The sequence below is a fragment of the Camelina sativa genome, chromosome 17, assembly GCF_030686135.1.
Source record: "Camelina sativa cultivar CO46 ecotype springtype chromosome 17, ASM3068613v1".
Lineage (NCBI taxonomy): Eukaryota > Viridiplantae > Streptophyta > Magnoliopsida > Brassicales > Brassicaceae > Camelina > Camelina sativa.
In genome coordinates this window covers 22868862-22938709 of record NC_141896.1, presented here as the reverse complement: position 1 = coordinate 22938709, position 69848 = coordinate 22868862, and the positions used below count along the sequence as shown (strand labels likewise).

Below are 69848 nucleotides of genomic sequence, written 5' to 3'. Positions count from 1 at the left end.
CCGGGCGCAAAGAGTATGCCATCTTACGTAATTGAGCTTGAATTTTTTGGGTTTGATCCAATTGACAAGCAATACAAAGTGCTGATCATGAACCTACCATATCGTCCAACGGTTCATCGTATTCTGACATTAGGAACTGGTAAAATGAGGTGGAGGAGGATCCAGTGTCCCTTAATCCATATTGCTATTTTTGAAGGGATAATGGAGTTTTGTATTACTTAGCTTGCACAGTTGATAAAACCTCTAATGATAATACTTATTTGCTAGTTTGCTTTGATGTTAGGTTAGAAAATTTTAAGTTTGTTGATGCAGAATGCTTTTGTAAATGCCCTATTAGATTGGTAAATTAGCTGTTGTTCTAGAGGATATGGATAAACATGGATGGTTAAAATATGTCTACACTTTACCCGTGAGTAAAGACCTTTTTATTGTTCTTGCTGGGGTGACTGCTGTAGGTGAAATTGTATTGTCAAGCTGGAAATTTACATGTGAACCCTTTTCTGTTTTCTACAATCCCGAATATGAATAACGCCTACAAAAAAATGGCTCAAACTCACAAGCTTGCAATAACGCCTACAAATGAAGATAGACATACAATATAAGACCATGGGCAACACCGTCGATTCGGTCCGTCCCTGGTTTTTTTATGGATTTAATTTAATTCTAAAAGGCCCATTATTGAAAAATCGGTTCTTATTATAGGACGTTTTTCGTCCGTCTTCTTCGCCACATAGTCTATTATGATTGGCTGTTGAATTCTCTAGGGTTAAACCAAAAAAATTTGTCGAGACAAATTTTGTTCAACTTCTTTCTTCTCTCGACGGCGAGGACAAAGGCGATACACATCATCGACAATATCACGAAGCTGATTGTCTTCTCACCGGAATTTCTTTACAAAATACCGAAGCCGATCTTCTGTTTTTCCCAAAGCCGGTCCGAACATCTGTCTCGAAGCTTGTTCGGCGATTCGATCTTCTCTCCCGAAGCTTGTCCGGCGATCCGATCTTCTCTGTCTCCCGATGCTTGTCCGGCGGTTCAATCGTGGTAATTGAGGTATGTCTTCTTCCCCCAATATGAGATTTCTCTCATTATTGCTGATTATCGAATTAGGGTTAAAGATTTGGGATTATCGAATTAGGGTTAGAGATTTGGGATTATCGAATTAAGGTTTATGAATTAGGGTTATTGTATTAGGGTTATTGAATTAGGGTTATTGAATTAGGGTTATTGAATTAGGGTTATTGAATTAGGGTTATTTGTTGCTTTGGCTTCGTGATTGTTGTGTCGTTTGTTGATTGTTAAGTATTCGGTGATTGTGGATTGTTAAGTATTGTTGTGATTGTTGTGTCGTTTGTTGATTGTTAAGTATTCGGTGATTGTGGATTGTTAAGTATTGTTGTGATTGTTGTGTCGTATTAGGGTTATCGAATTAAGTATTAGGGTTATTGTTAAGTATTGTTGTGATTGTTGTGTCGTATTAGGTTTATGATAAGTACTCGTATGGTTGCTAACTCTTGTTTTTAACATTGATTTTGTTAGAACTTTGGTTTTTTTGTCTTAATTGTTAAAGGATCCTTGGTATATAGTAACTATATTATAGGATCATTTGGTGATTGTTGTGTCGTTTGCTTTTGTCTTAATTGGTAAAGGATTTTAGGTTTCTCATTTGGTAGTTGTAATGTGTACTTCTAATAAATTGTGATTGTTGTGTAGTTTATTGTATTTAATTTTGGTGTGGTTTGTTCATAGTTTCTTGTTTAAGTTGGTAGTTGTAATGTGTACTTGTCATAAATTGTGATTAGACATTGGTTGTTTGGTCTTTATGTTTTGTTACTTATTGCAAGTTACCTTTTAACCTATTAAACCCCAACCATCTTCTTCCTATTTCCATCATAAATCTCTCACTTGTACTCGCTTATCATAAATCTCTTTCACTTGTAACCCCCACTCATTTAGTAACATCTTCTTTCTATACTCGCTTCTCTTCTCTTCTCTTCTCATTCCTTCTATTCCTTATTCGTTTCTTCATATGGATTCTACGAATCCCTTCTTTCAGTCTTCTTCTTACTTAAACCTGCTTAACAGTCAAGAAGAAGGTGGTTTAAATGAAAACTTTCATTGGGAAAGTTATCCACCTTCTGGACAGAGCTCCCAACCTTCTCCTCACAGCTCCCAACCTTCTCCTCAAAGCTCCCAACCTTCGCCAACTCTTTCGCAAGAAACACCATTGGAGCGCAAGAAAGATATGGACACCTGCTGATGATTAAGTCTTGATCTCCGCTTGGCTCAACACTTCAAAAGATGTCATCGTTGCAAATCAACAAAAGGGAGGAAGTTTCTGGCAAAGGATTCAAAAATACTATGTTGACACTCCTCATGCTAGAAATGGTGGTGAACAGATGCTGATGACACATTGCAAGCAGCGTTGGCACAAGATAAATGACCAAACTAACAAGTTCTGTGCAGCATTCGCAGCTGCAGAGAGACTGAACAGCTCTGGTCATTCTGAAAATGATATCATGAAGAATGCACATGATATCTACTTTGCTGACCATAAGAAGATATTTAACCTTGAACATTGTTGGTTTCGGTTAAGGTTTGAGCAGAAATTTCTATCCCTGAACACTATTAACACGCCCCCATCTCAGCCTGCAACAAAGAGGAAACAAGCTGCTGAAGGTTCACAATCATCAAGCTGCAACGTTGAGGAGTGTGAGAAAAGGCCAGAAGGGATCAAGGCTGCCAAGGCGAAGAGGAACAATGCTCAGTCCACAAACGTGAAGACTCTTGCTGAGTATAAGAGCATGTGGGATGTCAAGAAAGAGGAATTGGCTGAAAAGGAGAAACTACAGAAGCTGGCCATCCTAGACACTCTCCTAGCCAAAAAAGAACCCTTGAATGCGAGTGAAGAAGTTATCATGAACAAGATTGTCTCCCAGTATTTCTGATATTAGAGCATGTGTTTGTTGTTTGTTTTTCTTGGTTAAATCTCGGCTTATGTATTTGATTTGTAATCCCTGTTTGTTTGATTTGTATTTCCTGTTTTAGTATTTCCTGTTTGATTTGTATTTCCTGTTTTAAACTAAATCAATATAAATCTATTTTAATTTCTAGTAACTCGGCTATTGTATTAACTAACTTAATCAGATTGTTAGTTCTCTAACTCGGCTATTGCATTAACTAATCTGCTTCTTCTTGTTTATCTTCAGGTTACGTAAGAAATGGGCCAGGACTATAGCTATTCTCAGCCTTCTTCATCCAATCTGGCTGATAAGTACGCAGAGGACACTGTGGATAGAGAGCTAGAGGCTTTGATTCGTATGGATGAAGCAGAGTCGAGGCAATACCCACTTCAACCTGAGGTGGAGCATGGATTCCGGAAGGAATGCTACTGTGGTGCGACTCCTATTCTATCCAACTGCTACAACAGAAGGTATATGATTTTAATTTTATTGAAGTATAAGTTTCGTATACATGCTAACTCTTTATTTATTGCAGGTTCTTCACATGTCCAAATGTCGATGATGGAGAGATGCATATTCACAAGTGGTGGGATGTGGCTGTAATGGAGGAGTTGAGGGACAGTGATAAACGATATGAAGTGATGGCTGAGAAGGTAGATTACTTAACATTGTTCAATGAATATGAATCAGACATCAATCAGGTTAGAGATCAGAGTTACGCAACTGAACAGAAGCTGGTTATGTTGGAGAATGTAGTTAATGAGATGCCTAAGGAAAATAAGTTAAGAAATTTAACTGATTTGCTGGTTGTTGGTGTAATCATCATTTTCGCATGTATTTTGTTCATGTTGGTGTAATGATTTACACGGGTACTGGTTGTTTTCTTATCATGTATGTTGTTTTGTTTTGGTCTCTCACGGGTACTTGTTGTTTTTTTAACCATGTACGTTGTTTTGTTTTGCTATCCCACGGGTACATTGTCTTCTTTTGTTGAGGCTCACGGGTTAATTTTCTTGTTTTGTTGAGGCTCACGGGTTACAAAATAATGGAACTCCACTATATATATGATAACTCTTCACTCACACCAAACAAGACCAAAGCAACAAAAAATTCATTTGAAACACCATCAAAGCAACAAAATACTCACACCAAACAAGATCAAAGCAACAACACTTTCTCTTCCTTTATCTTCATTTCTCTTCTTCTCTCTTTAATACAAGTCATTTCATCATTTCTTTTCCTTTCTCTTGAAATGGGATCATCTTCAAACCATTATCACTACCAAGCCGATGACAATGATCATTTTGAGGGCTATTTAGAAAACATTTATGATGTCTTGCATATTATTCCGGAACCAAACTAGCCAAACGATAGGATTTTTATCGAGCGAAACCGGGAAGAAGGCCACAATAATCTTTGGAATGATTATTTTAGTGACACTCCCACATATCCAGAATATTTATTCCCGCGACGGTTTCGCATGCACAAGCCACTGTTCATGCGAATTGTGCAATGTCTCTCTACCAAAATCGAATATTTCCCCCAAACCCAGGATGCAACCGGATGGGCTGGTCTTTCACCTATACAAAAATGTACTGCAGCAATTCGTCAATTGGCATATGGTACTTCGTCTGACAATGTTGACGAGTATGTACGAATTGGTGCTTCGACAGCTCGGAAATGTTTGCATGAATTTACCGCCGGCATCATCCAAGTGTTTGGAGATGAATACCTAAGACGTCCTACACAGGAGGATCTACAAAGACTACTCTATCAGAATGAACAGCGTGGATTTCCCGGGATGATTGGTAGCATTGACTGTATGCATTGGGGGTGGAAGAATTGTCCCAAGGCTTGGAAAGGCATGTATTCACGATCAACCGGAAAACCTACATTTGTGTTGGAAGCAGTAGCTTCGTATGACCTCTGGATATGGCATGCCTTTTTTGGAGCTCCAGGTACTATGAACGACCTTAATATTCTTGATCGATCTAATGTTTTTGATGACATAATAACCGGTCAAGCTCTGGAAGTCAACTTCGTTGTCAACGGAAGGGAGTACAACTTGCCGTACTATCTCACTGATGGTATTTATCCAAATTGGGCAACTTTTATTCAATCAATCCGACTTCCACAAGGTAGGAAAAAATCTCTCTTTTCTTAAAAACAAGAAGCTGTGAGGAAAGATGTTGAGCGTGCCTTTGGAGTCTTGCAAGCTAGATTCGCCGTTATTAAAAATCCGTCTCGTTTATGGGATAAAAATAAAATGGCAAATGTAATAAGATCATGCATAATACTCCATAATATGATTGTCGAAGATGAACGACATACATACAGTTACCGAAACATTGTTTCTGAATTTCAACACGGAGAACATGTGGATCAAACATATATCGTTGGTGCCGCCGGTGTGGGTTCAAATATCAGCAGTACGATTACTCGTCAAACAAGACTTCGGGATAAACAAGCTCATGACCAACTAAAACAAGATTTGATTGAGCATATTTGGACTAACTTTGGACATCTTCCGGATAATGAAGATTGATTTTAAAATTTCTATGAGTTGAATAAAATGTTTGTTTTTGTTTTTATGTTTTTATGTTATATGTTTTCTGTTATTAATTTCTTAATTGTATGTTTTTGTTTTCTCAACTTTAAATAATTAATCTTTAAACTTTCAAAATATTATTATTTTATTCGGGGAACCAAATACAAATAGACACCAATGCTCAACCTAAAAATAAGAAACTATCAAAATATTATTATTAAATCTGAGGGACCAAACCAATGTGGATGCCCTAAGTCTATGTATTGTCACAAGATCCGCTGTAGCACATTGGCTAAAGATTCTTCAGCTCCGAATATTTTCATTTTTTTGGTTAACAAAACCAATATCTCTTATTTACCTGAGAATTTGTAAGTAAGGTGTAGTGACACATATGTAGAACCATGTACAATACTTACAACCTGCAAATTTCATGGATTAAGTAACTAAAAATTTTTTAACCTGCTGCTTGAGACTTCTTTTCTAGTCACATCTTTCAGCTCTTGGTTAAGATATCATATTCATATCTGAAAAATATTGACTCATTTCTTCAGAATAAAAGATTGAGAGGTAGTCAGGTCGATGCTTCGATGGTGTGAGCCATGTTAGAGTTTTTCTCTTGCATTATTATTCTAAAAGCCATTGCTTCAAATACAGAACAAGACGAAACATAAAAAAGAACACATTATTAAAGAGTGAAAATTTTTCTCTTATTATCTCGACATCTTTGTCTTAAAACATTACACACACTTATATAGAGTGCTACTGTCGTAACCGTTCGTTTACTAACAGAAACAAAACAACTATCATTAAATACACACATCTTAGTATATACTATAAAACATGTTGCATACGACCAAACTCAATTATCACTAACAAGCCAAACCATTAAAGATGCTGACAAGGGCTCGTGGTTGTATCTCTTGTCAGACATATAAATTCACCACCAGCCATCTTGCTATCATGCATGCCTCTTTAGAGCACTAAAAGCATATTTTGATCTTCTTGGACACCGAAAAAATAATTCACTAAACCTTTCTTTCTTTTCCAAATATACCGTACGTTTTTTTGCTGCCATATAATAGCTGCCTTGTCACCATCATTGAGGACCAAAATAATTTCTTTCTTGCAGTGTACGTCAGAGGGAAACAGAAGGAGAAGAAGCAGAGTTACATGGTGCCAGTCTTTTACTTGGAGATCCCTTTCTAGATGTCTATTGACAAAATTAAGCGTGTCGCACTCATGATTCCTGTTAGTCCATAGCTCTCATACTTAACTCTCTTATTCGAGAATCAGCGTGTGTCCTTTGATGTTTAAACAAGAGAAATTTATGGGATTTTGGCCAGAAATGCCATTTTTTTCAAAAAACTTCTCAAAAATGCCACTTTTCTTATTCCTTCTAAGAAATGCCATTTTTCATAAGAGGAAGAGATGTAAGAAGACTAAATTAACCTTGGCCTATTAACTGAAAAAATTGCATTAATCTATACTATTAATCTTAAACAAATAACATCAAAAATAAAACAAATGTGAGAGAAAATAAAGAATTTATTAGTTTTGGTTGAGAACAATGTTGACGACGAACAAAAATGTCTAGTCCACCGGATCTGGTCCACCGGATCTGCTCCACTGGATCTTGTCCATCAAATATGGTCCACAGGATCTGCTCCACTGGATCTTGTCCATCGGATCTAGTCCATCAACATAAAATGTGTGGTCGATAGTGTAAACCTGGCTAGATCGTGAATGATGTCTTCTATAGGTGCATCACTTGTTTCATTTTCTGGTTGAACAGTTCTAGTTTCAAAAAATATGCAGAATAGACAAAATTAGTTAGAAAAATGGACAAGTTTTGGTTTATTGGTTATGGTCCATCGAGAGAGAAAAGACAAAACCTGGCTGAAAAGTGGATTTGGTCCATCGGTGATGCAGCACACATCCTTGAATGAAGTATAAGACATGAAACATATAGGATGGACAACATATTAGGAAACAGAAGAATGGACATGACATCATAATTAGTCCACCGGACGAGTTATTCAAGTGATGGACAAAATAACGGTAGACAAGTTGGTACGTAATAGATCTAGTCCATCAAAACTTACATGGTGGGTTCCGAGAAGAGAGCCTTTGTTTGCATTTCCATCCTAGGTTTTTTGTCCTCTGTTGCAGGCACAATAGATTTTTTGAGACTGTTGAAGAACAAAATTGAAGAATTGGACAAAACCCTAATAATGGGAATTGGAAGTACAAAACAATCCATGGTGTACCATACCTTGACTTGACACATGAATTTCGATTAACACATGGATCATCTCCAATCTGGACAGAGGCATCTGAGGAGAAAATAAGAAACAAAGAAGAAGATGATAAAACAAGAGAAAAAAAAAGAAACAAAGATTTTTTTCCTTTAAATTGTTTAATTGCCGTGAACAATAGGACAAGGGCAAAAGGGTACTTTTTGGAACCCTCTATGGCAGGCGGGAAAAGGGTTTGGCCAAAGTGGCATAGAAGAGAAAGATTGGTACTGTTCATGGCATAATCAACACTTTTCCCGAAATTTATCATATCTGCCATGTACAGTACATTTCTTTAAGGAAAATGCCATTTTCAATTAAACATTTTCTAAAATGTCATAGGTCCCACTTTGATTTATTGAAAATGACAAAACTATCCTTTTTATATTTATTTCTCATTTCTCTTCTTCTCTCATGTCTCTTTCTTTTTCTTTCTTCTTTCTTTCTTTAAACTAAAGAATTTTTCAAAAAACACGATTTTGATCTAACCCACAACATGTTTTGTTCCATTCTGGAGATGCTCCCCTCAAGGTTGAGTATAATATTTTCTCAATTTTGAATTTCTTCTGTTTGTTTCCTTCTCCATACAATTTTAGTGTATCAGATCTGATATCTGACCCAATGTTTTTCCGATGGACCAGATCCGGTGGACTAAATATGCTTTTCTCAATAAGATCGGTACATGCGTCAGCAAGTCTTAGGGTGGAGAAAATGGTTTCATGTTATTGATGGACAAGTATCACCAACCAAGTGGACATGGTCCACTAAGAGAGCAGAGGACATAATTTGGGTGGACAAGTGTTATCAACCAAGCGGATCTAGTCTAGTAAAGAGACCACTAAGAAAGCAGAAGACATAATTTGGGTGGACAAGTGTTGTCAACCAAGTAGACATAATCTACTAAGAGAGCAGAAGACATAATTTGGGTGGAAAAGTGTTGTCAACCAAGCGGATATGGTCTACTAAGGAGACCGAAAGACATAATGTGGTGGACAAAAACCTGTTCAGATGTTAAATCTGGTCTACTGGAAGCACAATAAGATCGGTCAGCAGACGTGTAGGTGGACAAATAAAGTCCAGCCAAGTGCATCTTGTCCACTTCAGAAATCGAAGGACAAATTTGGGTGGACTAAATCTTATTGGGCGTTGGATCTGGTCTACCAGAAATTTGAAACGCATACCATTCTTCCAAATTTGTTTAAAAAATTACTCTTCTTTAATTTAAAAGTAAAAGTGTCTTTTACTCCTATGGCATAAAATAAAAAATAGCATTTCTAAGAAGGAAAAACTGAAAGTGGCATTTCTTATAACTTTAATTTTAAAAGTGACATTTTTCACTAAATTTCCTTTAAAGGTTTTACAATCTACAATCTTAAGCAATCATATAAAGTCACATGTATATATGATTGAAGATAGACTTAGAGGTTTGTAGCCATTTTAATTTCCTATTGAGATCTGTTTAAAATCATATCGGCATGTAAGAATATCCACCAATATAAAAAGGATTTGGGACGATCGTCTGGATGACTGGATGTTACACTAGCCACTTCAACAACAACAATAGCTTTACTTACTTAAACTCAACAAGCACTCATGACTAGTTGTTAACAACAAACAGGTTCAAAACAAACCTTTTTATCAAAAATATACAGATTATTCCATTGTTTTTTTTTGTTTGGTTTAATCATTGTGTTGGCTGGTTTTATATGTTAAGATTATTGTTCTTGTTTTGTGCGATTATTATTAATTGTGATCAAATTTTATATTTGTTTGTTTATGGTCGGTCACAAAGCCCAACCGGGAGGGTGGTTGGGGCTAGAGTTTCCAATTAAATTAGGAGAGAAAAAATGGAAATCTTTCTTGTTTATTACGTTTTGTTTTCTAGGGCTTCATCTTCAACCCTAGTTTTGTATTTTTCTTCTCCGGTGTGAATTAATTAGAGAACACTTGCTTACGTACAACAGAAGCCAATGGTTTCCCAACGCAATAAACATTCTTCGAATCCGATGAAAAGAGGAGAAAACTTGGGACTAATTCCAACTGATCTCATTATGGAGATTTTCTCGAGATTGCCTGCAAAGTCTGTAGCTAGGTTTCGTACCTTGTCGAAGCTATGGGGGTCCATGCTTCACCTTCCATATTTCACCCAGTTGTTCTTGACCAAGTCCTCGGCTCGTCCACGTCTCTTATTTGCGATCAAACGATGCAGTGAATGGCTCTTCTTATCGTCGCCTCAGCCTCAGAATCCATATGATAAGTCGTCTCTTGTACTAGCTGCAAATTTTCATAGGAAGTTCGTTGGACGCATAACTAGCCATGCTTCTTCTTCTGATGGTTTGATAATTTTCCCTGATGTGTGTAAATTAGGAGAGGCAGTGCGAGTAATATGTAACCCTACCACGGGAAAGTATGCCACCTTACCTAAACTGAGCATGATGACGTCCAGAGAGTCGACTGACCTTTTTGGGTTTGATCCGATTGACAAGCAGTACAAAGTGTTAATCATGGGCTATGTAACTTTTGATGAAACGGTTCATTATATTTTGACATTAGGAACTGGACATATGAGGTGGAGGAGGATCCAGTGTCCAATAAGCCATCATGTTTGTTCTACAGGGATATGCATCAATGGGGATTTGTATTACTTAGCAGACAAAATGGATGAAAAGTCTCATGGGAAAACGAATTTGCTAGTTTGCTTTGATGTTAGGTCTGAAAAATTCAAGTTTGTTGATGCAGAATTCGCTTATGATAATTGGCGTACTACATTGATAAACTATAAGGGTAAATTAGGTGTTATCAATTGGAACTATGATGATGCTCATGTCATTGAGTTGAGTATGTGGGTTCTAGAGGATATGGAGAAACATGAATGGTCAGAATATATCTACACTTTGCCGGAGAACAAAGACCTTGATGTCGACGATATTACCATTGCTGGAGTGACTGCTACAGGTGAAATTGTATTTTCAAGTTTGAACTCTACATGTAAACCGTTTTATGTTATCTACTACAATCCCGAAAAGAACACTCTCCAAAATATTGTTGTTGAAATCCAAGGTTTTGAAGCTTACCATGAATGCAAAGTCTACACATTTGTAGATTATGTAGAGGATCTTAGTGTTAACGATGCGAAGCAACTCAGGTCAAGCATCTATGCTCGATCTGTGAAGAAGAAGCGCAGCCTAAATAGCATCACGGAAAGGTCAAAACCACAACATCGGGAAGAAGTAAGAGGAAGGGATGACAGGCATAAGAGGTATGATTACGGTGTGAGAAGAAATCAAATACACCGAGAGAGAAGAAATGAAAGAGACAATAGGGAAGATGAAGAAAGGAGAAGAAGAAGACGCCGCTATGAGATGAGAGATAGAGACAATAGGGAAGATGAAGATAGGAGAAAAAGAAGAAGAAGCCGCTATGAGATGAGAGATAGAGATGATCGTTGGAGTGATATAGAGTGTAAAGGTATAGAGAATGACAATCACTTAAATCGCTTGGAAACGCGCCAAGCAAACGCTTTTATTCAAACTTATAAAACTCCCTTTTTACAAGTTATGAATCTAAGCCTACTCTCTTGTCTATCTAACACAACACCCTGTGTAGATCTAAAAGAGTAAAACACACTCACCTTCAAAGCTCTTTTTGTTTGCTCGAAGGTTTACAAATCTCTCAAACTTATCCCACGAGTGCTGACTCTTTTTGCGGCCAGCCCTCGTCCTTTTAAACCCTTCAAAAATGATCTCTAACCTAGATCTTTGTGAATCCCTAACTAAAAGGAAATATTCCTTATCCTAAGAAATATCCTCCCTAATCCTCTCGATCAAATATACTCTCAATCTTCTCGTGTATATCTTGATCTTCCTCTTCCGTTCTTCTCACGCTCCTTATCACGACTCCCATAATCTTCTTCCACGTCAGCTCAACTACCACGTCAGCATATCAGCGCTCTGAGACACTCCGCAAGCTCCTGTCACTTTCAGAGCTCTGATGCACTTTCAATCTCCCCCTTTTTGACTGAATCTTGCCACACAAGCAACCGCAGCATCAAACCTGAAAATGCACAGACAAACACAGCCAAGACAAGAACACAACCATACTAGCAAAATATTCCAGCAATCAACACAAGACGGTTAACCGACAAAGACTTGTTAAAATAAATTGTTCAAAACCAAAACAGAAACAAAATAACAACAAGTCTAAGTTTTAAACAGGGGAGAACCACATGAAAGTAAATAAAAACAATGAGCAACGATAACAACTGCTCCCCCATAGCTTAACCTCCCCCTCAGACCTCTGAATCAGACTCATCTCCCCCTGCTTGTTTGGCACAGTTTAGTCAAAAATACCAAGAAACTAAACTAGAAACTGGAGCAAATATCAAAGTGAGAAACAACTTACCAGCGTCCAAGGCATCTTGCAGAATCTTGATCGCCAACCGGATGGCTTTGCGCTCTGCAGATGAACCCCTACGAACAGTCTTTTCAGCGGAACGCGACACAGTCTGCTTCCCCTTTGTCTTTTTCACGTCTTGTTGCTGAAGACTCGGAACAGGGCGTTGTGCTGCAAGGAGCTGATGGATAAGGCTTGGAAAAGGTAGACGAAATCCTGACTGAGCTTGCAGACCCAACTGTATGATCTGTTCGTAGATCATTCTCCCAAAATCAAAGGGAATACGATGCATGATCATGTAGATCACCATGGCTCTGTTCGCGGATATGTACTCTGTATTCACCGTGGGAGACCAGTTGCTGCAGCAAATCTTATTCAGATCCTTGATCACTGGGTCCTTAATCGCCGTCGATACAAGCTGCTTGCAAGTCTTCACTTGACCACCAGACAAAAAGAGTGCGAGATCCTCCTCCAGGATTGCAGCCGTCTGTAGTTTTTGCTCACGAATATCAACTGATTGAAGACCAAACAGAGCATTGATGCGGCTGGGAGAAAACTCGTACATCCAATCTCTGACAAGCACATCAACTGAGTTTCCTTCAACCTTGACTGTAGGAAGATTCGCCCAGAACTCATAAACAATCTCAGAATCATAGGGAACAATTTGGGTGACCGTTTTTGACAGACCAACTTGCTCAAGCAACTCCCTAGTAGAAACACCTACTCCCTGAGTATAGCTAACCTCAGCAGCAATGGTTCGAGAGGTGAAGAAACCATACCGTCAAGCAGCCTCAGCAGATATGAACCGTTTTGTGTCAAAGTCCTTAGACGATGCACCGCGTGAGGAGGACACACCCTTGTCCTTACGAAGAGACGGACGCTTGGATTCACGACCATCTGTATCCGCAGCTGATTGTCTCTTACGCAGACGAGACGAGATTCCCTGGTTCGACACCGTGGGAACGGGGACATCACCAGTGAGATCGACGACCGGAAATTGAGACGTCACCTCTTTCGGCGGAGAAGACGAAGAGTCGCAAGTTTCTTGGTTCCCGTGAGAGGGCGAGGGAACTTGATTCACCCGAGGCGAAGATGCAGCTACGGACTCCTCCTGAGGCTGGTAAACCACCATGGCAGTCGCGGGATCGATCGGAGCCAGTGGAGTTGGCGGAGGCAACGAGGACGGTGGGGTGTGAAGCTCCTCATCTGAGCTAGAGTCATAGTGGAAACCACTAAAGATGGACTTCATCGTTGATAGAGCGTTGATCGAACAGAGAAGAAGAGATTTGAGCAGAAGATTAATCGACACAGGATTGAAATCTCAAGGGTGATGAGGAAAACGCCAAAACCCTAGCTTCTCCTTTTTATACACCTCCGTGTGTTTCAGTGGGCTGCCCAAACTCGGCCCAAAACATTAAGGATTTCCTAAAACCACTTAATTAAACATTAGTGTACACTGCATCTATTTCCTCATTTGACTGCATTTAATCGTTAATTCAATCAATCACAGTTAATATGCATGCAATAAATCTCATTCTTCTTCCTTTTTCAGTCCTAATTAACAGATTCATGAACCAAACACACAGATACACACAGCCACTAATGACAGATTCATGAGGGACCCTGAACGAGAATTAAACACACATGAGCATTAAATATTTTGTTTTTTTTTTTTTTTATTACTCAACATTAAACAGTGCAGAACACTAACCAGACCTTTGTCGTATCAGCCACTTGTTCAGAACCTTCACCAGAAACTATCACAACCTCTTGAATTTTCGAAGATCAGAGGACTGTTGCATGTGGGTAGTCTTTCACACTGGCATGCCTTTAGTCTACAATCCATCCCAACATGTTAAGGCAGCTGGAGTTCATCTCTTTGAAGAGCACCTTTTTTTTTTTTATTTTTTTTTTTTTTTATTTTTTTTTTTTTTTTTTTTTTTTATCAAACAGCCTTATGATGACTGTTTCAGCATCTTGAGCTTCAGTGACATCATTAGATTGCGTCAGCCACTGATTTGGAACTCATCATTTCTTAGGTTGTGAAACCTTCGAATGATTGTGCATGTCTCTTCACAGCTCTTTGACCTCCTTAATCATGACAACGTTTAACAGGATGGATAGACCGGCATGACAGGCTGCTATTTCCCACACTTCTTCAGATGTTGATCTTCTATATATTCCAGGATTTCTATGATCTGTTCTAGTTCCAGTTCCTGTCTTAGACCAACACAACTCAGAAAAATAGTTGGAGTTCACAGACACCAATAGACTTCCTCAGATTTATGAATCTGTTGAAATCCAGAGGCTTAGTAAACAAATCAGCCAATTGAAAATCAGTGCTCACATGGTCTATCTCAATCAGTTTCGCCTCAACAAGTTCACGAACAAAGTGGTGTCTAATATCTATGTGTTTTGTTCTAGAATGCTGGACAGGATTCTTAGAGATGTTTATAGCACTCAAATTATCACAATGAATTAACAAAGTGTCAGAATCCATACCATAGTCAGAGGACATTTGACGCATCCACAGGAGCTGTGTACAACAACTGCCCAAGGCAATGTATTCTGCCTCAGCGGTTGACAGTGAGACACTGTTCTGCTTCTTAGAGATGTTTATAGCACTCAAATTATCACAATGAATTAACAAAGTGTCAGAATCCATACCATAGTCAGAGGACATTTGACGCATCCACAGGAGCTGTGTACAACAACTGCCCAAGGCAATGTATTCTGCCTCAGCGGTTGACAGTGAGACACTGTTCTGCTTCTTGTTGTGCCATGAAATTAGATTGTTGCCCATAAAGAAGCATCCTCCACTAGTACTTCGGCGATCATCCACAGAACCTGCCCAATCAGCATCGCAGTACCCGCTCAGACTGGTGTTGGTATCCTTAGTGAAGAAAATACCAAAGTTCACTGTCCCCTTGATGTACTTGATGATCTTCTTGACTGCTAGCAGGTGTGACAGCTTGGGCTTGGCCTGGTACCGTGCACAAATCCCTACTGACAGACAAATGTCAGGCCAACTTGCTGTCAGGTAGAGCAAGCTCCCAATCATACCTCTGTATAGTCTTTCATCCACATCCTCTCCTTCCTCATCTTTTGAAAGCTTGTCATTGACCCCCATAGGTACCTTGGATTCTTTACTCTTCCCTAAACCAAATCGCTGAACCAATTCTTTAGCATAGGTGCTTTGAGACACAAAGATCCCATCAGCTGATTGTTCTACTTGCAGACCCAAGAAGTATTTCAGCTCTCCCACCATACTCATCTCAAACTCCTGTGACATGTTCTTCACGAACCTTTGCACCAGAGATTGACAGGTAGAACCAAAAATAATGTCGTCCACATAGATCTGAACAAACATCAAGGCCTTGTTGTTGTTGAGAACAAACAGTGTCTTGTCTACACTTCCACGAACATATCCTTGATCCAGAAGAAATGTTGTTAACCTCTCATACCATGCTCTTGGAGCCTGCTTGAGACCATATAGCGCTTTCTTCAGACGATACACATGCTCAGGATGTTGTGGGTTCTCAAAGCCTTTTGGTTGTTCTACAAACACTTCTTCTTGTAGAATCCCATTCAGAAATGCACTTTTCACATCCATCTGATGTAAAGTAAACTTGAGAGCACATGCCATTCCAAACATGAACCTGATGGATTCTAGCCTCGCTACCGGAGCAAAGGTTTCATCAAAGTCAACTCCTTCGACTTGAGAGTAACCTTGGGCCACAAGTCTTGCTTTATTTCTCACAATGCATCCACTGGCATCACTCTTATTCTTGAAGATCCACTTCGTTCCCACTATATTGACATTAGCTGGCCGTTTAGTGAGTTCCCACACATCGCTGCGCTCAAATTGTTCCAGCTCATCTTGCATTGCAGCAACCCAGAACTCATCCCGAAGAGCCTCTTTGTGATTCTTTGGTTCCATAGTGGAAACAAAACAGGCGAATTGAACAATTTCAGAGTCCTGAGTGACAGTGTCCGGAACTGCAGTCTTCTGTTTCCTTCCGGCCAGTTGAGCAAAGTCAATTTGTTTGCCCCTGGTAACTCTACCCCCCTGAATCGCACCGATAACATCACCTGAGGAGTGATTCCGATGAACCTGAGAAGATGGAGGAAGCTCGTCTGGTGACAGTCCGGGACTGGTACCAGTATGATCACTAAAACTCTCAGAGGCTTGCTCAGACTTCTCATCATCAGTTACCAGATCCTTGTCAGAGAGAACAGGCACCATATCAATTCGTTGAAACGAAGTATCATCAAAGACAACATTTACTGTTTCTTGAACTGATCTTGTGCGTTTGTTGTAGACACGAAAAGCAGTGCTTTGTCCGGAGTAACCAAGAAAGATCCCTTCATCACTCTTCGAGTCAAATTTACCCAACTGATCCTTGTCATTCAGAATGTAGCATAGACAACCAAACACATGAAAGTAGCTTACAGTTGGAGGCTTTCCTTTCCATAACTCATAAGGAGTCTTGTTGGTCCCTGGTCGAACATACACACGATTGATAATGTAGCAAGCAGTGTTGACAGCTTCATCCCAAAACCGATGTGGCACTTGATTCCCATGCAGCATAGCTCTCGCCATTTCTTGGAGTGTTCTGTTCTTTCGTTCAACTACACCATTCTGCTCTGGGGTTCTCGGAGCAGAGTACTGATGAACAATGCCCTGATTTCCGCAGAATTGATCAAACTTGTCATTCTGAAATTCTCCTCCATGATCACTCCTGATAGCCTGGATTGAATATTTTTCACTTTTAATCTGCAGGACAAGAATGCGAAAACATTCAAGAGCATCAGCTTTTTCACGAAGAAATCGCACCCAGGTGTAGCGAGTGAAATCGTCCACCATGACAAAGATGAACCGTCGCCCAGAAATACTCTGAACTTGAATAGGACCCATCAGATCCATATGTACCAACTGAAGTGCATGACTTGTGCGAATATCAGTCACAGGCCCATGAGACGTCTTGATTTGCTTGCCTTTGTTGCACGGACCACATATGAAATGTGGATCACTTTTCAGCTTAGGAATTCCGCGCACAACCTCTTGATTAGCCAGTTTCATCATTGTGCGAATGTTGAGATGACCAAGCTTCTGATGCCACAGTTCTGTATCCAACTCAGCAGTCGTGTTAAAACACTGTGTTGATGATTTCCACATGTAACAGTTGTTACCAGACCTCCTGCCTCTAAGTTGTATTGACCCTTGTTGATCCACAGCCTTGCACCCCTTCTTGGTGAAAGTGACATCCAGACCTTCATCACACAACTGACTGATACTTATCAGATTGGCCTTCAACCCTTCAACCAGGAAGACATCTTTAAGATGTGGTTGAGACTCACCACCAGTTGTTCCTTTTCCTCGGATCGTACCCTTCCCTCCATCACCGAAAGTAACTCTTCCTCCAGCAACACCTTCTAGATGTGATAGATTATCACGGGCACCTGTCATATGCCTGGAGCAACCACTGTCAAAATACCACTTGGCCTGATCAGCCTCTGTCTTTTCTGCTGTGAAAGCCACATGACAGTAGAGATCATCTTTCCTGACATACTCCTGTGTGTTTCTCCTGACAGCTGGATAAAACGCACAGCGTTGCATAACACGATTCTGAAACTGATAGCATTGGGCTTTATAGTGAGTTAGATGCCCACAATACCAACATCCTCTCCGTCTACTACGCTGAACAGGTCTTCGAGATGTCTGCAGAAACCCACTAGAGACATATGGCGGCCTAGTATTTACCTCAGGAAACGCAACCATCCTTGGATTTCTTGAATTTGGATTCACAGGAGCCTGATCACACCTCCTAGTCGTTTGAGAGAAATTCCTCTCCTTCTGTTCTGGTGCAGATTCCACTCCTTTGACAAATTTAGTGGTTGGGTTGGTGTTTGTTCCTTGGTAACCCAGACCCCACTTCAGATTGCTGGATCTTCCAGTGCTCAGCAGTGTATCGAGATCTTTGGTTCCTTTATTCAGCATCCTGATATTCTTCAGCTGTTCGTCTAACTGCTTCTCAAGTCGCAGAGTCTTAGCCTTCTCTTCACTTAATTCTTTAGAGATCATGGCAACATGAAGCTGTAAGGTATCTCTCTCAGAGGTTAACTGTGTGTTGTCATGTGTCTTCTGAACCACCGTCTTGATGAGAAGCTCTATCTGATCTTCTACTGACAAATCTGCCTCTTCCCCTTCTGAATCAGAATTCACCTTCTCATCCACGTCTTTGATTTCCAGCACCACATCATCTTCTTCATCTTCCTCAATAACACCCAGCAGTGCAAGGAAGCTGTTAAGAACCTCTCCTTTGCCGACCTCTTCATCTGAGTCGCTTTCACTCCAAGTGATGTAAGACTTCTGCTTGTTTTCTCGTGAAGGACAATCAAACTTGGTGTGACCGTAGCCCTTACATCCATAGCATTGCAAGGAATTCTTCCGTTTGTTGTTTGGGCATTCAGACTTGTAATGTCCAAAACCCTCGCATTCAGCACATTGTCGTTCTTGCTTGTCACCCTTTCTGATTTCCTTATCAGTATCGGATTTCAAGACCGGTGATGTTCCCTTCCGCTGACCTCTTTCCATCTTGCGGAAGTATTTCTTAACCAGCAAGCCGACTTTTTCTTCATCTGCAACTTCCTGAGACTCTGCAATCTTCTGTTCCTCAATGGCTTTGAGAGCAAATGATTTCTCATTTATCTTTTCCTTCTTCTTCAGCTGTATCTCAAATGCCTGCATCATCCCAACTACTTGATTGTACTTGAGCTCATCAGAATTCAGTGAAACATCAATAGCAGACCTGTGTGGTTGAAACTTGTCTGGCAAACTTCTGAGAAATTTCTTCACCAGCTTCTTGTCCTTGTAGCGTTTACCCAGAACTACAGCTTCTTGTGCAATACCACTCAGACGACTGCTATACTCAGCAACTGACTCAGTCTCTGTCATGTGCAAGTTTTCAAAATCCGAAGCAAGATTGTCCAACCTTGTACGTTTGACCCTACTTGTGCCTTCAAACGTGACTACCAGAATGTCCCATGCTTCCTTGGCCGCGTCACATCCTTGAACTTGATTGAAAATGTCCCTAGGCAAAGACTTGAAGATAACTGATAGAGCCTGTGAGTTATGTTTGGACTCCGCTTTTTCTTCGGCCGTCCATTTCTTCCTGTGCTTAAGCACCAAGTCTCCCTTCTCATTTTTCTCCGTCGGATGAGACCAACCATCTTCCACCGCAAACCAAGCTTCCATGTCAATGCTTGAGATGGCCTGCTTGATTGACACTTTCCAAAAACCAAAGCACTCAGGATCGAGTTTCAATGGTGATTGAACCGCAACAAAATCCAGTGATTTCTCCATACCCTTGCCGCAAGATCTCACCTGTTGAAAAAGGATATCAGAACTTTTTATCAGGTGCTTGCTCTGATACCAATTGTAAAGGTATAGAGAATGACAATCACTTAAATCGCTTGGAAACGCGCCAAGCAAACGCTTTTATTCAAACTTATAAAACTCCCTTTTTACAAGTTATGAATCTAAGCCTACTCTCTTGTCTATCTAACACAACACCCTGTGTAGATCTAAAAGAGTAAAACACACTCACCTTCAAAGCTCTTTTTGTTTGCTCGAAGGTTTACAAATCTCTCAAACTTATCCCACGAGTGCTGACTCTTTTTGCGGCCAGCCCTCGTCCTTTTAAACCCTTCACAAATGATCTCTAACCTAGATCTTTGTGAATCCCTAACTAAAAGGAAATATTCCTTATCCTAAGAAATATCCTCCCTAATCCTCTCGATCAAATATACTCTCAATCTTCTCGTGTATATCTTGATCTTCCTCTTCCTTTCTTCTCACGCTCCTTATCACGACTCCCATAATCTTCTTCCACGTCAGCTCAACTACCACGTCAGCATATCAGCGCTCTGAAATACTCCGCAAGCTCCTGTCACTTTTAGAGCTCTGATGCACTTTCATAGAGTATCAGAGATCAAGGAGAAGAGAGAGAGACAATGAAAGTAGGAATAGGTGAAACTTTCACCGTGCGAAACCAATTTAGCTTTGGTAATAATATAATGAATATATTACAAAATGCTTTGCAAATAATCGTGCGATTTTATATGTAATCAATAAAATCGATAAAAATCGTCAATATTTATCAGAAGGTTAACTAAACAAGCATTCGACACAATATATATAAGTTGACCAAAGATTCGCTGTAGCACAATTTTTTTTTTTTTTTTGTTAACATATTCTGGGATTTTGAAGCTTCTTTAGATCGAATATCTTTATGGGTTCATTTCTGCGGAAAATTTTCCATTGTTTTGTTTATACATCACATAGTTAATTTATACATGTACATTAATCACGGGTTCAAAGTCCGGCAGCGAAAAACAATTTATACATCACATAATCACAAATTGTTTTGATACATACCAAATTATTGAAGGATTTTGTAACAAAGATATTTACATTTCTAGCTCGAAATCACAAGCTTGCAAAAGATCTGCTGTAACAAAATGGCTAAAAGCTTCTTAAGATCTCTTCTGAATTCTTTGGTCACATCTTTTATCTCTTGGTTAAGACATCATATCTGAGGTCTTCTTGGACACCCAAAAAAACATTCACTAAACCTTTCTTTCTTTTCCGAATACCGTTTCTTTGCCGCCATATAATAGCTGGCTTGTCACCAATCCATCATTGAGGACCAAAAGAATTTCTTTGTTGCAGTATACGTCGGACAGAAAGAGTAGATGGAGAAGAAGCAGAGATACAAAGCATAGTGCGCTGCACTTATGATTTGTGTTAGTCCATAACTCTTATACTTAGGTCTCTCATTCGAGAATCTGCACGTGACCTTTGATGTTTAGACAATTACAATCTATTTTGCATGTGAGTAAGACACTTCTCATGTTACAAGGTTTCGTGTGAGCATATGTCATTCTGTTGACTTACAACATTTTGGTTATCATGTTCATGTTCCTAATTGTGTTACAGGCAGTGAAAGAAGAAGAACATATATATGTGCTGAGAGGCCGAGCCTAGTCTCCATGAATGGCCTGAATAATTCATTCAAAATTTCACAAGTCCATTGACCTATCAAATATACTCTCTTTTTCATTCATTTTATTTTTTCAAATTTTTACTCTTTTACATTATTTCTTTGTTACTCACAAACGAATTTTAAGTAAAAAAAAAATGGCACAAATAAATCTTATAAAAGTCTTCTTTCATCAGGATCACTCTCAATCTCAGGCCGACGTTGCTGCCGGCGATTTCTCCGCCGTTCGCGCGCCTCCGTACCACCAAATTTCAACCTTCCCGTATCTTTAAACCTATCTTTCTCCGCGGGAACAATCACACACTCGGGTGGAGCCTCAGGGTACCTAACGGTATCATAACAGTAAGAATAGTACATGAAACGTTGCCGAAATCTTCGCATGGCCGCACGTTGACGTGAGTTGATGGTGGAGTAATCTTGAGACTCGAGGAAGTCGACGGAGTCGGAGCAATCCACGGGTACTTCTTGGATAGGATCAACGGAGCAGCCGTCAAGAGAGAAAGATTTGAACTCGGCTACGAATGGTGCAAATTTGTAATTAGCTTTATATTTGCCGCCGGAAGTGGCCCAATCAGAAGCGTCCCAAATGGTGGCGTAAAGAGACATTGGCTTCGCGGGGTAATCAGCTCCCATTGCATCGTTTCTTATTACTTCTCTTATTGGCACATCATCTACCCAAAATCTACAATATTTGTGTTAAAAATTTCGTTAGCTAAATTGCTAATTGTTTTTTATTTCAAAAACAAACATATAAACTAGACTTTGTCATTATAGCAAACAATAAAAGATAACCAGAAAAATAAAAGTTAGCTGATTATTTTAGTTATGATTAAGATTTTACTTTATTTTAACTAAAAAAGATGTATGATAATGGTACTATGGTTAATTGCATTTAATTGTCACTCGAGCAGGCCTAAATTAATTTCTCATAAGTTTAATTTTATATGTATTCTGTTTATATGAAAAAAAAAGTTATGATTAACGGTTCTCGTTCTTTAATTTTGAAGACGAAGGTTCAATAGAAAGTCAAATTTATTCAACTGTTAATTTTGGCTTTAAACTAATACGCGTGAGCGTGACGACTGAGGCTTAATACGCGTCAAAAAAGATAGCTCTAAGCTGATGTTTATCAATAATGACGAATTGAATGTTTTGAAAAAGCTGACTCTTTATCGTTTTAAAAATTTTAAATCAAATAAAAAATGAAGCAAAAAGTAATAGTGAAAAAAATTGTATTTTAGAAAACAAAAAAAAAGTGCTACTAATCTTAGGAAAAAAAAAAAAGTAAAGGAAGAAACGTTCTGTGAAAGACAAACATTCTTTTTTTTTTTCCCATCTTATAGCTTTGTCCCACCAAATTTAATAATATTGATTAACCGGGTTTAGTCAACGCTAATGAAACAACTAAAACAAATTAAAAGAAATGAGAAGATCTTGAAGAAGCTTACATGATCTTGTGAGGAGTCCAGAGGATACTGTAACGATGAAACTCTTTAGAAGGATCAAACCAGAGACGATATCTCTCTTCACGACCTCTTTGTGTACTTCCATTTCCGTATAGATTTGTCTGAAACCTCCATGGCTTTCCTTTTATGTTCCCTAGAAACTCTATGTCTAGTTCGTCGTGTGTTTTCTCGAACACGTCTCCGTTCGATGTCTACACATATTCATTTAGACATAAAAATTAGATCCCAAGTCTTTTAAAAGATTGGTGCATTTTTCTTTTTTCTTGGGAAAAATAGAAACTATTTTCTTGGGAAAATTAATGACTATTTTCTAGGCAACCAAACAGAGAAAATTGTGTCGTTGGGTTCTTCGACAAATCGTTTGGTATTCCATTTTCAATGACGATTTTCTCGGCCAAAAAAAATAAAGTTTCAAATTAGATCAAATGAGTTAACATCATGCTTTTTAAAAGATAATAATGAACAGTTTAGGTAAATAATTAGAAAAATAAATTAAAGATTTAAACATTCATGCAGATGGATGAAAGAAAGAAAGAAAAAAACATATGTTTTGTTAATCAAACATTAGAAAGAAAAAAAAAAAGGCCAGTGACTTACATAAAAGGCGACGACGACGCCTGCAGTATAATCAGCGGGGAGCTTGATCATGGAGCTGTAGAATCCATGTTGATACATATTCGATGATATGAAACCAGAACCTATAATTTATAATCATCATCAATCATCACCATGACATCATCTTTAAAAAATTATATATAAAACCCATGTGATAAAGGTGTATATACCGGTATATCGATCAAGAAGGAGACGAACGGAGAGATCATCAGGTGAACGGACGAGATTGGCATCGCCAAAGAGAGGAGAAAGTGATTCTTCGAAACTTAAGGTGTTGAGATTCGTGAAGGCTAATGATAATCTCAAACACACACCCAAGATCAAGATGATGTTGAAGAAGAAGATATGATTATACGATGATTTTTTAGACATTTTGATTCTTTCTGGGAAGAAGAACAAATAAGAAAAGATTTATGATTTGTGTTTATTAGTTACACATATAGCTTTTGACATAAGAGAGAGAGGTTTTTCTTTTCCTTTTCTTTTTTTTTTTTTGGCTTTTGGTGGAGGGAGAAAATTGCTCTTTGGCTTCCACGCTCGTGGTGTTTATATAAGGGAGAGTTATTATTATTCAATACTCTTTTTCTGATTTGTCTTCTTAATCTATATTTTCCAGTTTTACCCTTTTTGTATATTAGTCTGCCACGGTTTTGCAGCTGTTTTATTTGTATGTGTGAGTTACATTAGAGTAATGTCAAGGATGATCGATCAAGAAAGAAAAAAAAATGATTAGAGAACTTGGTTGTGAATTCATTTTTAATGTATAATTTTATATTTTAAAAGTATCATCATATTATAGTGAATTACTGTAACTTTTACGTTGAACGATTCTAATTTCATGCATTACTTAAAACCCATGGTATAATATTATTTTACAAGTTTTTGAAGTGCAAGTTTTTTGAGACTTCTATAATGAGGTATATACTATTAAACCGTCTCTTTTGATATATAGTTGTTTTTTTCGTCTATGATACATTTTTATGTGCAATATGTTAAAGGTTTAAAAGAAAAGGACGAATTATTATGTCCTTAAGACATTAAGAAATCCTTTAAGTAATTTGAAAATTTTGAAATCGTGTTGAGTAAAGATTACGTCATTACGTGTATAGGCATTTGGCAAAATAAGTCTTTAAATGGTTTTATAGCTGTTAATATCCAATTAGAGTAAAATTAGCATGTGACAAGAAAAAAGGATAGAGAGTAATATTATTATTAGCTTATAATATAGTACTATTACTTATATATAGTTTGTATGGTTTATATGAAAGGGTAGATTTGTCATATTCCATGATGAAAGCTAAAACAAAAATGACAACTAAGCATGAAATGGACATCAAAGGGTCTTTATTCTGTATACCCATGCAGATTGTATATATATAGTCACCAGTCATCCTCATTTATTAAATAAATTAATTCTATTAATACATATTTTACGTGTAGGCGTTCAAATTAGGTGGTTACACTAATCAACACTTTAAATTAATAAAAAGGTTTTCGACAAAAAAAAAATTTTAATAAAAAGGCATAGATTCCAAAACGATGGACAGCCAAACGTAAACATTTCGAAAGACTCTTTTGTTCCTTAATTAGCTATATATTTCCTCTTTGTATATTCACAATACTTTCATGTTACGCTTCACAATATCAAGAGCAGATTAGGTAGTGTCGTGAATATAAGATAGACATAAAGACAAGGAACTAACACGACTTTAGTTTTGTAGTGAATTACTACGTTTTATAGTAGATAGTAGTATACTGTATACTAGTATATATAATTAAGCTTTTAATTGTCTTTTAGTCAAACTAGTCCCTTTCGTTTAGTTAAAACCAGATAACCAAATCGCCGTATCATCCAAAATAATCACATCGTAGGATATGAGTAGTTGTTTCGTATAATTTATAAAACCGTAAACTTAGATCAATGAACTACCAAATCCAGACAAAATAAGTTAATCGATCGATCAGACTAATCCACTCACAACACTAATAAAAGATAAAATAATCCTCAGTTGGTCGACAGAAATATTAACATATTTATATGTCCGAAGAGGGCCTCTATATGTAAGAGTGTAGCTGCCGTCACAAAAGAATAGAAGTAAAAGTGTGTATTTAGTTGATTTGGTTTACCAACCTCTCGAACCTCTCTATGCATGCATCTGGTCTGGTCATCAACTTATATATACAAAGTAAAGTAATTAGAGGACCAAACTATTTAATCACGGACTTGTTATTCTAATATTGTCTAATATAAAAACTCATAAATTTGTGATATTATATTATATATGATAGAAGCCGTGAATTATTCAAGTAGAAGAACAAATTAACATATATAACAACGAAATCATTATTAACTGAACAAAGTTTCGTCGTATTATCTTTTAATTAATCTCAGATTAGTGGATAATTAGCAGGTGAATCATAAGGTGGATCTTTGTTAAGTAACCACTACCTGTTTTGTTTTTTTTTTTTGCTTCTCTAGAATGTACACACAGTTGATCATTTTCTAAAACCTCTCTATGCATGCATCTGGTCTGGTCATCAACTTATATATACAAAGTAAAGTAATTAGAGGACCAAACTATTTAATCACGGACTTGTTATTCTAATATTGTCTAATATAAAAACTCATAAATTTGTGATATTATATTATATATGATAGAAGCCGTGAATTATTCAAGTAGAAGAACAAATTAACATATATAACAACGAAATCATTATTAACTGAACAAAGTTTCGTCGTATTATCTTTTAATTAATCTCAGATTAGTGGATAATTAGCAGGTGAATCATAAGGTGGATCTTTGTTAAGTAACCACTACCTGTTTTGTTTTTTTTTTTTGCTTCTCTAGAATGTACACACAGTTGATCATTTTCTAAAACCTGTATGTATTTGCATTATACAACTAAGTTATCCGATTATTTCTTATATATATATATATATATCAAAGGCACATATATTCTTACTAATATATTTGTCTAGAGAATATATTCGTTTGTCAACTAATAATATATAGAATTTGGAGGTTGAATTAAATCTCCATAGTACATAATACATATTACTAAGGAAGCAATCTTTCGTTTTTTTTCTTTTTGCCTTTTTCTCTTTTCTTTGAGAGACAGAGAGTGATTCCATTACCATCTGTACACACAATCACTACTGGCCCGCAGTGTGTTCAATTGTCTGCTAGCTTCTGCACTCGGCTAACAAATAAAGATAAATGTTACACATATATGTTTTCTTGTTTTATTTTGACATTATCCATTGGAATCTTCTTATAGATATATATCGTACACATTTTTTTTTTTGCTTTTTATAAGCTAACTTATCAATCAATTTAAATAAAAAAACTTATTCTTCCGGACACTGGACACGGGACACATATGAAAGCATTACGTGGTTTTCGATGGTTTATGTCATTAGTTCAAGAGGACTTATTCTTCCGGACACATAAAGGCATTATGTGGTTTTCGATAGTTTAAGTCATTAGTCCAAGAGGATTGAAACCTTAGGTACGTCTAAATTCATGAAGAACATACTATTGGTTTATCATTTAGAAAAAAAATGAAGATTACAAATATAATTGTATTTCAAAACAAACCAATGTACATGTATAACATTTAATTATTTATACAGAAACGGGTCAAATAGGGAAATTACCAAAAACAAGGTTCAGCAATCATCAACCAATTAGAGAAGAATGTGAAAGTCTTTGAGGTATTGAATAAGGTAGACAGACTCAACTGCATCATCTTCTAGAGAGGGTTGACCTTATACAAGAGCATTGCACGTGGATGCCATCATTACTAACGAAATCGTTTATTTAGCATCTCCACTATAATTACCCTTATTGCTGTTATTTTAAGCTGATAACTAATAATTGCATAATCTGTGTTTCAGGTTTTATAGCTCTGTGTAGTCTTATAGAAGCCAATGAGGATTTAGGGGATAACAATGTCTTGATATATATATATATATATGGGCTAAATGAGAAAATGTTATTTGAATTGTTAATAATTTTGTAAGTTAATGTGTACACATAAATCGATTTTAAAGATGCCTTAAAATTGAAGTTAGGAACATTATTTATTCGAAGATGCTTATTATATACTAATATGTATAACTCACTAGGGTCTTGATCCATATTTAGTACAAACACAATCCACATTACAATAATTGAGGATGTTCTTCTCTAACAAAATTATTGGAAATTGATATTTAACCAATAATAATAATGGGGTTAACTTACAAACACACAAGATATGACTAATGACTCAATTGGTTAGGAGAACTGCATATGGTAGGGTATGTCATGTAATCATCTCCCATACTTATCTGTATGGATAATGATAATGTTTTTGTAGATTAATTATTATGCAAGTTTTGTGCGCTTGTGGTACCGTGTCCCCAAGTGGAGATATACTAATGTAATGATGTTTCATTACAAAAAAAAGTTTCATTTACTTAAATCGTAAAAACGTATATAAATGTGATTTGAAACCTGAAGTGGTGTATAAATTTCCAGAATTTAAGCTTATAAAAATGAGAAATTTTCTTACCTTCTATTTATGTAATTCAATTTTTGGGTCAGAAGAAGATTTAAAATTGAGCTAATATATATGCTTGATTTTAAATCTAAGGTTTTGAAATGTAGTTTATTCAATTTAACAAATATGAGTCGTTAACAATTTTCCCATGACACATTAACATTTACATTCATTCACTACTTTCAAAAAGTACAATGTCAAGGAGGACTAAACTCAAGCCTTGAGGAAATGGTATTTGGATTCAACGTAGCTCTCTGAATCCCATAAGAAAGACCCAAAAGCCACAGCTTCCAAAACCAACATCGCAAGTCCAGAGACACTCAAAGACAGAACCTCGTCGTTAGAAGTATCAAGCTTACCGTCCTCGAGTATCCTTATGTCCGGTCGCCCAAAGAGCGCTTGCGTCTGCTTCTCTATCAAAGTCATGGCTTCTTTAGAACGTATCGTGGCATATCTCTGAAGCGTATCTGAGTCCAAATACGTGACGTATGATCTCAACCCATAAGACGATGACTCGTCTTCATTTCTTTGTATCGCGTATTCATCAGAATCATATTCCTCTGGTTGGATCCTGATCAAGGAATTCGGGTCCCATAACGGGTAAGGAGGCGAGGGCTCTTCGAAACGTTCCCTGGTTTTCTCAGGCCGTTTTGGAAGTGTGTTCATGGTTCTCTCGAGCTGGTATCTTTGGTCTACTCTTCTGAGGAAATAGCCATACATGGCGGAAGCAGCGTAGAGTTTTCCGAGTTTGATTTTGCTTATCTGAACTATAGAGCTTAAAGGACCAACCGCTGTTCGGTCTCCAAGAACTGAAGACAAGTGACTCTGTATCATCTCGAATGCATCCGCAGAGTGAATGATTTCGAGCTTCTCTTCTTGGTTTGGCCATAAGTCTATCCGTCCCGCAGGGTCTGAAGTTGGTTTAATCTGAGGAATCATAGAGATACCTTTTTCCACAAACCTTTGTACCACTAAACAGTAAATGATCTCCGCCAAAGTTTTACGTCTGTCCTTGTCCCTAACTTCAGATATTCTCCTGCAAATCAAGCACGCAACAACACCTTCTTGTAAGAGAAAGAAACAATCTGAACTTTCTCATTACTAGTGAATGTAATAAAATGGAGCCTACACGTATAGACTTAACCACTACAAAATCGGTTTTCTCTACTTAAAAAGCAGCAAAAGAGAGTTATTGCCAAATCTCAACAACTGTTTACTAATCATTATTGTGATTTATGGATAGAAGCTGGTGAAGATATCTCACTGATGACTTAAAGAGAGAATGTTTTTCGGTAACATATAAGAGAACAAAACAATCCGAAACCGTTGATACTAGTGATCAAAATAGAATGGAGCCTATATGAAGACTCAACCAGCAGAGGATCTAAGCATAAGGTTCTGTAAGCATTGCAATTAAGAAACATATTCCCACATTTTCAGTAAGTTGTATGTATCGAACGAAACAGAATGAAGCAAACACGTAGACTCCACCAATACGGTATCTAACCCTAAGGTTCTGTGCCAAAACCCTAAAGCATTGCAAGACACTTATATTCGCAAAACATCAATGAGCTGTATCATTAGTGGTGAACAAAATAGAATGGAGCCACCAATACAGGATCTAAGCCCTAAGGTTCTATACTAAAAGCAGTGCAAGAGGCTTATTCCCAAAGTGTGAATCCAATGTTGTCACAATGATAATGTTGTAAGCAAAAGAAGACTTACTTAGAGAGAACATCTTGTGATGAAGAAGACGAATCGGCTTTAAGAGTCTCGTTCTCAGCGGCGAATTTCTCGAGCTGCTCATCGACTGTAACGGGGAAAAGATGAGGATGAGTTCTAAGAATCTGTTCCAAAAGCTGTCCCACAGGAGATTCAAGCTCAACAGGAGCAAGCGGAGCAAAGTTCTCATTAGAGTCTTCTTCTTCTTCTCCTAAAGCTCTCACAGTCACACCTCTTCCTCGACCATTCTCTGTGGTAGTTCCAAGCTTCGGAATACAAACCGAATGGCATCTCTGTAATTTAACACAACGAAAGCAAAAAAAAAAAAAAACAAAACAAGAAGTGGAATTAAGATTTACACATTAAATCCCAAGAGACTGAGTGGTTTGGTTCATCACTCATCATCTTCAAATCGAGTCTATAGTTAACCTAACCTCGTAAAGATTTGAAGTAGTGAATCATTCAAATTCCGGGAAAGTGATTTCCTCAAATCCGGGAAACGAGAGAGTAATATAATAATAATATTTACCTGAGGGAGAAGGGATGGAGAAGAAGAAGGAGAGAGGAACTTGGAGGAGAGTGAGTGGTGACAGTGGTTGAAGCAGAGCCTGCCATGGCCGCTGCTGCCGATGGCTTGCATTTTTTTTCTCTTTTTTTTTGTTTCGTTTTTTTATTTGATTTTCTTTTTCCGAGAAACGTATCCCAAAAGATTGTGAGAGAGAGAGAGAGAGAGAGAGAGAGAGAGAGACTACGAACGAAATAAATTGTGGCTCATGTTGCAGAAGACTCGTCAAAAACAAAAAAAAAAAACAAAAATAATAATATACGGATATAAATAATTAAATGAATTACGTAAATAGTGTTTAAAAAGAAAAATATAAGACAACTTTATTTTGTATAAATATCTAAAAACAATCTAGAAATGAAAATAAGAACAATTCTAACATTTTTTAGATACCATACAGGCATACATAGTACATACACTTGACCAAATAAAAATTTATGAAAATAGCCTAAAAATTGTAATTAGAAAAATTTGGATTATTGACTGATTTAACATTTCTACAAACAACTGGTTTTCTAAAGATGAACATTTGCGTTTGCGTTTATCTAATGAGACCCAACCGCAATCGCGCTATACACAATGCTTAGTCCGGTTTTTCGAGACAAAACAAAAGTGGAAAATCTTTACGTAAAAATATACACAATTTGTTAACGAAGAGACTATTTTTATTCCTGCTTCCTCCTACTTGAACGCACCAACAAAAAGCTTAAACACTACAAAAGGAGCCACACCAAATCTGGTTCCTAAAATTACATAGATCTGTTAGCTGCTGTTCTTCAGTCAGGCTGAGTTGTTGAATGCAACTACAGAGTGGTCTACGCAACATCCTGACGTGCGCTTCTCTGTGGTTCTTGCTCGTTCTTGTTCAACTCTCCTCCTTCCAGTGACGGGACTGACGAAAACTTACTCTGCAAGAACGGGTTATGAAATCAAACATCAACTTTTGAAATCTATGTTCAAGCAAATTGTTGTAATTCTTACCTTGAGAGAGCTATTTTCAGCAACAAGCTCTTCATATTGGCTTTTAAGCTTGTTGATTTCTGCTCTAAGACTTGAGTTTTCTCCATTCAAAACCTCTGCTCGTTGTGCTAGCTCATCACATTCCGCCTTAACACACACAGAAAAGGTTGTGATCATTCATACTCGATAGGCATGACGCTAGAGCGGCTTCAAGAAATATGTTTTATGATATACCTGTTTACGCAACCTCGATCTACGAGCAGACTCCCTATTGGATTGCTTCCGTCTCTGTCGCTTAAGCTCTCTCTCATCCTGAATATTCACAAAACAATCAAACAAGCTACTTGAATAAAACCGTAAAGGAGAAGTAAGAAGAGGAGACACTTACACAAACTTGTAACCACGGTTGTGATTGGGAACCATCTACTACAACTCCTGCAACTGCTGCAGGAACATTCCCATGACCGCTCCAATAATCCATTCCGATATTTAGATTTGTTGGCGGGCCTGGAACACCTGTAGCCGACACTGGCATGATCGCGACGGTCTGGCTCACAGGTAGATTACTTCCATTACGTGGTGGACCATGAGCAGAACCACCACTCTCTGAAGCTGTTTCACCTTGAATAACGAAATAAGAAAGAGCAATATCTATATAAGCAGATTCTAATATTTTAGGTCATAACATGTTACGAGATGGGAATTAAAAAGTTATATTAGCTAACCATCCTTCCCGTTGTGTCTAGAGCCAGAGTCCTACAAAAATCAATACCATGATCATATTCATAAACGCTCCTTAATATGAAAATCCAACGTTATTCATTGGACTGCTTGAATAGAAACTTACATTTTGTGAATTTGCATCACTTCCGTCACTTGATCCATCAGAAGCACTTTCAGCACTGTTAAACCAATGAACAAATCAGACAATTTTAACAAATCCATTCAATAACATGATCATTGCTAGCAATCATAAGTATTCAGTATGCCAACACGATTTCGATTTTCATACAAATGTGAAGTCACATGCCTTTTAGAACAAGCTCCATTAGCTGATGCTCCTGAGTTTTTTCCAGCTTCACTGTTCTTTCCTATTATCATATTCAAACTCCCCAAGCTTCCTTTTGATCTTTTGATTGGCAATTTTTCCTTCCCATCAGATGGTTTACCATCACCCTCGATACCACTTCCAGTATTACCCTGAATCGAAAACATTCCTCAAACAAGATCCCATCTGACCCAGACTCTAATGAAAAAAAAAAGATAAAAGGAAAAACTCACAGAAGCTTCAGTCATTCCATTAGGAGAAGGCATTGCATAAGGACTATATGGATAAGACCCCTGTTGCAGCCAATGAACATGTTAACAGAAACTACAAAAACATTCACTATTTTGAGTACATAACCGAAGATCCAAAAGTGTAACAGTACCGGAGGTAATGAAGGATGTGCGTACATGCCACCTGGAGGATACATCGCAACATACGGATGAGGCGGTGTTCCATAAGGAGGCATCATATGCTACAAAAAGAAAATAACAATGCATCATATGCTACAAAAAAAAATAACAATTCCTTGAATTGATGCTACATACATTAATCAGCACAGTTGCTATGGAGAACCTATATATGTTCGAAACAACTAATCTTGATTAAATCTACTGATCTACAAAAGTGATTAAGATAATAATCCCAAGTATGCAAATATCAATAGCAAAAGTTCTGTGATTCGTCAAGTAATCCCCTGAAGCTCCAAAGAATGCTTAAAACCATCTAAAATCAACCGGATTAGGTGGGGAAAACAATTAGATTTACCTGAACACCCCACATATAAGGGTGAGGTTGAGGACTTGATGCTACGTAACCATGAGGCGGCATAGGAGAATAAGCCTGTTCAACAAGAGAAACATGAGCCACATAACACCTAAATCTAAATGCAACAAAGAAACAAGAACAACAAAGGAATCTCGTATTAGACCTGGAAACCAGACCAATCTTGAGTAGCCATTCCAGCACTCACAGCAGAAGAAGGTTCCTACAAACAAAAAAACATCAAAGCCTTAAAACTAGCAGAAACACTTAGCTATACCAAATTTACACAGCAATTTTCAAACCTGTGAAATAGCAGCAGCGGCAGCAGGAGCAGAAGAAGAAGACGAAGGTGGTGGAGTCTTAGGATCTTTCTCTTTACCCGATTTCTCCATCTCGCTGCTACCCATTAACCCTTGATCACATTCACCAACTTCTAACCAACCAGTGAACGCTTCTTCACACAAAACCAGAACAAGTTCTCAAACCTAACAAATTAGATTGTCACACAGTTGGGTAACTAAAACATTGAACCAATACAGTTCCTAAGCAATTCAACTGATAATCCCAGAAGCTAAAAAGGTCACATTTTTATCTCATGATTCCAAAAAAAGAGCCTAACTTTTAAACTTTAACAATGCTGGAGGAACCAAAATAAGAGACGATAACACAAAATCTAAAAGAACTACACCCCCAAAATCTAGAGTCTGAATTTAGAATCTATTCAAGCGTAATTGAAACTAGACACAGGTGGAAACTTTACCTGAAGATCTGCAATTTTTGATCAATCTGAGCAAAACCCAGATATGTGAAATGAAGCAAAAAAAGATTTGATTTTGCAGAAATTGGTAGTGAGATTTGAGAGAATCAAAAGAGAGAATGTTAAAGAGTTTTTTTGGTGATTGGTCGTGTCGTGTTTTCTGACGGGGAAGAGGAGGAGGAAGCTGCGTGGGCTTGACAGGGAATATACTATTTTCTATTTTTAAGTAAACCCAAATCTTTATCTTATTTATGAAATTAACCCTGTAAATCGCTGAACAACATTTTTTTTTTGTTATCAAAAAATATTCTTGCAGTAATAGTATAACCTTACTACAGTCTACAGTGGAGAGAAGGAACAAAAAGAATTTGCAAAATACAACTTTGAATCACTTAGAATGTGCTATCATGTACTGATCTAAGAAGTGTTTTTTTTTTTTTGTTGGAAATTTTCAAAAATAGCACCAAAATAAGTTTTTTAAACAAATTTAGCATAACATTTCTAAAATTCCAAAAATAACACCAATTAATCTTTCAAAATTAAATCCTAAATTCAAAATACTAAACCCTACTCCTCAAAACTATCCCTTAAATGTGAAATTGAGAACCCAAACCTACAAAAAAAAATTCTAAAAATTAATTTTAAATATTTTTAATGTGTTAAATAGTGTTATTTTTGGAAATTTATTGAATGAGTGTTATAGTTGTCCATAAAACTTGTTTTAATGCTATTTTAGGATATTTCTCTTTTTTTTTTTCAAATCAGAACAACTTGGGACGTCAAAGTCTTCATCTCCTCCTTATATCTGCTGATTTGTTTTGAACCGTACGTCTCGAGGATCCTGCAATATTCAAAGAAGAGAGACGAATGATCTCCTTCAAGTCCAACTCTACTGATCTGATTACCTCCGGCCAGATTATTACAGGGACTTCCTCCTATCACCAAGTCAAACCCTCCATACTCGTCCATAATTCGCTCAATCGTATGGTTGTCTAGCTTTGTAACATCACTGAACAACATTTTTGTAACCACATTTTATATCATTTGTAAAAGTTAAAACTTAACAAGTAGAGGCTTTAACCTCTTCAAGATAAAAATGTATGATGAAAGTTCCTAGATTTGTTAGGATCTGATCGACGACCTATTTCTTATCAGAAATATTGTATCGTATCAAAATCACTCATAAATGTTTGACAAAAAAAAAATCAAAATCACTCATAAATATGACCTCGACTCTGATATCATAACGAAAACAAAGACTTCGTGAACACTAATCTATATAAACAAAATTCTTATTTTAAATACATTTTTACTAGCCTTGGGCATTCGGTTAATTTGGGTTATTCGGTTCGATTTTTTATTTTTTTGAATTGACGCGAACAAAAAGTTCGGTTTTGGTCGTTGGATACTCAGAATTTTTGGTTTGCTTACATGCCATAAAAAAAATTCTGAACTGAACCGATTATCAATTCCAAAATAGAGTTAAAATGTTATCAGTCCAGCGCATCTTTAAATGGGAATGCTTATGTTTTTTACTGATGCAATGGAAGTAATGGAAGGGTATGATTGTTTACTCTCTTTGATATTACAAGAGAGAAATTAATTTGGAGAGCTTCTTTCTTTACCGTTTTCACATGATTTTGGACAGATGGGAAGACTATCTTTTGTTAAAGAAGAGAAACTCGCGGCATTATATCAGGGATCATATGCATATAAGATATAGATATGCATGACAACTATGATTAAGCCCAAAGCGGTGTTGTGGAGAAAATTCTTACCTGTTAATATGGAACCAAAAATGCTCTTATATCCTCTCTCTAGCTATACGACCAGCATCCTCAGTTATATAGCCTCCAATGCACCAACTTAAGAGGGTAAGCTATTACAAACACGATTCATATCAACAAAATTTGTTTAGTGTGTCTCATGGTCGTTCCTAACATTGTTTCGTGGACCTCCAGAGATCATGGAAAATAAAGACACACATGCATGAGGGACCAAGATTTGAACACTAGCAATAAATTGAAGATAACTTAACAAACCTATTTATTTGCTTCTTTTTTATACATTTCCAAACAATTTTCTTTTCATTTTTCGCTATAATATGATTATATGAAGATAAAATATTGACTCAACCTTATATGATATATGAAATTCTAAACTAATAAAACTATATCATATATATACACATTTTTCATTATTTGGTTGAACTCCAAAGGATCAGGTCGATGCATTTATTGGACTGTCTGACTCTATTCTAGTATAGTAGGACTATGTTTTGGAAGAGGGTGTTCAATATTGCATTCGTAAAGATCTTTAGATGTTGATGATTTCAATATTGCATAATTTGCATTCCTAAGAGAAACAATTATGAAGACTCTTAACAGTCCCTAAGTTCTTTTTAGTGAAGCCCGTGAAAGCATATATATATATAATGGAAGATATTACTTTTCAAATTCGTTATCATCAATCTTAGGACAGGCATCATGCTTCGAGAGAAGCATATAGCCCCCTCAACGATCGATATCGGTTTTTCCGATTTAGAACAAACATTTAACAATTTATGTTAAGTATATATTATCAACGTCCCCAAATTTGGTTTTGAAGACGACACCATTAACATTTACTAAGACTAATGAAGAGTATTTTGTAGTCGGTTTAAACGACAAGTAATTTTGATGTTTTTGTCTCTTTTTGACTAAGGAGAGTTGACTTTGTTAACAGTTGACACTACCAAGTCAATACTATTTAATGCTTACTGAGAGAATTGATGACGTGGCGAGATCTAAACTGTTGAATTATTCTTCAATCGAGACCGTCGAATTATCTCAATAGAAACGATCCCAATTCTTTTCTTCCTTCCTCCTCTCTCCCTCTCACGACACAACTCGAAAGATCAAAGTTCGTGAATAATCTCTGTTGAATCATTTCTAGAAGCTGAGATTAAATGGGTTTCGAGGATGATCCGTAAGTTCTTCTTTCTCTTCAATTCGAATTTTTTAGCTTTGTTTTGCAGATTAAAAATCTCAGCTTCATCCCCCTTCGATTGAATCTAGGGTTACCGAAATCAATCTCTTCGTCTTCGATATTTTCTAATTTCTATTTCGATCTGATTGGATAAGAGTGTTTTGTTTCATGGGCAAACGAAAAGTTTCATTTTTTTTAATCCTTCTGTGTTTCAGATTCATCCGCTTTTTTTTTTAGGGTTGAATTGATTGTTTTGCATTTTTTTTCCCCAGGTACCGTGATGTTGATGGAGAGCCAATAGTGGACTTTGATGACATTGGAAACGATCGTGAGCCATCTACAGAGCCACTTCAGGACTTTGATGAAGACTTGGCTGATGATATGGGAGATTGGGATGTTGATGGGACACAAACGCATGGTTATGATAACGATAAAGTAGCCAAGCCGAGGAAGAGGTTGGTGAAGAAATCGTCTAGTGAACGTACTATCGATGTTCCTGAATTGATTGATGAGGAGGTGGATGATGTGGAGTTCGATGAGTTCATGGAAGGAAGAGGAGGAGGTGGTGGTACTGATTATGATGATAAGGTTGGTAGGAAGAGGAAGAAGGAGAAAGAACGAAGTAGTAGTGGCAGTGGGAAGGAGAAAAGGCATAAGTTCCCAAACCGTGGCGAGAGGAAGTCAGATGAGATTGATGAGATGTGGAAATCTATTGCCCATAACCCAGAGGTGCACCACTTTGGCTATACTTCTTGAGTTTGCATTAACCATTGGTGAATGAATGAGACGGGAGTTTGTTTTTTTTCATCTTATAAAAGTGTTTCGTTTGTGTTATAGAATGATGAAGAAGGTGTTAGGACTATGGATGACGATAATTTCATTGACGATACTGGTTTGGATCCTTCTGAGAGGTATGGAGGTGACGCTGGAGACCGTTCTCCAACCCATTATCCTCAGGTATGACTAGGGTCTTGAATTATAATCTCTGGGCTTTTTGTTTGATGATACATAATATTTTTGTTACGAAAAAACAGGCAGAGGAGGGTGAGGACGATGATGAGGTAAATAACCTTTTCAAAATGGGGAAGAAAAAGAAAAAGACTGAAAGAAATCCTGCTGAAGTCGCGCTCTTGGTTGAGAATGTGATGGCTGAGCTTGAGCTCACTGCCGAGGAAGATGCAGAACTTAATAGACAGGGGAAGCCTGCTATCAACAAGCTTAAGAAACTATCGCTTCTTACCGATGTACTTGGAAAGTAAGTTGCAAAATTACTACTGTTATCCTATCCACTCTCTTCCTAACAGTCTGTTTTGTAATAACGCATAATCGTTCTTTATCCAGGAAGCAGCTTCAAACAGAATTCCTGGACCATGGTGTTTTAACTCTGTTGAAGAATTGGCTTGAGCCTCTTCCAGATGGAAGCTTGCCAAATATAAACATCCGTGCAGCTATTCTAAGAGTTCTTACTGATGTAGGCTCCTGTTTCCCTGTAAAGAGATTTTGCGTGATTTGACCCTTTCTAGCTCCTTTATTTATCCCTGACTTTTGTCTTGCAGTTTCCGATTGACTTGGATCAGTTCGATAGAAGGGAGCAATTGAAAAAGAGTGGTCTTGGAAAGGTTAGGATACGTTTACCTGATACAAATTGACAAATCGGTATGTAGGAATTTATATACACAGGAACTTAAATTTGTTCTTGCTTTGGCAGGTCATTATGTTCTTATCCAAGTCCGAAGAGGAAACTAATTCCAACAGACGACTGGCTAAGGATTTGGTTGATAAATGGGTAAACATCTTTTTTCAATAGCTCCAACCGCTTGAATTGAATTCCAACCATTTGCTTACTATATATATACTTGATGTTGCAGTCTCGTCCGATTTTCAATAAGAGTACTAGGTTTGAGGACATGAGAAATCTCGATGAAGATAGAGTTCCCTATAGAAGGCCACCAGTGAAGAAGTATATCCCGAAACCTTGAGTTATATTCGATTTCACTCGCTTTCACATTTCATATACTGATTCATAGCTTCTCTTGTTCTACTGTGGTTCACATAGACCTACCAACAAAGCAACAATGGAGTCCAGAGATGGTGACTTCGACTTGGAAATTCGGTATGCAAAACAACTCTTCTGAATTTTTGGATATATGAACTTCTAAAAGATATGTTTTAAGTTTAACACTACTCATTGTTTGTTGAAAAATATTTAGGGAACGTAAATCTGGTCTGACTTCGGGTCAGAGTTCAAGGGGAGACAGGCAAATGACGATGAGGCCGGAAGCAACCCCATTGGACTTTTTGATCCGTCCTCAATCCAAGATTGACCCGGATGAGATCAGAGCCCGTGCGAAACAGGTTTCGCAGGACCAGCGTCGGGTCAAGGTAAAAATACTTTTATCTGTTATCTATGGCAGACGAAACACCATATAGTTTAAGTACATAGTTGGTCTGGATAACATTTAGACTTGGGATCTGTATACAACCAAAATCCTTGTTGTCATAGTATATAAACAAAAACCTTTAGCTGCTCTTTTATACCCTTGAGCTCGCTCTTTTGTGTTAATTGCAGATGAACAAGAAACTTCAACAGCTAAAAGGAACAAAGAAGAAGAGGTTGCAAGCCACGAAGGTGAGCGTGGAAGGTCGGGGTATGATCAAGTACCTGTAGAGAGGTTGCAACCAGGCCGGACCATCGAGCCACAATGGAACTGGCTTTTCTATCTTGTTATCTTCCAAGTTTGCCTGGATCAGTGTTTAAAGGTCTTCGAGGCGAAGTCAAAAACTTGAAGGCATTGGGGTTTATACGTATTTGTGCTCTTCTATATATGGTTTGCTTGGAGCTCTAATGTAATGGGAAGTGAAAACACCTTTGTTCGACACTTTCTTCTTTGTGAGCAGAAAAAAAGATATTCGTATATTTTGATAATGAATTATCAGTCCGTTTCACAATAAAGTTACGAGTTTATATTTTCTTTAAATCAATGAGCCTCTTCCTATTTACTTTTCGAGCTTTGAACACTAAATAACCCAAAATTGGCTTGTTTGTTATTTGCAGACACAAATGCAGCCAAAAAAAAAAGAAGTCACTTTTTTTATATCTTTCTGAAACTCTGTAACAATGAAAAGAACAAAATTTCTAATTACTAGTTGCTAAGTCTCTCATCTACTCACTCCATATTTTGAAGCTGCAAAAACATATGAACCCACAACGCAGGCAAGAACAGCAAGAACCAAAGAGAAGAGCTGAAAATTAGCTAGAAACTCTCCAGAGACTTCAGAGTCGACTGATCTGCAAACTACAGAGTTTTGTTTTAAACTGCAACCGTCAGGCATCATAGGGCCATAGAGAGTGAAAGCTGTCTGATAAAACCAGAGGCCTTGAAGAGTCATTGCAATGCCATTGCATAGATCTACTGGGAAGCTCGTAGGGCATATTGCTCCTGCGATTGAGGAGATGACACAGAGACCGATGAGAAAGACAAGGAGGAGATGATAATAACCTTCAAGACCTTTGTGACTTGTGGAGTGGAAGAAGAAGAGAAGACATTCTGCCGTAAAAGCTGTTGCAGCAACTAGACACAGAGCTTCTTGTGGCAGAGGAAGTAACCTATGACAAATATGAAAGCTTCACAGTGAATATATCTCTATCCATTTCAATATTTACTAAAAACAACTTTTGAGCTCTCAAAATCACCAAAGGTCTACCCCAAATTCAAAGCTAATATACAAATCTTGATGATCTATCGATAACTGAATCATTTCATGAATGATCAAGATCCATCTTTGGGATTGTTTTTATCAAAACCAAGTCAAGAACCACTAATAAACCACTTCTGAATTCTCAAAATCAACAAGGATCCAACCTAACTCCACAGAAATATACCAATCTTGAATCTATCAATAACCGAATCATTTTATTAAACAATCTTGATCCATTTCTAGGATTGTTTTTCATCCAAAATTTAAGTCACGAATCATTGAAACCCCAACTTTTGACTTTTCAAATCACAATAGTTCCAACCCTATAACTAATTTAACTAACATTACCATAACTGGTATCAACAAAACAATCATTTGATACCTTGTTTTCTCGGAGAGCAAAGCGATAAATCCGAGCATGAAGAACATGAGAAGCATCCCAGAGTGCTCGAAATCATTCATGTGGGAAGGATTCAGAACACCATTAACAAAGAACTTGAGATGAGTTGAGTAGAAAAACTCGATGCACAAGTCAATGAATGAGCCAATTGTAACAACGTAAAGCTCCAAGTACTTGATCCTATCGTTAAAACCAGGAACAGGGTGCCAAACTCGAACCCGAAATGAACTAGGATTCGATATGAACCGAACAACTGAGCTCCAAATGTGCCATACTCCAACCACTAAGAACAATGTACCAGGCAAAGCATGACCCTTGAAAGATCCCATCTGTCTTTCAGATTCCTGATCAAGAGAAAAGCAATAAGAACAAGTTCAAGCTACAGATTCTAAAACTCATAATCCGAAGAGAGGAGTATACCCCTGTAAGAAAATTGCAGATCAGATTCCTCCTTCTTCTCTTATGGGTTTTGATCAAAGATAAAACCAACTCTTCAACAAAGTCGTCGATGAAAACGAGAGAGAGAGAGAGAGAGAGAAGAAACAGATTCGGTCAAAGTAGCTAGAAAGTCGAAACTTCACTCAAATTTTAATTTCCGTGGAAGACTAAAAGATTGGTTGTTCTCAACGTGAAGGAAACTAAGAAAAGAACAAAACCCAGAGAATAAAAATGGAAACTTTAGATCAGAAGAACATAAAAATCTTAACTTTTTTCCACAGAAAGTAATGATTTGGATCAACCTGGACAGAAACAAAAATTCTCAAAAGAGGGTTAAAAATGAAACCTTTTTGGGGTTTGAGGAGAGTAATAATAGCTCAATGATAGAGAAAGATTTATACTAATAAAACTCATCTCTCTCTCGCACATGTCATATGCGTTTGATGAGAGAGCATTTTTTAGAATCTGATCTCCTCCTCATCAAAGATAATGTTTCTTCTCTTTTTTCATTTGGTCCATAAACTAATCACATTTAGTTTTTCTTACCAAATAAAAAGCAAAAGATCTCTTTACTAAATCTCAAGTTTGACTAATACTAATACATCTCTTTTACACCTTACCAAGTTATACCTGTCACAATTTGACGAAGTGCTTTGGAAAAAAAAAAGAAAAAAATAATAGTTTTCCGATGTGTATTTCCAAGTCGGAAATTCCGACGTATTCTCCGGCAAATGTATGGAGCTGGATCTGATAGCCAACGCTTTGGATCCGTTGAGTCTTCAGTGGAGGATATGTCCTATGTTTGACTCTAACCATTTTGGTTTCTTGTTCTTGATTTGGCCACCGGATTCGTAAGAACAAGAGGAGATTCTGAATTGACTCGATTATCCGATTTTTGATTCTCAAAATCTGAAGATATATATCTGTAAAATCTCCTCTTGTTCTTGAAGAAAAAGCCTAAACAACAAGAAGTCTGAAGAAAGCTTCAAGAACACATCTGACAAGTCAAAAAGTGGAGCGAACACTGTTACTGATCATTATTACTGCAAGCCTTTTGTGACATGTTTGTTCTTTTGTTGATGCACTGTACAAATTGTTAGCCCCATATTAGTTGACAGGAACGAAAGATAAAACTCGAAAATGTCGTTGTTTTGCAGTGTTTATATTATTATATTGTGTTTGTGTGTGCACAAAAAAAAAAAGATTATATTGTGTATATCCCTTTTGGGTAGCTTTTGGATCTCATTTCAAACTATTTGTATTGACTGAGTTGGAACCAACACAACTCGACTGTAGAGAATGAGGATCTATGATTCATCATTATCCTGTATGTTCAATGCATATTTAATCGACTGAAGATCATGTAGAACATCATGGACCCCTTTGCTTAGATTCTCGAACTGTTGCTTTGGTATCTGATATGTCACTATACCATCTTCGCCAACTTGCTCCTGCACAGTCACCATCTCTTCCAGTAACATGTTAGCCTTGCTGATATCGAGTTGAGTTTTTCTCGGTGATTCTTGATTGGAAACTGTGATGTTTGTGTCAGTATTTCTCTTCGCAGCAGAATTGTCTCCAGATGATGAATTATCACACGAGTTGACATTCTCTGAGGGTCTTGGTGGCTTCTTTCTCGTTGAAGAAGGAGAACCGGAAACAGATGGGGACGTGGTCTTTTCTTTTGAAACCCGGGCGTGTGTGGGATTGTTGTTACCACGCGAACTGAAAGCTTCAGGTGATCTTGGTTGCTTCATCCTCGTTGAAGAAAAAGATCCAGATAAAGGAGATGACCTGTACGGTTCTTTTGAAACTCGCGGGCTTGGGGGATTTGTGTGACCACGCGAGTTAACAGCTTCAGGAGATCTTGGTGACTTCCTCTTTAAATGAGAACCATGGAAATTTGATGACGTGTTCGATTCTTTTGAAACTCGTGAGCTTGTGGAATTGTGGTGCGTTCTGTAGTTCTCTCGCATTGGAGGAAGAGGAACAGACGATGTATGTCTTGGATCCCGAGGAGAAGAGCTCGATCGTTTGGCTAAGTCTGCTACCCGGGGTAACATCCTTGGTTTTTTGACAGGAGAACCTGTTATAAAAAATGCAAGACGTCAACCCAGAAACAAGGGAAACAACAGTGAGACATGAACATGAGAGCATATCATTTTACCGTTTGGCTTTGGCGACAACGTATGTGCCTCGGATGGAGATCTCCCAGGAGAGCTAGGAAGCTGAAACGTGACATGACCCTGACTCCTTGTTCCCCCCGAGCCCCTGAGAGCTCCCTTAAGATCCTTAACATCATCCGCTGCTCTTCCTGAGCTTCTATCAGGACTCTTTGTTGATCTAGGTGATGATCTCTGAACCGATTTAGGCTTATCAGAGTTCCCATCAGGGCTCTTGGTCGATCGAGCTGATGATGTCTGAACACATTCAGGCTTATCAGAACTTCTATCCGGGCTCTTTTTCGGTCTAGGTGATGATCTCTGAACCCATTCAGGCTTCTTTAAAGGATGCTTAGCTGCTTGCTCTGAACCTGTGAGACTCCCTGCATAGCTACTACTGTCATGGCTCCGACCATCTGCTCTACTCACCTCGATCCTTGATCCAGTAACAGAAGTCTCTATTTTTGTCTCCGTTTCCCTCTTCTTTACAACTTCTTGACCTTTTCCCTCAGCTTTTGTTTTCCACTTCCCTGGGGAAAGAGATATTGCCTTTGTTTCGGTTGTTACAGCACTTGTCGTAGTCACTTGTTTCTGCTTTGGATGTGAAGCCCAAATTTTCTTGGCCTCAATCTGCAACTCCGCAACAGAAGGCTTCCACCACCGAACGTACCGAACCGATACATCAGCCTCATGGAGTCGGGCAGGAAAGTACAACATTCCATCAGCAATCGGACGGATATAATCTTTCCAGGCCAATTCCGGCGTCTCACTTCTAGCTGGAACTACGCCGGGAACATCCTGATCATAACCAAACTGCAATGCCACACGGTGAGGATGATAAAGTTCAACGCAATCTAAACCAACCAGTTTAGCGAACCTCAAGCACCGACCAAAGGCTACAACAGTCTCATCAGATTTTACACGAACCCAACAGTCATCTTCCACATAAAACTTTGGGAACTTGAAGTTATTCACAGGCTTTGTGTATGGACGATAGTCAAAACTCTCTTTGGCCGAGTCCAAAACGGCTCTGATATCCTCAGGGTAGCCGTACACATCCTGACCGGCACCATGATAATGCCAGCGCGCTATCCGTGGTTCACCAGGCTTTAACTGACTTGGCTGGCCTGGTGGCTGCAACGACATGAATCTCTCTAAAGCCCAAACCTGCACAAACTGAAACGGAGACTTCACCACCAATGTCTCTCTCTCACTACAACCATTGAGATGCACTTTCAAAACACCGAGATCCCGGTAAATCGTAGCTAAAACAGCCGGAGCCAAACACAACCTAACTCCCTGAGCAAGCTGAATGGCAGCCGGAAACAACTTGTCTCTCAACACATCACCTGAACTAGGGAAAACGAAACGCGCGAGCCACGAAACCATAAACGCCTCATGCTCAATATCACTCCCTGAGTTCATCATGTCTTTCATCCAAGAGCTAACACTACATCTCTTCTCCAAATTCGCCTCGATCCCACGCTTAGCCGCCTTCATCTTCTCCTCCACTTCCTTCATACCTCCTCGTTTAACCGGAGCCAAAGCATTGTTCCCAGTAACAGAGAAACCACCAAGAACAATCATATCCTCCAACGTCACCGTCGCTTCGCCCCAAGGGAACATAAACGTGTTCGTCTTAACACACCATTTCTCAATCAACGCCATAACCAAATCATCATGCCTCTTAATCTGATACCTAGACGACAATATCGCCTCGTAAACTCCAGATTTCTTCCACACCGTCTCGTGTAACTCAGCCATCGAATTCACCCACTCGATCCAGTTCAACGACGGAGATCCCCAACCCGAAAACGAGACCTTCGCCTCCAGATCAAACCCGTCGGGTCTATACACGAACGCATCGAGAGGGAGTTCGAAGATACTGTCGAAAATAGACGTCGTCGTGTAGTTTAAAAACCTCGCCGTCCGTAAAATTTCGAATTTCTCGCCGTCGGGACACATCAAAGCTTCTCTGACTTGAACAATTTGTTCATCCTCTTGATCTGAAGATCCTCGAGACTCATCCATTTATCTAGGGTTTTTTTTTTTTTTTTTTTTTTTTGGGGTTTCGATTTTAGTATCTTCGTAGTCAAAGAGAACAAAATTCACAAAGGGGAAAGGGTTAGAGACACAAAATCTTCGTCTCCGCCGAGTCTATTGCCGGGGATTCTTCGAATTTTCCGGCGGAATTAACCGGCACGTCGACCTCAGAAAAATTTCCCGCTTTAACAGCAGAGACGAAAAGAAGGAAAAAAAAAACAGAAAGTTTTAAGAAAGAAATAAAAACACAAATAAAAAAATTTAAAATCTATTTATAAGAAAGACAGCTTCGCCGTAGAGATGTTGTATTGTATATAATCACACAACGGCTCTAAATTTACAGAGTTTTTTTTTTTGATCTAACGGCGGCTGAGGAGCTTTGCTTTAATGGCAGGATGTATACTGCAATTGGTGTGAAATTGTATCTTCTTCCTTTTTTTGGGTCAATTACAGAAGTTTTATCAAGAAAATTATTATTGTTACAGCTATGAGCTGACTTGAAAAGAACATGAAAAAAAGTAGTTTGCGGATAATAGTAATCGAATAGCAAAACCAACTTTGAGATTGGAAAAAAAAAAAAAAAAAAAAAACATTGATGAGAGAAAGGAATTACAAAAGTTACTTAGAAAAAAAAAATGTTAGTCTACATGTATATGTTAAGTATGTGTCCATGTACAAACTACAAAGTAGTCATAGAAGGAAAAAAAAATTAAAAAACTAACATTCACTTCATCTATAGTATTTTTATCGGAAAATCGGTAATTTCATAACTAAGTTAAGAGATATGTTGAATTTCTATCATTACTTTAGCATTGAGCAAATTTATATATTAAGTTCAATAAAATTTAAATTTAATATCTCAACTAGTAAAATGGTATTAAAACATACACAAGCCGTAACGGTATTAAGAAACCAATAACGGCTGCTTACGTGGAGACCACATAAGAAATAACTAGGTAGAGGATCTGCGCCTCGCGCAGTATCATGTTTATATAAATCATATTTTATTTTTAATTTTTATTTAATTTATTTGATGTATACTCATATTATTATTAACTTTGAATAAGTTTGGTTGGTGGAAATGATGGGAATGGATGAACGTTTCTATAGGGGTACTATTTTCAATCTTAGATTAGGTTTTGCTAATCTGATTTTTGGCGAAATGTGATTTAGCAAATCAAGGATTTTGGTTTATGTTATTATATTATTCACTTTTTAATGTAATCAAGGATTAAGTTTGCTATATATAACTGATTTTCCTGTTTGGAGTAGATTTCTTTTATTTATATTTTATGTCATATATTTATTTGGCAAGTTAGTCAAGGATATGTCAAGTTAAAATTGTAATTGCTAATTTTTAAACATGATATGCGGGTTGATTTGCATCTAAAATCAAGGAAACATAGAACCGAAAAAGTTATCTTTCATTATTGAAAAAACATTAATAACATCGTAATTAAAATTAGAAGATTGTTTTTAGAGTTTTGGTTTATTTGCGCCTTAATTTAAGGACATCTAAAATATACTGAGGGGGGTTATTGGATGTATGATTTTGATGGATTTGGAAATCCGAACAAAAATCATGTGTTATTCAATCATTGATTTTAAAATACTTATCAAAATCATGTGTTATTGGTTCCATGATTTACAAATACTTTTTAAAATCCTCTGTTATTCATTTAATGATTTGTTTTTGGATTTCAAAATCCACATTATGTTTTATATGGATTTGAATGGATTTGATAGTGTAAAATAGAATGATTGAAATCCAAGGATAAAACATGTTATTTCGAAATCCATCTGTTTTGATTTCTAAAATTTACAATTCCATATGGATTTAGAAATCATCTCTCCAATAACAGCTCCTGAAGTTAGGAAATTTGTTATGTGAACTGATTTTGTTTTTATTTTAATTTTCTTTTTGGCAAAATTTGTAAGATAAATTGTAATGATACCTTAAATATATAGTTGTTATTACAAAATAGGGAACTTGTATCATATTTGTTCCAGCATATCTTCTAATTATCTATATTCCTTACATTATTTGAAATTAACCGATTTTACTTACTGTTTTGGTGAATTTGCGCCTTAATTAAAGGGCATTCAAGATATATGGAGGAAACGGGAATTCGTTATGTGAACCATGATTTTGTTTTTAATTTGTTATTTTTTAGAGAATATTCTATATATATATCACTTAAATTATTTTTGAGAAGGAATAATAACCCAATAGATATAATTGTTTGTACTTTGTTATAACAGAATAATAACACAATTCTTACCTAATGTGTTGTGAAACTTATTTGTTTTTAATATTCAGGAATATCATAGATTTTGTATATACGTAAATATATGATAAATGTGACAAAAAAAATTGTATTGTTAAACAAATTAACATCGATTTCGTAGTTACATAAACAAATTTAGGGTAATATGTAGATCATGTTAATTGTTGTGCTTGATCACACATACAAGTTATATGAAATTAAATAGAAATTATTCGATTGAATTACACATATTAATGGATTTATTAAAATCACAATTGTCTGCTTATTTTGATTTTCTTAATACATCTGAAATATTTTACTCTAAATCTATATTAGTTTCGACGTTTTCATGACTTCTTTTGATTTTCTTTCTTGCCCTTGTGAATCCGTCTCCTTTGACTAAATATTGAAACAGTTTCTTTATGTTATGAGTCTGACCAATTGGTTCGTGTAGTACACCTTTTGGGATCTGTGCAAATGTAAAATAGATTTTGTTAGTTAGAATATAGCGTAAAAAGAAAACTTACCGAACAGAGGTTTGCAATTGGGATTTCATCCTTTACACTTTTTTCTTTCACTGTTTTTCATTCATGTTATACACAAACTTAGTAGGAATCTCCTCATTTGACTTGTATTGGCTATTTCTCTCAACCATGATGAGAAATGACGGCTATAAAACTGGGCGAATGTGACACAATTTGTAGAGGATTCAGTTCCCTGTGAAAATTTTGGATTGGACTTTTAAAAGAAGACATATTTTTGTTCCAGTGGAGTTATTTGGTGATGAGGTGGGTGGTGATTATGTATTTATAGGTGTTAGTAGAGGTTATGCGTTCAATAGGTATATGTACGTCTAGGTATGATTTTTTTTAATATATTTTTTTGTAAATAAATACAATGGCAGTCATTTGTAAATAAGTTAATAATTTGAGGGTTAATTTATAGAATGTGCACTGAGCTCTGTAATGCTGACACCTCGGCTTTTTTGCCAAAATGTTCCTCTATTAATATATAGGGGATGTCGTTTTGAGAAACAAAAGAAAAAACTTCTTTTGGCTAAAACGATGTCGTTTCTATCTTCTTCATTTCTATCTTTTGGCTAAAACAGAAGATAAAATTTCTATCTTTTGGCTAAAACAGAAAATAAAAACGACGTTGTTTTAGCCAAAAGAACCTTTTTTTTTTTTTTTCTTAAAAATTACAGTACGTTATTGTATCTTTATATTTTTTGTTTGATGGCAGTTTTTTCTTTTTTTTTTTCTTTTTTTTTTCACAAAAAAGTTAGTTTCCTAAAATATCTAACTCATAGCTATTTTCTTTATTCTTTTTGAATCTATAATCAATTAATCATCTACTAATATTTCTTCATATATTATTTGTAATTAAAAAGTCAAGATTCTGTCGTGTTTCTTTATTAAGATTTTTCTAAATTCTATTTAAACGATATTTTCTCCTGTTTTTAAGAGATTATGATCATAAAATAAAAAATAAATATTGGACAAAGTTTTCAATGCAACCTAAGTTTTAATACTAACTTAAAAAAAAAGATTGTTAATTAAAAATATATGTTAATGATTATATAAGTAGTAGATACAATATTAAGATATCACTAAAGATTCAAATTTATCTAGGTGACTAAGACGAGTAATCACAGTACTCTTTTGTTCAACATAATGTTTTTTTAAGTTACAATAATTTAAAAGGAATTACATACAACCAACTTTTAGATTAAAAAAAATGATAAAAGAAAGGAATTACAAAAGTTGCTTGAAAAAAAAAAGAAATAAGCACTAGTAATAGATATACTTAGAAATCAAATAGGGTATCTCTTTGGTTCAACATTATGTTTTAAAAACTTACAAAGTGCCATATGTACTATACATATGTATTATTCCTAATTAAAAAGTCAAGATTTCATCGTTTAAATTTTTTTTATAAATTTTATTTATATTGTGCTTTCTTAAGTTTTCAAGAGATTTTGATTCCAAAATGAGAAAGAAACATAGGAGGGAGTTTTCCATGCAACTAAGTTTAAATACTAACTAAAAAGAAAAATAATTAATAAAAAATATGTTAATTATTAGATAAGCAGTAGACAAAATATTAGATATCCTACTATATTAATTGAGAAGTACAAATATGAAATTAACCTTAAAATGTGTAAAAAATTACATTCAATTGCCATTAGAAAAAATTAATTAAGCTTAATTAACTAATTTAAATAAATATAATTAAATAAAAAATAAAAAACACTCACATATAAAATATTAAAAAATCTAAAAATATATTTTTTCTCTCTAATAAATTATGGACGAAATTACTAATTGTTTTTTTTAAAACATATAAACCAATCATAATTTTAAAACTAAGATTTTATATCCAAGTTTACAATACAATTATTTTTGATAACTAAATTCGAAGATTTTGTTAAGATTTCAAATTATGATTCTCCTATCATCTTTATTTTATTTTATTTACAAATTGTTTAGAACATTCATATAATACTTATAATTAATAAAATGCATATTTTTTTTTTGCATATGTTGTGATTTGAATTTTTTAAAACGAAGATATATTACTCAATATATGAAAATGTGTGTTTTAATTTTCACATTGGCGGGTTGGTAAAACTAAATTTATATAGATGATAAATTAATAATTTTTATTTACTCACAATTATAATATTAAAATTACTATTTTATATTTCACAAAATATGATGCAAATACAACAAATAAACAATATAAAACTGTAATAATACGTCAAAAATAAAATACTATAATATTCTAAAATAATTAGTATTCAAATAGACTAATAGATTTACATAACAATTAAAAATAAATATTATCTCATACAAAATAATTAAAAAAAAACAATAATTTTTATTATTATATTATAAATTTTTTGAAAAATATTGATCGTGCTTTAAGCACGGGATATATCCTAGTTACTAATGATTCAAAATAACTTTAAATCACTAAAGGTTCAAAATTATGTTTTTAAATTAAGATTTTTAGAAACATTTATGCAACATGAGAAGGAAACATCACACCTAGTTTTTTTTATGCAACCAAAGTTTAAATACAAACAATATATATATATATATATATATATATATGTTTTAAATTAAAAATATGTTGATGGTTAGTAGATAAAGTATTAAGATATCACTAAAGAATCAGAATTGTATTTAGGATATCACTTAAATAGTCAAATTTATTTATTTAGGTGATTAAATAAGTCTTTTTAAGTATGGGCTTGATTAACATTATAAGGCCCATCAAGAGCCTATATCCCACTATAATTCTTCGTAGCTGTTGCATGTTGCCCTGTTGGTAGTGTAGTGACGAACATCGACAGATGTCAGCTGCAGATCATAAAGTTCCATTACTTAATTAACTTCTAGAATAATTCCAAATACTTTTGTTGAATTCTTACTAACTAATTTATTAATATTTTATGTAAGTTTAAAAGTCATAAGATTTGGCATTTGACATTTGAGTTTACATTGTTAAGTAACTTAAGTTTGAATGTGCATGTCTTCGAGAAGATTATAGACTTTGCTTTTCTTTAATTATCTACAACTGACTTTAGTCAAGAATTATGCATAAACTTAAACCGGTTGGCTTTTAAACAAATACATTACTTTTGCTAAAGATGGTTCAACAAATACACTGACACTGCAAATTTTGGAATTATCGACTAAAACATTATTCAACAAATCCAACTGAGTAATCCGGTGAAGAATTCTCTTACTATAAGATAGAGTATCGAAACAACCCTTCCCGTTTTTTTTTTTTTTTTTTTTATACCTTAATTTACTAGTGGTCCTATACCCACTAACATCCTAACAACAATCAATAACCTCGGATAACCAAATAAAACAATTCCATTAATCCATTAAAATTCCAACATAAATAATCCAATAACCAATAACACCAAAATCCAAACAAGGAAATAACCAAAAGCTAACATCCTACAATGTTCCAGTGACTTAATCTAGCAACCTAACAACAGCTAGACCACAATCAATCAAGCCTCTAGAACATCCTCCTCTTCATCGCCTTTGATTCTACGATCACACTTTTCCTTTACCTGCACATCACAAACAACAATTGAGATGCGTAAGTATTATCATAAATACTTAGTGAGGCCGTCCTCCCATCTACTAGGTTATACACACAAGCATATGAGACCCTCAAGTTATGCAAGCAAACAAAACACAAGCAATACATCAAACCAGGAAAACAAGTCTCGGTTGAGACTAGTGTCGATCGATGCCACCAGAAAGTGTCGACCGATGCTGAACCAAAAGGTGTCGACCGATGCCACAAGGGTGTCGACCGATGCTGTCACCAACAGTGTCGACCGATGCTCGATGGTGTCGATCGATGCCATATCTGCAGACGCGAACTGCGCGAACACGAACGACGAATCCCGATTCCAAACCATCCCGAATCCGTTCCAAACTCACCCAATTACCTCAGAAATCACTGGGAATCACAAAAGCAATGAACCCAAGCAACAAAACAACACAACAGCAAAGAAAACACACAAACAAGAGAGATCTCATGCTTAGATCAACCATGGTCAAGCACTCACCTCAAGAACAGGAAGATTGGATTGAGAAACATGGAAAACAACACCTCCAGAAGCTCCCCCTTCGTTTCCAGCAACAACTAACCCTCCTACAGCCTCAGATCTCTCCAAAAACTCCAAGAACAAGTCCAGAAAGTCACAAAAACGTTTTTCTCTCTTTTCTCTCTTTCTTTCACTAAGCGGCGACCAAATAACTCCCCCCAAAAACCCTTAAACTCGTCCTTAGACGCTTATAACACGATTTAGGGATTTAATTGAACCAAACCGAACCAATTCGGCAATTAATCAAACCGGCCGAACCCAGAAATTAGTGGTGTCGATCGATGCGACTAGGGTGTCGATCGACACTCCTTTCAAAATCACAAAATCCGGTTCGCGGATGTTACAAGTATCCACCAAAACATTAGGGTGAAAATATAATGCGTTGTTTTATTTAATGCAGTTATAAATATATTTATTTGAATAAATAAATATTTAATATGCTAAATCTTAGTATTATATACATATTACATATGCTAAATCTTACTTTAACATGTTGTATCTCCTCCAATCACTCAATTAGGGTGTAGGTGTGTGATTCAAACATCCAAATAATCTTTACCTGTATTTTAAATATTGTGCGAAACTTTGATGGTAATTTACATTATAGTCGTAGTAGGTATCTCTAATTTTTTTGAATGAAGGTAGGTATATAATTTTGTTACTATTAAAACTGCGCACTTCATCGTACGGTTCCATCTCTATTCGAAACCTGAAACTGTAACCAATGTTATAGGGACATAACACAAATTTAAATAAACAAAAATATCATTAGAAAGAATGGCAGTATGGCACCAGACATAACTAATCATGGTGCTCTCACCAAACCCCATCGTCCTTCTTCTCTTATCGATTTGTCATAATTGTTTTTCTCCCATTATCTTCTATTTTTATATAGTCGACAGCCCCGCTTGGAGAAAAAGGCACGTAATCTGTAATCTCATGTTTCTCATTCACATTTCCATTTCATTCCAAATATATATTCTTACCTCATATTTTCCATTTGACCGGAAATATCTTATATATTTGTGTAAATTTTAATCGGAATTCGTAATTTAGAAGTCTACACATTATTGTCAAGGAGAATTTTTTTTTGTAACGAACCATTTTGAGTTGTTCACTAAGATGATACAATTTCTTATCGATTGACCAGCTTTTTGTTTCTTTAAGACAATTTTTGTTTAAGACAATTTTTGTTTCTTTGAAAATCATGTTTTTGTTGTCTTTGATTTATAATAGTTAATTTAAAATAAAACTTTTTGGTATGTAAATCTATCACCGTGGTTTGTTGCGAGGTTGGCAGAAGAAAAACACTATAAAAACCGCATGACGTAGAGTTAAATTTGCTCATCGTCATCAGTCTTTTCTTTTTCTGATGTTTATTGATATTTGGTGAACTGTAGTAATAAGCTATAAATAACAGATTTTTTAAAAATATTGAATTGTAGGTTGTCGTATGCATTTTTGTATTTTTTTATTTTTGTTTGAGTGTTCTAATTTAGAAAAAAAAAAAACTTGAATCGTAAACGCAATTAAACATAAGAAGAAACTCCGACTTGACGTCACTTGGAGTTTGATTTTATATTCTATTTTACTAAAAAACTACTCTAGAAAGGGAGATGTTCTATATTTTGAAAACGTACATGTAAACACAAATAACACAATAAACTAATTAATTACGTTCTTAAGGTCTTTTTTTTTTCCATTGTCTACAATTTAGTTTCATCTTTCATACGATGAATATAGAGAATAGGTGAACTAATTAAGGACTATAACTTCATTGCCAAGAATAAGATAAAACCAATAGTCGAAAGGTTGAATCTGAAGAAATTGTGTAAAAAGGTCAGATGATCACTTGTAAGTTACACATCACAAAATAAGGTTGAATACTTGGATGGGACTCACAAGAGTGCACCGCGTGTGGATCATAATCTATAACACCAACACTTCACCAACTTCAGAGCATTTAGAGATTTACAAAACTAGCTAGTACTTCGTTCAAAAAAAAAAAAAAAACCTTCGTTATCTATTGTAGTTTGTAATTTGTTAAAGGTATGTGTAGAATTCACCTGTACTTACCTTTTCACAACCATCGTTCACAGCAGCTACCACCTTCGATGTACCTTCACAAAAATCTCTTAATCTTTGGGTTTCTTTGGTTTAATTCTCCTACTCCACCACCAAATTCTAAATCATTTCCGGTTTAATGTCTGTGTCAAGATCCCGAACACCTATTTAAAGTTCCGAACTGTATGTAACATTAATCCTGTCCAAAATCATTTTCAAATTGTTTGGAATCAAATTTAATTTTTTTAAAAAAGGGGTTTAGATTTGCAGTACCAATTAGAATCATATGAACCATTATTATGATTACGTTATTTGTATTGCTTATTATAATCTTTAAGGTAATTAAAGAATTCCAATGAAGTATATGCTTTATTTTCATCTTTACGTTTACCACCCAATTATAACGTAATGAAAAAATACCAAACATCTATGATTTCATGGTCATTAACATTTCATTCCAATCCCTGATTACTCTCCCTCAACCATTGCATTAAGTTTTCTTTTAAATAACAACCTTTGACGACACTCACCTTCTCTCTCTCACACCATGGGTAAACCTAAAACAATACTCTACTCTTGATTCAACCTCCAATGAAACACACAACACTGGTATCAATAGGATTGTTGTTCAGGTCATCCATATTTGGGAAGTTCGAGACTTTCGAAGAAACAATATCTTACTTATTGTTCCTGATGAAAATGTCTCTTTCCTGATGAAAATGTATATTATCTCTATTATTGTTCCTCTTAACCCCTGATTTACCTCTGTTTTAACATTTTCATTTTGCCTTTGTTTCAGGATTGTGCTATACAAGCTTCGGTCCTTCCTAATTGTGTGCCTAAGTTTCAAGATCAATTGGTTAAAGGCCAGTTGTACATCATCAACGATTTCGATGTTGTTCCATCCTCCAACCGTTATCGTCGCACCAACCACAAGTGGAAAATTGTTTTCACGGAGAAAACGTCTTTGGAGACTGTTAAAAAACGACAATACTCTATTGGCTTTGATTATTTTAGGTTCTGTACTTTTTCAGACTTGCTTGATATGGTAGACAAGGGTGAGGAGCTTCCAGGTAACAACCTATTTTGCACTGTTCGTATTTCTTGTCTCTTAGCTTCCACTTTGCTCTTCAGTATATGATTTATATCTATATTAACCCACTCACCAGATGTTGTTGGCCAAATATCCTTGTCTCGAACATTTGAAAACAAAGATCAGAACCACCCTTCAAAGACAACTTTCACTTTAATACTGACTTGCATTTTAGAAAGGTATTGGTTTTGTTTTGTCTTTTTTTTTTTCCAGATTCGTTCTACTCTTTCTAAGTCTCTAACTGTGCAACATTTCTGGTGTTTGTTGTAGTGGTGACAACATATACATATCTCTTCGGAAAGAACTTGCGGTCGATGCTTACTAATAGTATGGGATGCTTACTAATATATTGTATTTATTATTAAAAAAAAAACGGGTCAGGTCGTTTCAATGAGCCTATGTGCATGTACACTACGACATATTCATAAAGTCAAAACAATGCAACTTAGCCTAAGATATATATCACACAACGGTATAATTGTGTTAGAAAATGTTTTTTTGATTTTAAAATTTAATTATACATTTTTTATTTCATAAATTATTCTAACTTGGATATTTGTTAAGATTCTTACAGATAGGGAGACCTAAAGCTTAAAATAGATGATCAGATCTCTATTATTTATATATATATGTCGAAGGAAGACATAGAAGAAACAACGTTAGACGAGGTGATTTGTAATTGATTTCAGTTAACTTGTGATATGGGACTTTGATTTCAACTTTCGCTTATGTCTTCACGTAACAACAAAATAAAGATGATGAGAATTTGTCTTAAACAGTGCCGAAGTGAATAAAATCACCAAAAGGTGATCTTTATTTTATTATATTTTTGGTTTAAAGCCATTGAATAGGTTTTGAATCTTGAAGGATTCGTATCATTTCCCTTTTTTTGTTAACAGGAAAAAAAAGGTGCTTTTGATGTTAGGGGTTACCAACAGTTAAAAGGGAAATAAATCATACATTATATGAATCTGAGAATGAAAAATGTGCAACATTAAATAATATAATATTTATTTTATATCTCTAAACTTTATCATCATTAATAAAAGATTACTCATGGAATAAATTCAAAACTTAAAAATGATGGTAGCTCTTGGCTATTTCTGTAAGGCAACAACAGAAACAATGTCCAAACAAGTTATTGTCGTAGTTTAAAAGTGACATGTATTAATATGACTATATGAGTCTATAATCTTTAGTTGACAAATTACGTCTTGACCAAGCAGAAAATACAAAGACGATGATCATTTGCCCATACAGCTTGCATCAAGCATGAAGTTGTTTAAATATTGATTGACCATTTTAATGTTAAATATCATTTCAATGTTTACAAATATATTACATAAATCATCTATTTTGTAATCACAAAATTCGCCATAAATGTATTGCAAAATGGTTATATCGCAAAACAACATGTCCTAAAAGAGAATCAGTCTAAGCTTTTAAACATTTTGTTATTCAAAAAAGTAAACATGACTAATAAAATCCATTATACATGAGAGTGTAGTTTAATTACTAAGATACATACTCTTTTCCTAAAAAATTATATCATTTTTATCAATAAAAAGAAAATCCAACTAAAAAAGCAGAATACAAAAAGATGAAAATCTAACAGTTAAAAAAATTGACAATAAAACAAATATGAAGATAAGCCCGTGCGTAACACGGATCAACTCCTAGTATATATATATATATATATGCCGGACCATCGAAGTGTAACAACAACAACAACAACAACAAAATACCAATTTGTGTGTACGAATGATATACACGATTAGGGGATTATTTGTGACCATTAGAAGTGAATTTCAAACGAATGGTTTGTAAATGAATGCATGCATATATAGGCTTTTTTTTTTTCTTTACTGGTAAGAAATAAATTATGGAGAGAAAAATCTGCTCACGCTTACTTTACTTGTTGTCAAATTCCCAATAGAGAAGAGTTGGTGAATTGTTTTTTCTAAAGTCAAGACAAGTTATGTCATAAATAGTTCAAACTGTTTTGTCAAAAGTATGCTAGAAAGTAAAAATTAAACCCGGTTAATTAATCTCTGTTAAAGTATTAGCGAATACCACCAAAACATGTCGCGAGTTAGAACAATAATCGCTGTCAGAAAGGTCTATTGGAATCAACAGGTGTCGTGAGACCATTAGTTATAAATATAAGTAGTCAAATTATTGAGAGACTTAGGGTTCCACTTGTAATATCATATGTTTTCATATAGTATAAATTATAATTTACAAAGAAGTTTGTTTTAATTGTTAAAAACTTCAAAAAAAAAAAAATACGAATCGAGTTCACTTATAAATATAAGACTGGTGTTTTCGATAGTGGACTCGTTTTTTTAATATTTAGAAAACAAAATTTTAACAATAAAAATTACAAAGACTATAGATGAATTCAAATTTATAATTAATAACTTCAGCTGTAGTATTTTAATAGTATATAATGCTATAAAAATAAAAATAAAAATAATATATATTTAGAAATAAAAAACTTACATAAAATTTTAGTTATTTTATTATAGAATATACTACAGCGTTACATAATTTTAAAAACACAACATAATAAATTTTTTAATAGAGATGAGCTCTAACAAAATTAGTTTTAAAAATACTAAAAACATACATTAATATATCAACTTAGATATATATATATATATGTGTGTAATTTATATAGTTATTGATTTATGATATTAATAAGACCATATTTTTACATAATAATTCTATTTAAAAATATATTATCTTATTACTTCATCAAATTTTATTAATTTTTAATACTAGATTGATTTGGGACTGGAAAATGTTATTAATATTAATGTATAGTGTTAATTAATTAATTGAGTATTAATTTATAAGTTTTACTGTTCAATACACCCCCCTTAATACTATTCGAAATGGAGATCTTATTTACTAATTGTGGATTACCTAATATTAAAGGGGGTGTATTGAACAGGAGATTTGGTGGAATTTTAATATTTTAGAATTCTGAGAGATTTAAGTGTAATTTTAGGAGATTTGATTATTTGTTAGAGATTTCTAGAAATTTTGGAACTTTATTACTTGAGATTTGGTGAGATTTGGTGAGATTTGATTAATGAAGTTTAGGTGATTTTAGGATACTTCGGAGAGAAAAAAAAATGACATGAACACATGTTTTCTTCACAACCTGGAAAAAAACCACCATCAAAACTATAAGGGATGGAGACGTACATAGCTTAATGACTTTAGAGAACTTTATAACATCTCTCATATTTACACACGGCACATTATTCATACTTGTGCTGAACTTTATCTCTCATCCATTCTGGTGCCCTCATCAATATCAAAATGATCCAAGGATCTCATCAATATATAAATCTAATCCAAAAGCTAGCATCATTGTCAAGACACGATTGACATCATTTCAACGGAGCTTCTCTAGTACTATGACACCAGTTCTCATTGAAGTAACTCAAAATTAAATTTTTGAAAAGAGTACAAGGTGTGACCTTAGAAACTTGAATATTCGGGAGAGAGAGAGGGAGAGTGAGAGAAAGAGAGAGTATAGGAGTAAGTTGCAGAGATGGAGGAAATTTCTGCGATTGGTTTAAGTTTTTTTTTTTTTTTTTGGGTTTTGAAATCCCTCAAAGTTTCACCTTTAAGGTGTGATTTTGTTACTCATGTATTTCAACTCAAAATCTTTTTAAAAGTCTTCCAGAATCACTTACAATATCATTTTTTAAGAAATTGTGATATTTTGAATAACAGTGTATTTGTAATGAGATTTATAAATTATTGATTTAATAACAAGAGATTATGAATGATTTTAGATGATTTCTATAAATTCCAAATTCAATAACACAGGATTTCAAAAAAAAATTTAAAATCACCAATTAAATAACAGTAGATTAAAAATACCCCAAAATATTCTAAAATGTTAAGTTCAATACACCCCCTAAGTCATTAAAAAATAAGCAAAGGGTATATTTTGTTCACCTAATTATTCTTTTGAAAAATCCAGGTGAGAAAAGTATTAATAAAAAAATACATCTTTTTTTTATAGGCATTATATCAATTGTTGATATCTTTACTTATAATGCATACCACAATCCATTAGGTGTACAGACGCACATATACATATGTATATAGACTTCCTGCCTATATAAATACACAACCAAGCGAGACTCGATCTACAAAAACATATAGATCGAAAGACAAATTAACAAAATGGGATCAGAAAGCAAATACGACGAGAAAACGCGTGTCTTGGTGGTGGGAGCGACTGGGTACATAGGGAAGAGGATAGTAAGGGCGTGTTTGGCTGAAGGTCACGAGACTTACGTTTTGCAGCGGCCGGAGATTGGTCTTGACGTCGAGAAAGTCCAACTCATTCTCTCTTTCAAGAAACTCGGCGCACGTATCGTTGAAGCTTCTTTCTCAGACCACCAGAGCCTCGTCTCCGCCGTGAAACTTGTTGACGTCGTTGTCTCCGCCATGTCCGGCGTTCACTTCCGTAGCCACAACATCCTTGTCCAACTCAAGCTCGTCGAAGCCATCAAAGAGGCTGGTAACGTTAAGGTATAAATGATTAAACGTAAAGGTTAAGATCTATTGGTTTTAATCTAAGACTGAAACAAATCGAAGATTATTTATTTCTTAACTTTATATGTAAAAATCAATATTTTCAGCGGTTTTTACCATCTGAGTTTGGTATGGATCCACCGCGTATGGGACACGCACTACCTCCCGGAAGAGAAACCTTCGACCAAAAAATGGAAGTGCGTCAGGCCATAGAGGCTGCCAGAATCCCATACACTTACGTTGTGGGTGCTTGCTTTGCCGCTTATTTTGCCGGGAACTTATCTCAGATGGTAACTTTACTTCCTCCAAAGGAAAAAGTTAATATCTACGGTGATGGAAATGTTAAAGGTAAATAAGAAAGTTCTTCGATCACTCTTTCAATATTAAATTTTATACCATTCAATTTTTAACCGTTTTATTGCATAGTGGTGTTTGCGGATGAGGATGATATCGCAAAATATACTGCAAAGACGCTAAATGATCCGCGGGCATTAAACAAAACCGTGAACATCAGACCTCCCGACAACGTTCTCACGCAGCTCGAATTAGTTCAGATATGGGAAAAGCTAACAGGAAATGAATTGGAGAAAACCAATATTTCTGCAGAAGACTTCCTTGCCAACATTGAACGTAAGTCTAATCATAATGCAACATATATATATATATATATATATATATATATATATATATATATATATATAACTTAATGGGCAGCTTAAGGTCCATTTGGAAAATAAAGCCTATATATAAAAAACAAAATTGTTTCCTTGTAACATAATGTAGAAATGGAGATTCCACACCAAGCGGGGATAGGACATTTCTATCACATCTTCTACGAAGGATGTCTAACTGATCACGAAGTCGGAGAAGACGAAGAAGCTTCTTGTCTTTATCCGGACGTGAAGTACAAACGCATGTTTGATTACTTAAGAATGTTTCTCTGATTGATTTGATCAAATTATATCTAGCTATTCTAGATACAAATATCAAAAGTTTGACGATGTTTTATATTTATAATTGTTCTGTTATGCAAAAACTGAAAATATATATTCTTCATACAATAATAATATATCGTCCCTGTTTTTCTAATTAGTAATTTGATTTATCAGTAGAATGCAAACATAAAGATTAAAAGTAGTTGATCTATTTCTTTTTGTTATAATCCTACTATATTAATTGAGAAGTACAAATATGAAACTAACCTTAAAATGTGTAAAAAAATTACATTCAATTGTCATTAGAAAAATTTAATTAAATTAAATTAATCAATTAATTAAATAAATATAATTAATTAAAAATAAAAAAGCTGACAGATCAAAAATAAAAAAATCTAGAAAAATAAAAAAATCTATTCAAATCAAAATTAATTTGTACTTGAAAAAGTAAAAATTAACTGCTAATATAATAGAGTTTATTTTTTTCTTTAATTTTACATAGTCATGCTATTGATTTTAAATAATTATTAGTTTTAAAACAATATTTTCTCTCTCTAATAAATTATGGACGAAAATTACAAAATATTTTTTTAAAAATATAAACAAATCAGAATTTCAAAAACTAAGATTTTATATCCAAATAGTCAATATAATTAGTTTTAATGACAAGATTAATATTTTGTTAAAATTTCAAATTATGATTCTCACATCATCTTTATTTTATTTTATTTACAAATTGTTTGGAATTTTTATTTAATACTTATGATTAATAAAATGCAGATTTTTTTCTACATATATGTTGTGATTTGAACTTTTAAAAACAATGATATATTACTCGATCTATGAAAAATAAAATGTATGTTTTAACTTTCACATTGGCGGATTGGTAAAACTAAATTTATATAGCTGATAAATTAATAAATTTTATTTGTTCATAACTGTAAATTAAAATTACTACTTCATATTTCACAAAATAATGATGCAAATACAACAAACAAACAATACAAAACTGTAATATATATAAGTCAAAAATAAAATACTATAATATTCTATTAGTATTCAAAAAAACATATATAGATTTCCAGAATAATTAAAAATAAATATTATCTCAAACAAATTTTTTTTTTAAAATATAACATTAACTTTATTATTCTATTATAATTTTTTTAAAAAATATTGATCCGTGCTTTAAGCACGGGATATTGCCTAGTTAACAGTAACAACCAATACAAGAACAACAATACATGGAGTTGATAACTCTATTGATACATTGGTCTCATCAGGTCTTATTACACGAACCTAATAGTCATCTTCCACTTAAAACTTTGAGAATTTGAAGTTATTCACAGGCTTTGTGTTTGGACGATAGTCAAAACTCAATTTTTCTTTGGCCAGAGTCTAATGATAGCTCCGCTCTAATATCTTCAGGAAATTCGTACACATCCTGACCGCCAACACGAACATGAACAGTATGATATTTGTGGTTCAACAAGATTTAAATGACTTAGCTGGCCTGGTGGCTGAAACTCCATGCTTCTCTCTAAAGCCTAAACCTTCACAAACTGAAACGGAGACTTTCACCACCACTGTCTATTTTTCCCTACTACCAGGGAGATACTCTTTCAACACGCCAACATCGCGATAAATCCTAGCTAAAACAGCCATAGCCAACCTAACTCCCTCAGCAAGCTGAATCTCAACCGTAAAACACTTCTCAACAACACATCACCACAATTGGAGAAAACGATATGTGAGAACCTCAAAACCATAAAACGTTAAGTTCATCATGTTTTTTCATCCATAAGCTAACACCACATTTCTTCTCCAAATTGAAACAATCGGACCCTTTTTTTTTGTAATACCATAATATCTAGTCATCTCATACTCAATAACAAACTAACCTCAATCAATACAATCAGTGGATAACATTCAACAACATAAACCATTATTATTAAAAGAATAAATCAAATAAATGAATAACCAGGAACCTAAACATCCGTTCTAGTTAACAACATTTCATTCTAGCACCCTAATAGAAGCATAAAACAAACAACCGAGCCTCTAAAACATCTTCCTCTTTATCGCCTTGATTCCACGATCACACTTTGCTTTTACCTGCATCACAACACAAAAAAATGTATGAGTATTTCTGGCAATCCTCTCATATATTGAGTTATACACACAAGCAATAAGATCTCCACATGCATAAAACAACAATCATAAATTAAACCAGGAAAAAAACAAACATTCAGCCGCCTGTTGAGTGTTGGTGGCGGCTGACACCCCACCTTGATAACCCGAAATCCTAGTTGATGTCAACCGACACTCACCAAAGCCCTCGCGCTAACACGCTTTGGTGTCAACTGACACCCTCCTAGTGTCGATCGACATCGACCAGCAGAATTGTTCTCCTCAAAGCTGAAGGTCTGATTTCCGCCCTCCACTGCCTCCAATGCGACCAAGACTCTCCCAAAGGCCAACACAAGCCATAGGAACCGCTAATCGCACAAAACAAGCCAGAGAAACAATCAACCAAGTCACAGAATCACAGAAACAGAGATCTCAGCTTAGATAAACCATAATCATGCACTCACCTTTGCAAAACAGAGAGACTGACACCACAAACGTCCAGAAATGACACCATAGTAAGCTCCCTTCACGTTATGAATCTTAGATCTCCAACCACAAGCACATATCTCACAAGAACAGGCACATACTTCACAGGAAACTCACATAAACTTTTTAAAAACTTTTCTCTCTTTAGCACAAGGTAAAATCGACTGAACTTAAGTCAAGGCATCGAAAAATCTATTATACCCGAACCCTAGGATTTTCGAAACTCAAAACGCAACCAACCGAGTGTTTCACGTAAGTTGGCCCACAGATAACTTGTTGGTATCGACCTACACCTACCCACCCTCAAAACCAAGAATTTGGTTCACAACAGTTACACACATTCACTTCAATTTCATCTTACAAATTTCAAAAAGAAAGTTATCATTACAAACAATGATTACTTCATAAAACACAGAATTAGATAACAACAAACACATATAGGGTAGGATGAAACAATGTAAATAAATTTATTATGGATAAAATAAAAATAATAAAATAAATTTTTATTTATAATTTTAATTATTTTACAGAAAATATGTTTGACTCGTAAAAAATTTGAATGTGGTAAAAAATTTGGTGAAAAAAACATTGATGAGTTATTACTAATTATTGCGGAAATATGTTTTTTAAGATTTTGAAAATCAAAATATATTCTGTCGAGTAATATAACGATTTAACATGTTTCTTGTCTTGATGGACCAATATCTACAAAGGATCGCATTCACCGATACAGTGCATCCTTCTTTTATTGATACTAGGTAATATCCCGCGCATATGCACGGGTTATTGTATTAGTTATGTTAATTTATTTTAATTTATATAATAATTATAAATTATGAATTTTCTGAGAAGACTTTTTAATAAAGTTTTTTAAAATGGTATTTCTGAAAAGTGGTAATGAAAAATATATATTTTTGAAATTCTCCCTCAAAATACATATATAACAAATAAATTTCTTAAATGTGAATAATACACTTAATTTATTCAAATCATACAGTATGAAAATATACCACTTATTTAAAAGATATTTTTAATGATAAAAATAAAATTTACTATGATATTCAAAATTTACTTAAAATATTTAATAATTAAATTCCAAAATTATTTTTAAGTGTCAATTAGATATATTTCCTATAAAATCAATGAAATGCAATAAAATCCCAAAGATTAATTTAATTTTAAATTTCTTTTATATTCACCTTACTTTAAGCTATATGGCTAGGCTAAATTTTAATGATTTCTTGTTTGTAGTAAAATTTTGGAAATTGAATATCAATTTTTTTTATAGAAAATAATTAATTACAAATTTTGAATTAAATATTATAATGATCTTTATATAATTATATTTTGGATTACAAGAAATAAATATAATGATGAGTATATAAAAAATGTATTACAAATTTTTTGGACGTAAAGAGAGTTAAAAAAATTGATTTAATAAAAAGACAAAGAAGGAATGAGGAAATACATAAAAACAAAGGAAAAAACTGAGCAAAATATAAGATAAATCTAACAAAATATATAATCATATTCTCACCATGAGTTTTGAACCCATGCAAGAACATAAACAAAACAAAGAAAATATTTAGAATTTAAGATATGATGGATGATGATGTGAGAATGGTTATTCATAGGATTTCATGGGATGAAAGTTACATTTCTAAATTAATTTAATTAGAGGAGTTACAATTATAATTTATTGTATGCTTGAATGACAATGAATGGAAAAATAGTCAATTCATAATTTATGTAATTTCAGTTACAATTTAATAGTAAAACGTGGATTTAAAGTATAGATTAATGTACATTATTACATTTTTATTTAATTAAAAATAAATATATTTTTTTTAGAAATTAAATGTTAAATGGACCAAGAGAGAGTGAAACCTTATAAAATCATATGAATGCAATAAAGAATCCCAAAGATTAATTTAATTTTTAATCTCTTTTATATTTTCCTTAATTTAAGCTATATTGCTAGGTTAAATTCTAATGATTCCCTCTTTGTAGTAAAATTTTAGAAATGGAATATCAAATTGTTTTTCTATATACAGAAAATTACTAAATTACAAAATTTTGAATTAAATAAACATTATAATGATCTTTATATAATTATATTTTGGATCACAAAAACTAAATATAATGATGAGTATACAAAAAAATGTATTACAAATTTTTAGGAGGTAAGACAAAGTTAAAAAAATTGATTTACTAATTCTATTTTAATAGTTTATTTTGTTAAAACATTGCATACTTTTAAAAATAAAATAAATATACATGAATGAAGATGATTTCTTTAGCTTGATTCCCTCATTGGGCTTTGATTGAATTAGCATTGTTGAATCTTCATCGATAATTGTTTTTTATAGTCACCAAAATTTTATTATACATATGTAATTGAAAACTAAAAATAAGAATAAGACAAAGAAAGAAAGAAGAAATACATAAAAAACAAATATTGAACAAAATAGATAAATCAAACAAAATATATAATCACACTCTTACCAGGAGTTTTGAACTCATGCAAGAACATAAACAAAACAAATAAAATATTTAGAATTTAAGGTATGGTGGATGATGATGTGAGAATGGTTATTTTTAGGATTTCAAAGGATGGAAGTTACATTTCTAAAATATTTTATTATACATATGTAATTGAAAATTAAAAATAATAAGAAAACAAAGAATGAAGGAAGAAATACATAAAAAAAAAAAAAATTGAACAAAATATAAGATAAATCTAAGAAAGTATATAATCACACTCTTATCATAAATTTTGAACCAATGCAAGAACATAAACAAAACAAAGAAAATATTTAGAATTTGAGATATGGTGGATGATAATGTGAGAGTGATTATTTATAGGACTTTAAGGGATGAAAATTAAATTTCTAAAATAAATTAATTAGAGAAGTTACAATTAAGTGTGTTTGAATGAAAATGAATGGAAAAATAGTCAATTCATTTCAGTTACAGTTTAGTAGTAAAGTGTGGATTTAAAGTATAGATTAATGTACATTATTACACTTTTATTTAATGAAAAATAAATATTATTTTTTTAAAAATAAAATGTAAAATGAACCAATAAAGAGAGAGTGAAACCTTACTTTTTATATATATGATTTCATAATTTTGATTTCACCCACTATCACCCACTATCTTCTTTTTATGTAATCTCATGTTTCTCGCTTCGGAAAAAAATGCACCTTTTTAATTAACACATTTTCATTTGATTCCAATACCCATTTATTATATACATTTGACCGGAAATTCGTATATATTGTCGTGTAAATATTAGTCGGAGTTAATTGTAGTTTAGTAGTGATCTAGCTACATAATTTGTAATATGGAGAACAACCCTTGAGCAAAATTTTTTGTCAAGATTTTGTGACGAACCATTTACATTTAGAGTTGGTAAACATTACAAATGCAACGTTACATTTACATTTAACGATCAACAAATTTAACTGAAAAAGTATCGAGAAAAAAAAATACGGTATATATTCTTTGATAGGTATCATTTCAATTTTTTAACTGTCGACATCTTTACTTCAAATGCATTACGTGTACACACAGACACTCAATCACTCATTTTTGTTTGGTAGAAACTCAATCACTCATTATATGTAGACAGTAACATATAGACTACTCCCTGCATATATAAATACACAATGAGGCGGGGCTCTTTCTACACAAGAAAAACATATAGATCGGAAAACAAACAAAATGGGGTCAGAGAGCAAGCAGGGTGAGAAAACGCGTGTTTTGGTGGTGGGAGCGACTGGGTACATAGGGAAGAGTATAGTAAGGGCTTGTTTGGCTGAAGGTCATGAGACTTACGTTTTGCAGCGGCCGGAGATTGGTGTCGACGTCGAGAAAGTCCAACTCCTTCTCTCTTTTAAAAAACTCGGCGCACGTATCGTTGAAGCTTCTTTCTCCGACCACCAGAGCCTCGTCTCCGCCGTGAAACTTGTTGACGTCGTTGTCTCCGCCATGTCCGGCGTTCACATCCGTAGCCATAGCATCCTTTTCCAGCTTAAGCTCGTCGAAGCCATCAAAGAGGCTGGTAACGTTAAGGTATAAATAAAGTAGAGGTTAAGATTATATTGGTTTAAAAAAAAAAAAAAAAAAATTTATATTGGTTTAATTAGAAACTTGTGAGGTCAATCTATAGAAACTAGCTTAAATTTTATAATTCCTATCATGAAGTCTAATTCCCTCAAAAATCTTTAATATTCATATGAATTTGAATATAATAATTATATAATTTATTTTCAGCGGTTTTTACCATCTGAATTTGGTATGGATCCACCACGTATGGGACATGCACTACCGCCTGGAAGAGAAACATTCGACCAAAAAATGGAAGTGCGTAAGGCTATAGAGGCTGCCGGAATCCAATACACTTACGTTGTGGGTGCTTGCTTTGCCGGTTACATGGCCGGGGGATTGTGTCAGATGGTAGCTTTACTTCCTCCAAAGAAAAAGATTAATATTTATGGTGATGGAAATGTTAAAGGTAAAAAAATTATTTTGACTACTCTCGTTCAAACTTTTCTCCCTCATTGTAGTTTTAAACCAATCAATTTTAAGCGTTTTTATTTCATAGTGGTGTTCGCGGATGAAGATGATATTGCAAAATATACCGCAAAGACGTTAAACGATCCACGGACATTAAACAAAACGGTGAGTATCAGACCTCCCGACAATGTTCTCACGCAGCTCGAATTAGTTCAGATGTGGGAAAAGCTAACCGGAAATGAATTGGAGAAAACCAATATTGCTGCACAAGACTTCCTTGCCAACATTGAACGTAAGTCCTATTCATAGTGTAACGTAGTTTGACTAGTTTACACCATTTTCGGCAATATAGACATTAATGGGCCAGGCTTTAGATTCATTTGTTAAATAAAGCCCATAAGTTTTATTTGATTTCCTTTACATGTATGTTGTGTAGAAATGGAGATTCCACAGCAAGCGGCGATAGGACATTTCTATCACATTTTCTACGAAGGATGTCTCACTGATCACGAAGTCGGAGAAGAAGAAGAAGCTATTAGTCTTTATCCGGAGGTGATGTACAAACGAATGGATGATTACTTAAGAATGTACCTCTAATTAATATGACCAAATTTTACAATTATCAAAAGTTGATATGTTTTATATTCATATATGTTCTGTTACCTGAAAGTTTATAAATATCTTCTTCATGAAATATAAATATACCCTTCCTGTTTTTCTAATAATTAACTTTTCAATAGAACGCAAAAATAAAGATCGAAATAGTTGATATAGCAATTTATTTTTGCTATTAACAAGCAACAACCAACACAAGAACAACAACACATGGAGTTGATAACTCTAGTGATTGTAATCCTTTTAAAAATAAGAAAAAATATTTTGGCAACTAATTGAGCTTTGTACTTAAATATTGTAATCGCCGTCAAAAGATAAATAAATAAAGTATTGTAATCTTTTGTGGACAACAACGCACGAGACTATAAATTTTTGGAGGGAATAAAAAGACAAGATAAACAAGATGCTGACAGAATTGGAGTGTGTCATCACTGAATCACGGGAATTTGACATCTCTCTATTCCAAAATTATTAAATTTCTTTTGATGGATATTTTTTTTGTTAACTAAGAGAGTAAATCCCTAGACCTATGGACGGATTCCATATTAATCTTTGGGAATATTGTTGAATATGCCATAAACAGTAACAAACATTGTAAGGAATGCTATTTTCAATAAAACATTTTCTAAAATACTATGAGGTCCACTCTGATCTATTAAAAATGACAAAACTATCTTTTTTTTTTTTTTTTTTTTTCTCATTTATCTCCTTTCCCTTTTCATTTTTCTTTCATCTATCTTTCTTCTAGTCTCTTCTCTCGACCTTTCATCTCTCTCTCTCTCTTTCTCTCTCTTTTCTTGTCTCTTCTTTCTTTCTTCCAAACAAAGAAATTCTTTCAAAATCACCACTTCCATCTCACCTGCATGCCTTCACCGTGGATGAACAAAGTGTATTGTTTGTTCTGGAGATACTCCTCTCAAGGTTGAGTATGCTATTTCTCAATTTTGAGTTTCTTATGTTTATTTCATTCTCTATATAACTTTAATGGATCACATTTGATATCTGAACCAATTTTTTTTTTTCTGATGGACCAGATCTGATAGACTAAATATGCTTGAAGGCTGAGTATGATATTTTTCAATTAGACCAGTACATGCGTCAGCAGGACTGCAGGATAGAGAAAA

General features: G+C 35.0%; 9 protein-coding genes and 1 pseudogene across 13 annotated transcripts; 5 read left to right on the top strand and 5 right to left on the bottom strand.

Annotated features, from left to right (window-relative positions):
- Positions 1–2399: 2399 nt before the first annotated feature.
- LOC147924221 (glutathione S-transferase T2-like) lies at positions 2400–2948 on the top strand. The gene has a single exon (XM_087496669.1). The coding sequence runs from the start codon at positions 2400–2402 to the stop codon at positions 2946–2948; it is 549 nt and encodes a 182-aa protein (XP_087352795.1).
- A 6863-nt stretch (positions 2949–9811) lies between these two features.
- Positions 9812–11759, top strand: LOC104759612 (F-box protein At3g57590 pseudogene; annotated as a pseudogene).
- A 9533-nt stretch (positions 11760–21292) lies between these two features.
- LOC104757588 (putative xyloglucan endotransglucosylase/hydrolase protein 30) lies at positions 21293–23895 on the bottom strand. Its single transcript, XM_010480336.3, has 4 exons — positions 23514–23895; positions 23326–23426; positions 22711–22919; positions 21293–21944 (listed from the first exon to the last, which is right to left on the bottom strand). The coding sequence occupies exons 1-4, from the start codon at positions 23713–23715 to the stop codon at positions 21416–21418; spliced, it is 1041 nt and encodes a 346-aa protein (XP_010478638.1). The 5' UTR covers positions 23716–23895; the 3' UTR covers positions 21293–21415.
- A 4087-nt stretch (positions 23896–27982) lies between these two features.
- Positions 27983–30552, bottom strand: LOC104757587 (UV-B-induced protein At3g17800, chloroplastic). Of its 2 annotated transcripts, none has more exons than XM_010480335.3 (3): positions 30140–30552; positions 29614–29903; positions 27983–28924 (listed from the first exon to the last, which is right to left on the bottom strand). In XM_010480335.3, exons 1-3 carry the CDS (start codon positions 30248–30250, stop codon positions 28102–28104), a joined length of 1224 nt encoding a protein of 407 aa, XP_010478637.1. In that variant the 5' UTR covers positions 30251–30552; the 3' UTR covers positions 27983–28101. The 2 variants fall into 2 exon arrangements, with proteins under 2 accessions (XP_010478637.1, XP_087351684.1); XM_087495558.1 differs by having other exon boundaries at positions 29614–30039; positions 30140–30402.
- A 215-nt stretch (positions 30553–30767) lies between these two features.
- LOC104757586 (bZIP transcription factor 68) lies at positions 30768–33907 on the bottom strand. 3 transcript variants are annotated; one of them, XM_010480332.3, is made up of 13 exons: positions 33706–33907; positions 33248–33399; positions 33112–33168; positions 32949–33023; positions 32566–32655; positions 32417–32476; positions 32166–32335; positions 31983–32037; positions 31861–31891; positions 31524–31756; positions 31370–31447; positions 31157–31282; positions 30768–31083 (listed from the first exon to the last, which is right to left on the bottom strand). In XM_010480332.3, exons 2-13 carry the CDS (start codon positions 33350–33352, stop codon positions 30991–30993), a joined length of 1173 nt encoding a protein of 390 aa, XP_010478634.1. In that variant the 5' UTR covers positions 33353–33399; positions 33706–33907; the 3' UTR covers positions 30768–30990. The 3 variants fall into 3 exon arrangements, with proteins under 3 accessions (XP_010478634.1, XP_010478633.1, XP_010478636.1); XM_010480331.3 differs by having other exon boundaries at positions 33248–33430; positions 33706–33903; XM_010480334.3 differs by having other exon boundaries at positions 33248–33396; positions 33706–33885.
- Positions 33908–36494: 2587 nt separating this feature from the next.
- LOC104757585 (protein IWS1 homolog 1) lies at positions 36495–39647 on the top strand. The gene is made up of 11 exons (XM_010480330.3): positions 36495–36669; positions 36942–37398; positions 37507–37626; positions 37704–37924; positions 38011–38140; positions 38226–38288; positions 38378–38455; positions 38538–38629; positions 38726–38782; positions 38880–39051; positions 39239–39647. The coding sequence occupies exons 1-11, from the start codon at positions 36650–36652 to the stop codon at positions 39335–39337; spliced, it is 1509 nt and encodes a 502-aa protein (XP_010478632.1). The 5' UTR covers positions 36495–36649; the 3' UTR covers positions 39338–39647.
- Positions 39648–39741: 94 nt separating this feature from the next.
- Positions 39742–42201, bottom strand: LOC104757583 (uncharacterized). 2 transcript variants are annotated; one of them, XM_087495557.1, is made up of 4 exons: positions 41553–41694; positions 41189–41406; positions 40751–41112; positions 39742–40276 (listed from the first exon to the last, which is right to left on the bottom strand). In XM_087495557.1, exons 3-4 carry the CDS (start codon positions 41095–41097, stop codon positions 39829–39831), a joined length of 795 nt encoding a protein of 264 aa, XP_087351683.1. In that variant the 5' UTR covers positions 41098–41112; positions 41189–41406; positions 41553–41694; the 3' UTR covers positions 39742–39828. The 2 variants fall into 2 exon arrangements, with proteins under 2 accessions (XP_087351683.1, XP_019095054.1); XM_019239509.2 differs by having other exon boundaries at positions 41189–42201.
- A 135-nt stretch (positions 42202–42336) lies between these two features.
- Positions 42337–46035, bottom strand: LOC109130209 (uncharacterized). The gene is made up of 2 exons (XM_019239508.2): positions 43374–46035; positions 42337–43292 (listed from the first exon to the last, which is right to left on the bottom strand). The coding sequence occupies exons 1-2, from the start codon at positions 45397–45399 to the stop codon at positions 42514–42516; spliced, it is 2805 nt and encodes a 934-aa protein (XP_019095053.2). The 5' UTR covers positions 45400–46035; the 3' UTR covers positions 42337–42513.
- Positions 46036–59428: 13393 nt separating this feature from the next.
- Positions 59429–61126, top strand: LOC104757582 (pinoresinol reductase 1-like). Its single transcript, XM_010480328.3, has 4 exons — positions 59429–60034; positions 60145–60385; positions 60464–60667; positions 60821–61126. The coding sequence occupies exons 1-4, from the start codon at positions 59684–59686 to the stop codon at positions 60979–60981; spliced, it is 957 nt and encodes a 318-aa protein (XP_010478630.1). The 5' UTR covers positions 59429–59683; the 3' UTR covers positions 60982–61126.
- Positions 61127–67255: 6129 nt separating this feature from the next.
- On the top strand, positions 67256–68803 carry LOC104757581 (pinoresinol reductase 1-like). Its single transcript, XM_010480327.2, has 4 exons — positions 67256–67665; positions 67867–68107; positions 68198–68401; positions 68546–68803. Exons 1-4 carry the CDS (start codon positions 67315–67317, stop codon positions 68704–68706), a joined length of 957 nt encoding a protein of 318 aa, XP_010478629.2. The 5' UTR covers positions 67256–67314; the 3' UTR covers positions 68707–68803.
- Positions 68804–69848: the final 1045 nt, after the last annotated feature.

Coding starts and splice junctions, on each gene's coding strand:
- LOC147924221 (XM_087496669.1), top strand. CDS start 2,400: ATGCTGATGACACATTGCAAGCAGCGTTGGCACAAGATAAATGACCAA.
- LOC104757587 (XM_010480335.3), bottom strand. CDS start 30,250: ATGCAAGCCATCGGCAGCAGCGGCCATGGCAGGCTCTGCTTCAACCAC. Junction 29,904..30,139: donor CTCCATCCCTTCTCCCTCAG/GTAAATATTATT, acceptor GTTAAATTACAG/AGATGCCATTCGGTTTGTAT. Junction 28,925..29,613: donor TCACAAGATGTTCTCTCTAA/GTAAGTCTTCTT, acceptor CTTGATTTGCAG/GAGAATATCTGAAGTTAGGG.
- LOC104757582 (XM_010480328.3), top strand. CDS start 59,684: ATGGGATCAGAAAGCAAATACGACGAGAAAACGCGTGTCTTGGTGGTG. Junction 60,035..60,144: donor AAGAGGCTGGTAACGTTAAG/GTATAAATGATT, acceptor CAATATTTTCAG/CGGTTTTTACCATCTGAGTT. Junction 60,386..60,463: donor CGGTGATGGAAATGTTAAAG/GTAAATAAGAAA, acceptor TTTATTGCATAG/TGGTGTTTGCGGATGAGGAT.
- LOC109130209 (XM_019239508.2), bottom strand. CDS start 45,399: ATGGATGAGTCTCGAGGATCTTCAGATCAAGAGGATGAACAAATTGTT. Junction 43,293..43,373: donor GTTGTCGCCAAAGCCAAACG/GTAAAATGATAT, acceptor TTTTTATAACAG/GTTCTCCTGTCAAAAAACCA.
- LOC104757585 (XM_010480330.3), top strand. CDS start 36,650: ATGGGTTTCGAGGATGATCC. Junction 38,141..38,225: donor TTCTAAGAGTTCTTACTGAT/GTAGGCTCCTGT, acceptor TTTGTCTTGCAG/TTTCCGATTGACTTGGATCA. Junction 38,456..38,537: donor AGGATTTGGTTGATAAATGG/GTAAACATCTTT, acceptor TTGATGTTGCAG/TCTCGTCCGATTTTCAATAA.
- LOC104757586 (XM_010480332.3), bottom strand. CDS start 33,352: ATGGGTAGCAGCGAGATGGAGAAATCGGGTAAAGAGAAAGATCCTAAG. Junction 33,169..33,247: donor CCGCTGCTGCTATTTCACAG/GTTTGAAAATTG, acceptor TTTTGTTTGTAG/GAACCTTCTTCTGCTGTGAG. Junction 32,336..32,416: donor ATGGAATGACTGAAGCTTCT/GTGAGTTTTTCC, acceptor TTTTCGATTCAG/GGTAATACTGGAAGTGGTAT.
- LOC104757588 (XM_010480336.3), bottom strand. CDS start 23,715: ATGTCTAAAAAATCATCGTATAATCATATCTTCTTCTTCAACATCATC. Junction 23,427..23,513: donor CCTTCTTGATCGATATACCG/GTATATACACCT, acceptor TATAAATTATAG/GTTCTGGTTTCATATCATCG. Junction 21,945..22,710: donor TGGACTCCTCACAAGATCAT/GTAAGCTTCTTC, acceptor CAAATATTGTAG/ATTTTGGGTAGATGATGTGC.
- LOC104757581 (XM_010480327.2), top strand. CDS start 67,315: ATGGGGTCAGAGAGCAAGCAGGGTGAGAAAACGCGTGTTTTGGTGGTG. Junction 68,108..68,197: donor TGGTGATGGAAATGTTAAAG/GTAAAAAAATTA, acceptor TTTATTTCATAG/TGGTGTTCGCGGATGAAGAT. Junction 68,402..68,545: donor CTTCCTTGCCAACATTGAAC/GTAAGTCCTATT, acceptor TATGTTGTGTAG/AAATGGAGATTCCACAGCAA.
- LOC104757583 (XM_019239509.2), bottom strand. CDS start 41,097: ATGGGATCTTTCAAGGGTCATGCTTTGCCTGGTACATTGTTCTTAGTG. Junction 40,277..40,750: donor TTGCTCTCCGAGAAAACAAG/GTATCAAATGAT, acceptor TATTTGTCATAG/GTTACTTCCTCTGCCACAAG.